Source organism: Protobothrops mucrosquamatus, unplaced genomic scaffold (genome assembly GCF_001527695.2).
Source record: "Protobothrops mucrosquamatus isolate PMUCROS unplaced genomic scaffold, P.Mucros_1.0 scaffold762, whole genome shotgun sequence".
NCBI lineage: Eukaryota > Metazoa > Chordata > Lepidosauria > Squamata > Viperidae > Protobothrops > Protobothrops mucrosquamatus.
Window position 1 is genome coordinate 366129 of NW_015387031.1, and position 72089 is coordinate 438217.

The 72089-nt window shown below is 36.3% G+C and overlaps 3 protein-coding genes across 3 annotated transcripts in view; all 3 read right to left on the minus strand.

Annotated features, from left to right (window-relative positions):
- Positions 1-18873: 18873 nt before the first annotated feature.
- CARTPT (CART prepropeptide) lies at positions 18874-20750 on the minus strand. Its single transcript, XM_015818565.1, has 3 exons — positions 20607-20750; positions 20123-20206; positions 18874-18981 (listed from the first exon to the last, which is right to left on the minus strand). Exons 1-3 carry the CDS (start codon positions 20748-20750, stop codon positions 18874-18876), a joined length of 336 nt encoding a protein of 111 aa, XP_015674051.1.
- A 7338-nt stretch (positions 20751-28088) lies between these two features.
- On the minus strand, positions 28089-58519 carry MCCC2 (methylcrotonoyl-CoA carboxylase 2). The gene is made up of 17 exons (XM_015818543.1): positions 58314-58519; positions 54403-54469; positions 52885-52969; positions 52448-52549; positions 51223-51350; positions 49866-49978; positions 44688-44801; positions 42908-42972; positions 42536-42635; positions 41558-41653; positions 39135-39207; positions 37723-37799; positions 34349-34415; positions 33471-33627; positions 32899-33013; positions 31400-31485; positions 28089-28455 (listed from the first exon to the last, which is right to left on the minus strand). Exons 1-17 carry the CDS (start codon positions 58443-58445, stop codon positions 28338-28340), a joined length of 1695 nt encoding a protein of 564 aa, XP_015674029.1. The 5' UTR covers positions 58446-58519; the 3' UTR covers positions 28089-28337.
- A 4147-nt stretch (positions 58520-62666) lies between these two features.
- BDP1 (B double prime 1, subunit of RNA polymerase III transcription initiation factor IIIB) overlaps positions 62667-72089 on the minus strand; it is a 46691-nt gene continuing 37268 nt past the window's right edge. Inside the window, exons 35-41 of the mRNA XM_015818561.2 lie at positions 71774-71825; positions 71120-71300; positions 67056-67275; positions 65898-65940; positions 64446-64662; positions 63880-64114; positions 62667-63523 (exon numbers count right to left, since the gene is read on the minus strand). Of these exons, the coding sequence (XP_015674047.2) occupies positions 63413-63523; positions 63880-64114; positions 64446-64662; positions 65898-65940; positions 67056-67275; positions 71120-71300; positions 71774-71825 (1059 nt within the window). The 3' untranslated portion in view covers positions 62667-63412. The remainder of the gene's footprint in view (positions 63524-63879; positions 64115-64445; positions 64663-65897; positions 65941-67055; positions 67276-71119; positions 71301-71773; positions 71826-72089) is intronic.

Here is a 72089-nt window from a genome sequence, read left to right on the forward strand (position 1 = left end):
TCTATATTAATTGACAATGGATTTGTTTGATTTTCTATCAAGTTGAAGAATTTTTCCATACGTATATAGAGCAGTTTCTGTTCTACAATGAGCTTATTTTGAAGACAAAATATCTGTAGGCCTTGTTTCATTCTAGCATTGCCAAGACACATACTGTTTTTGATGCAGAATCAGGCATACCCCACCCATGTGCAAAACTAACACCCAAAAAATCTTGCTTTTCTAAGTATGCATAAAGCAAGTATTTACATGGTACTTTCATTGGACAAAGACACCCTACAGCTCTGAAATAAGGCTAACTAGTTTACAATTGGAGCGAAAAATAGGAAAATCCCTAGCATAAAATTATACCGCACCAAAAAAAAAGGGTTAAGAAACTCAGCTAGAGAACTTTCACATGGGCATTCATAAAACAGTTGTGAAGTCCTCCCTATTATGAAGTGTGTCTGTGCACATCTCTCTGTGTAAACCAGTAGGTTTATTTTCTCTTTAACTCCTTTTCTTTACTGCAAGGAACAAGAACTCAGTTTTTATCCTTAACATTAGGATGGTTTTCTAAACACTACTGTACTTCACACAGAAGCAAGAGGCACTGCAAGCCACCCATTTGCCTAATCATTTCTGGCGGATGGAGAGTGGGTGGAGGCGCAGGTGGTAAAAGTGCTAGTGGAAGGCACACCTATTACTAAGGCAACCAAGAACTATTAGGGGTCCTAATGGGATCTGCATTTCCTTAAGCCTTAAATTACAGCTGTGTGGTATGAAGTGGAACAAGCATAAGTATATTTTCTTCTTACTCCAGATGGTGATATTCTAAGGAAACAAGAGTTCATTGTCGATGTATCTCCCTTCAGTACAGAAATGGCTGAATCTCTTTGTTGCTTCCCAAATATTATTTTGCTACCATTGGGTTTTATTTAAATCTTTATTTAAATACACAGCACAAATCTTTGTAATATTTATAATTTTGGGCTCCTGATTTATTATTCTTTAACAATCTCATTATTACCCTAATGTAAAAGAATGCTAAAATACTAAAGTTTCGGTTTAATACTTTGGGGGAGTTTCACTGTTACAGTGTCCTCACTTGCTCTTTAATATGGCATTGAGAACCCCCTGCGGACTGGCAAAGTTGCCCCCATTTCATCCACGAGTGAAATAACCTCAAGTCACCCTAAGCAGAGTTGTACAATGCTTCAGGCTTTACTGGAAAGAGATTATTTGGAAAACTTAGGAGCACGAATGCAGTTGAGGTATGACCATTCGTTTAACTATGGTTCACAGTTATGATGGTGCTAAAAAAAGTGACTTATGACTCATCCTTGAAGTTACAACCATTGCGATACCTCCATAGCCACATGATCCCAATTCCAGCACTTGGTAACTAGCTTCCATTTACGATATTTGCAGCCTCCTTCAATCCCATGATCATAATTTGCAACCTTCCTGGGTGGCTTCCAATAAGGAATGTCAATGGAGAAGTCAGCAGGGAAGGTTGCAAATTGTGATCACATGGTCACACTTAGTGACCATGGCAAAAAAGATTATATCATCAGGTACAGCCACATGATGGTCACTTAATAAATGTGCCACTTAACAATTAATTTTCTGATCCCAAATATGGTCACAAATTAAGGACTACCTGCACGTTTTAGCACCTCATTAAAACTGCTACTTTTGTTTTTCAGGTTCGTAGGTCTGCAGCAGAAGTTTCCCTTGTAGTGGGGGAGGGGGGTTCTGAGGTGTCTTGAAAAAGACATCGCTGGTTTAATGAGTCACAGGAAGGTATTTTGTTCTCACTGCCACGTGCTCTGAAACACTTTGCCAAAGTGAATCTGAGCATTGGTATGTTTAAAGTAATATTTTCTCATTAAGCCATTAAGATCTAATTGCAATTTCATTGCAATGTTAAGATATGTAAATTTTGTTATACTTTGTTACATGAAGACAAGTTCAGTGAAGCTGTTATAGATGAGATTTCAGATGTAAATACACCCCCCTTCCTTTTTTGGTTCTTTTTTACTTCTAACCAGTCTTCACTACAGCCATTTCTATCCCAATATTTATCTTATCAAGTAATACTTCATTTCTTGGCTTAGATTTAAATCAGAATCAAAACAAGAGCAAACTAATGTCAGAGCATTTCAACTTCCCAGAACAGTCTGTAGCTCATTCATCCTCAAAATGATTAAAATTCTGAAAAAAAAGTGATTAAAATAGGATTTTAATAGTAGTATCGGGTGATAAATTGTTGAATTTACATGCATAAATGGGCTTCAGGCAATCAGAAAGTCTCAATAAAATGATGGGTTTTTAACACATTACTATCATAGTTGATAAGGTACTTTAATTTGAGGAAATCTGCATAATTATTTTATGTTCCCTTCTGCCTCAACCAGTTTAAATCCTACATATTTAGCCATACTATGCCTCTGATGAAGTTACCTGCAACACACAAAAGTTTATGTCATTTAATACAATTTGATAGTCATAAAAACTACTACAAAAACCCTTCAGTTTTCAAGTTAAAGCAAGAAGAAATTTATATAAGATAAATGCAATAAATCATTGCATTTCAGGAGTTATTTATAGGTATTTTGAATGATCTTTACTAAGATATTTCTAGGCTTCTGTGTCAAAAATATAAAAACTCTTGATCACATAAGTCAACTTATGCATTTATTTATTTTAAATGGTTCTGTTATTCATATACAAAGACTTTAGTCCAATTGTGCAAGGCTTATGACTGCTTTAGTATAGTAGATGACTATTGCCCCTCAGTGGTTAGTACCAGAATAACATAACATGTAGCCTTCATTCGTGAACAGAATTATCTTTTAATCAGATCTTCCTCATGTTGTTGACTTCCAGAACTGTTGAATGAAACTCCTACAATTCCCAACACACATGATGGCTATGATTTTTTTTAATTCCTTGAAAGGCCTTTATAATCATAGAGTTTAAGAATGATTAGTTTGAGGGAAATATACAGAAACCATTAACTGGGCAAAAGGGGTGAAATACTTTTAAGTCATGAAAAACAAGATAATAGTCAGCTGAGGCAGGCAATTTCCTGATTCAGGGGAATATAAAGTGAAGAGAACACAATCAGATTTGCAAGATTCTGTTAATATATGCTAATCTCATTAAAGATAGCTTTAGCGTTCCTATGGAACTGATTTTTTTGTCTGACCTAACAAGTGGGACATTAGTCCAGTATTTTCCACATCACAAAAACCATCCCAAGCAGACCTGAAAGCCACTGTATTTCCCCTGCCTTTTTTCTTGCAGCTGGTCTTTAGAGTTATTTTCCACAAATATAAATGAACTAAATTCAGGTCTGTCATTGCGTTGCTTACAATATACCACAAGCTTCCATGACTTTACATAGCTTACCATTAAAAATGAGAAAGAACTATAAAACTAAGGAACTATTAGAGACAGGCAGTTCCTTAAACAGCCAGACTCTACACCACAAAGGGCTTTCTAAGTGATAAGCAGCACCCTTATTTGTACCAGGGAGCCACCTGGCAAACAGCAGCTTGTGGAGAGCAGTAACACTTGGGAATACTAACAGATGCAAACCTCTGCCTGCGCCACCAGATTCTACTTCCAGGTGGCCTTAAGAACAGTTCCAAGTAATTTATATTAAATGCAATAGTCCAACCAATCAATAAGCATGCAAGGAAAACTATTAACTGTAACAGGAAAGAAAGTTATGCTGACATCATTACATCCTTGTACTTTCAAGCAGTCTGGCTCATAGCCTCCAGGTCCTTCTTCTTCATTTTCCTCACTTGGGAGTATATGTGCCCTCCTCTGGCCTCCGACCATCTCATCAGTTCACCAGGATTTTTGAAAGATTACAATCAACAGTTCTGAAATTACTTTGCTCAGCATCTTCAACACCTGCTCTTCAGGGTACTGAATTCATTTAAGATAGTAAGATGGCTTCTCATTACAGCTTATTAATTCTGAGCTGTATCCCTCATCCCTCACATTAGGTAGTTCTCAGTCTCTTGAAAGAAGACAAACATAAAAAAAGTGTTAAGCAGTGTTGTCTTTTCTTTGTTGCCTTTTATTATGACTTGTCCAACCGCTTTCCCATGCATTGCATCACCAGGTCCTTGACTCCTTTTTTTAAATCACACATATATCCAAAACAATTCCTTTTATTATGGATTCATCTCATCAGCTATCAATTTGAGTTTCTTAATTATTTTGCAAGGACATAAAAATACTACATATGAAGCCATAGATCCATCTAGTCCAAAGTTCTGTGTCACACAATGGTGAAGTAGATGCCGCTGCTAAGCTCCCAAGCCTGGAATGGAAAGTTATACTTCCATTCAACTTTTCCAGTATCCAGTATTGAAGGCATCCTGCCTAAGATTCAGGAGGTAATAAACATTCATCAGCATTGGTGGTCATAGTAGCTTACCTTCCGTGGTTCTGTTTTAAAGCCATTAAAATTGACTGGGATTATTGTCACAGTGAATCCCACAATTAAACCATGTGCTCTATTTAAACAACAACAATCTCTTTCTATTAGTCTTAAATCTCTCTAAAATTAATTTTAGTGGAGGACCGTGAGTTCTAATATAGTGCTATCTATACATGATTTTATATACCTCAATCATGTGTCCCCTTATATTTCTCTTCATTTCAAGCTGAAAGCCCCAACTACTATTATCCTAGTTTCATTTCCTATATACCTGTTCTTGTTTTTCAACTTTTCAAGTATTCCCCATTTTTTCTTCATATGGGACTTGCTCATATTATTTTTTCAGAGCTCCCATCCCTCTTTGAATGGTTTTTTCAATCTTCTGAAAATATTTTTGACAACCTACTCCCAGATGAGTACATTTTCCAACAGATATTGAAATAGCTGAGTTCTCCCTTTATCACAATAAAGGCATCTTCTATATCTCGTGCCTAGTTAGTAGCCTACAGTAAATTCTCATGATCATCTCACATCACAACCACAACTGGTTGTGCAGTTTACACAAGTCTATAATTTGATCCCATTTCTATTCTGGTTACTTCATCACCCAAGGCCATTAGCAGTTTTGGTGCCATTGGCAGTCTAACACCTAACTACAATCAGTACTAAAAGTATGAATCGCACCGCAGGAGAGATGTGGTCCATTCTGGGGTGGATTGAATGAGGTCCTGTCCACATAACAGGATTGCTACTCATTAGCACATTTATACACCCACAGGACACAAGATTGTAATAAAGCTGAAATGCCACCCAGAACTTCTTGGAAGAAAGCCGAAGTGTGACTGCAATAAATATATGTGATCTGTTCATACTAAAATATCAGAATCTAATCTGTTGTTGCTCAGTTTAATGGCATAAATGCCTGCATGAAACAACACCTTTCATTTGCCATTGTTCTCTTGCAAAAAGTGAAAGGACAAGAGTTGAAAACTGTTTCAAATGGAGAGGAAAAAACTGTAAAAAACAAAACAAAACCTCAGTTGGCCAAGAAAGACAGTGGAACAATGGCTGCATTAAAAACTTCTTGTTGGCAGCAGCAGCATTTACACTGTGACAAACGTTTGGAATGAATAGCGGTAGGAAATAGCAATCCTGCCACAGCTTCCCAGAAATCTTGTAGCAATATTAAGAAAATCCCCCAGCAAGCTGACTCCTGTGCTGAAAGGAAAATTCAATTCATTTATGCCAGCAGCGATTTTGGAAATGTTGTACAAGAGGGATTAGTGCACTTTACACTCAACTTTGAATACTGAGCAGACCTTACGCTAAGGCATGAAATGCGTTTATAGGGGAAAGATGTGATTCTTATTTTCCTGTGTTAGACCCTAATCAGTTTTAAAATATACCCTCTTACCTCTATCCCTCCCCCCCCTCAAAATATTGAGAAATGTGGTTCTAGGATATGTGAGTAAAATGAGATGCTTCTAGATACATGGAACATTACCCAGTTTTCAATTACATTTGCCATCCATGTAAGGGTACATGTAATTGACAATATCAATTTAGAAAGCATTTATCAAAATATCTTAAGCTAAGTGCTCCTACTCTATTTAACTCATGTTTAAAATCTATTTGGAACTACTTCTAGGAAGAGGTTCAGTCTCCCCATTATTTTCTTGAGGACGATTACATCAAGTATACAATCATATTTGTTATATGGTGCTTTTTCTACATTGGTGTTCCACCTTTTTAAGTCACAACTGAAAGCTGAAAAACTAACGTTTTTCAACATTATAGATGTATAGACTTCAGCTCCCAGAATTTTCAACATTATAGATGTATGGACTTCAGCTCCCAGAATTCTCCAACCAGCATGCTTCCAACTTTAAATAATAGGCATTTACTATAAGTAATGCAAAACAATAATAAATGCTGCTTGATTACTTTGGGATGGACTGCAGATTGTCTGAGGCCATAACAATATAAGTCAAAAGTTCAAATTGTCATTTCAATCCCTTCTTATTTTGTACTATTATTACTACTACTTTTATTCTTTTTTATCTAAGGAACAGTGTATGGTATTGAAAAGGTAACTGTCCTCCAATGTTTGAAAGTATTGTTCTTCAGGGATGATTGTGGTGATGATGATATTTTCCCCCCATGGCAGCAGGTATACCTAATTCTCTTGTGACCTATTTTCCCCACAACAACAACAATCCTGTAAAGTGGATTGAGTTAGGAGAAAACCCAAAGCCATCCAGCCAGCATTCATGTCTGAGACCTACTGAACTCCTGGTGAAAGATGCTAAAAGGACTATCCTGCCATATGAAAACATTGTGTGAACAACAAAGCTTGCATAGTTGCCACACTGACCCATTTCATATCCATGGAGATTGTCTGATATTTTAGGGGCAGGTCCATTGCAATCACTGCTGCTAATCTCTTATTGAACCAGGAGATGGAAGCAGAGGCATGGATGATTTGCAATAATAAAACAACAAAGTTTTCTGACTCACAAATATTACCTTTTCTGTAACAAACCTGGGGTACAGCAAAGCTCACAAAAGCAGAAAGTCCAGTTTCAGAACAATTAAAAGCAAGGAAAAGAGTCTAGAAACTATTACTAGCTCTTTCATCTTATGTGTATCATCACACACTCTACCTTGCAATCATTAAATTAAAAGAAAAGAAAGAGAACACAGCTGTCTGATGTATGATATGCATTCACATATCAACAACAAAGATTCTTGAGGCATCTTAAAGTCTAACAAGTTTATTCTTACCAAAGCTGTAAAAAGTAAAAAACAGGAGGTGAGAGACCAAATTACCTATAGATAAATGTGATGCAGACACTTATGTACTGCAGAGCTGATTAGCATACATAGTGTGATTAGAAGATTTGATCAGTGAGAAATTGTATCACTGTAAATCTCCTAGCTCAGCTATTTCATGGTAAAACTGGTTTTTATAAGTTTTGTACTCAATGGTCATGTTGAAATTACCACAAAGTGAGAGTCCTGAGGAAATAAAATATTTTCCTACTAGATTTTGGACAGTATGGTTTCTCATATTAGATTTCCGACCATTTATTTGAGCAGAAATTGACCAGCTTGTCCAGTGTGTAGTACATGATTGTCAATAGAAGAGAGCATATACTACAGATATCTACCCTCCCAGCCTTGTGCAAAGCATTAAAGTCTTGACTTTCCCCTCAAATGCTGGGATAAGATGAAGTGATTGCACATTGGAAGCTAGGCTTGGCACCAGGTTTTTGTTTTTATGTATTCAGTTTTAACATGGTTCTTGTGTTATTTTAATTTTTGATTGGGAAACACCCAGAGTTTTTTATAAGATGAGTGGCTATATAAATGTTATAAATGAGTGAATAATGGCAACAGTCTTAACAGTCTTCTCTTTTTTATTAATAGTTAGATAGTCCTGAAGGATATTGCTGATCAAATGTTATTAGTTAGATCTCTTTATCCCCAGCTTAGAAGTGTGAGGATGCTGTATTTCTTCTTTGTAAAGTGCATGCACCTCTCTTCTTTGGGGCATCTTGTATCAGCTGAAATAATCTAGTGCTTGGATGATATTCGTATTGGACAAGATCCTTAATCAAAACCAGTTACCTTGCAGATGTACAATAATGGAGTTCAGCTTCCATAATTTATCATATAGTGTTACCATTAGGGTCTATAGATATTCTCAACCATCCAGGTCATGGTTGTCCCAAAGGTGCTTTTCAAAAGGCAATTGCAATTTCTTAGTTTTTTCCCTTGAAAACATTTTGTTTCTCATCCAAGAAGCTTTCTCAGTTCTGACACCATTAGTGTCACCATTAGCCACATATTGTACATCTGGAAGGCACTAAATTGGGGAAAGCTGTTCTAAAAGATATATCTAAAAAATCCCAGATGTTTTGTTCATATAGCTTTTATCTCTTAGTAGTTTTTAACACTCTGACATCATATTGGAGCAGTGAGGATAGCAAGGAATTGGAAGCACCATTTTGCTCTTCTATCACACTGTGAGACACTGTGAGACTTTTGCTTAATCCCCTGAAGATTATATTAGGTGTCCCATCATTTTCTATCTTGTGTCCCATATTATTTAATAGCTACATGCTGTTACAAATACATTAATAGGTTTATTGATATCTCCAGGGACTCTGAGCAATGCCAGGTTCCCAAAAAAATTGGATGTTATAAAATGATATGAAACTAAATGGAGGCAAGGATTTAGGACAAAGACTTACTTGAATGGGATTACCCACCCCCTTATGAAAGATTTGCAGTCTAGGAGCTTCTCTGTGATGTGCAGTAGCCACACAAAACTGGTGGCATGAAAAGCCTTTTATCTGCTAATAAATCATGTGCCTCCCTACTTGGAGGAGAGAGACTTAGCTTCAATGATTAATGTACAGATATCCTCAGGATTACATTATTCTAATTTATGTGCTCCATGTGAGGCAGTCTAGACATTGCAGATGGCTCAGAGTGCAGCTACACAACTGGTTGTTAATTATCTTACATACGTAGGTGCTCACAAAGATATAGGAAGCCTTACAAGGCTTTAAGCCAAGCTACTCACATGACTATTTACTCCCACATATATACTCCAATTAGTTGTGGGCACTTTCTGTGGGTCCTAAATAGATGTGCGTATTCCATTATTAAGTCTGTTTTATTAGTGGCATGGCATCTATCGTGAAACATATTGCATCTCAAGCTGAACCAGTCCTGTAATATTACAATTTAGGAATAGACTAAAAATAGTTGCATGCAAAATTCAAATTCAAAACCTGGAGATAAAATATTCTGGAGCATTCCAGAATGATCCATTTTTCTTCAGGAACCTGTCCATATAGCTACCATTTTCCAGAAATTAATCTTTCAGAGTAGACAGTGGTTCTGAACTGCAAAAATAGAGCTTGTCTAGCTGTCTTGCAAAAAATGGTCAGGTTTTTTTTCCAAATATTTTTCCAATAGACATAAAAGAACTACTGTATAACCGATTGTCTTTTTTCCTCTTGGCAATTTAGGATGCAAGGTTGGGGAAGGATATTTCCCCTGTTATTTTTTTATTTCAGATTGCTGTCCTACGTATGCCTTTACTGGAGAAACAGTGGAAACATCCTCAAATTGAGGGATTCTATTGGAGATTATTTTTTCTGTCCACTCAGAAATGAAGCATCAAACTGTAAACCATGTTTAAAGAGAGATGCCAACATCAGTTTTAATCCATTTATCTGAAACAATGCTGTTCATCATAGGTAATTGCTGAAATATATCTAGGGATGCTTTTCAGCTTATGGAGATTTATGACTTGAAGGAGACCAAAACTAATTGCTTAATTAGAAGAATACACTTCAGCCCTATATTTAGGTGGCATATGCAGTATCACCTCAAGCAAGATAGTGTGATAATGTGTAGAACAAGGAACTAGCAATCAAATTCAATTTTACACAAGTTAAGTAGCTAGAACACAAGTACCAAATTTGTTATAACTATATCTATTGTGAAGAAAGCTAGGTTAATAAAGGGAAAAATATTAAATAAGCAAATTAGGCAGACAGTAGCAAGCAACATTGAGTAAAGCTCCTGAAGTAAATTCTATTAACTTTAAGAATTGGCATGGCCACCATAGTCCTAGGCTGGCCAGAACTGGTCCATATCAGCAGATAAAGAGAGAATGTCTATAAAGAATGCAAGAAAAGCTACATATATTCTACTCTTATTTCTACCTAAATGCCTTTTTCTTTTCTGAAAAAGTGCCTGATTACCATTTTCTTCTTTTTATAAAGTTGCATCTTATTAACTCTTTCCAACTCAGAATAACAGAATAACAGAGATGGAAGGGACCTTGGAGGTCTTCTAGTCCAACCCCCTGCTCAGGCAGGATTGTTTGCATGCTCCCCAACATGTGCAGAGAAAAGATGGATGTCAAAGAGTTCTCAGGAAGCCAACATTCAAAATAAGTTTTAAAACCTTCCTCCCGATAGTGCTCAAGATATACTATATACAGTACATCTTTATTGTGACTTGTGTTTTCTTTTTAATAGTCTGCAGTTTGACTTAACTATCTCCAGTTCTATCCTGCTCTATGGAGTAGAGAGTTGGTCTCTGACAGAAGGCCACCTGAAGAGACTACAAGCATTTGAAATGTGGATTTACAGGCGGCTGTTACGTATAAGCTGGGTTGACAAGATCAGAAATGAGGAGGTGATAGGCCGCCTGGGAAAGCCAAGGGAAATCATCAAAACAATTAAAAAACGAAAATTAGAATATTTCGAACATATGATGCGACATCCAGAAAAATACGGCATACTCCATTTAATCCTCCAGGGAAAGATTGAAGGCAAACGAGGTCCAGGCAGAAGAAGAACATCGTGGCTTCAAAATCTAAGGGACTGGTTTGGACAAAACTCAGCAGCACTTTTTCGTGCGGCTGCCGATAAAAACAGGATCACCAACATGATCGCCAACATCCGATAATGGATATGGCACAAGAAGAAGATCTCCAGTTAAGTCAAACTGCCAGATGTATGCTTTGCAAACTAGCTTGATTTGAACTACCAAGAGACAAACAAGCAGAAAGCAATATCCTAATCAAGGAACTCCAAGGAGAAAGCCCCATCCCTACGCCAACACTGGCAGGGCAAGGTACTGTATATAAGCAGAGAGCAAACCTTCACTCACTAGAACTCATGTTACCCAGTCAAGGAGTGGAAGCAAGGATGCAGGAGACAAAAATCAAAACAAGAGAGCCACTTTGGCCTAGTGATTACGGCTAGAAAACAGGAGACTATGAATTCAAATTCCACCTTAGCTGGTGGCTTTCCACTCTCTCTCTCTCTCTCAGCCCCATTCAGCTCACACGGTTGTCATTGTGGGGAAAAATAGGAGGAGGGAGATGTGTTGGATATGTTTACTGACTTAGGTTGTTTGTAAAAATAATAAAGGCAGAATATAAATAAATACATAAAATCATCCCTCCCCCGTTCTGTCTCTCTTCCAAGCACTGACTATGAAAAGGGGACAAATAATTCTTAACTGATCTGACCTCCTGCAAGGGCCCAGTGATTAGACCGACGGCTCAGATTGCCCATTCCTCATGCCCTAAATGATTATTTTATCACAAGCTCTGTCTATATTTCCTGTTCTTGGAAATAAATCCCAATAAACATAATAATATAGGTACTCCTCAACTTACGACCGCAACTGAGCCCAACATTTCTGTTGCTAAATGAGACATTTGTTAAGTGAATTTTGCCCCATTTTACAAACTTTCTTGACACAGTTGTTAAGTGAATCAATGCAGTTGTTAAGCTCGTAACATGGTTGTTAAGTGAGTCTGGCTTCCCCATTGACTTTGCTTGTTAAAAGGTCACAAAAGGTGGTCACATGACCCTGGGACACTGCAACTGTCAGAAATATGAGTCAGTTGCCAATTTTGATTATGTGACCATGGGATGCTGCAACAGTTGTAAGGGTGAAAAATGGTCATGTCACTTTTTTCAGTGTCGTAACTTTGAACGGCCACTAAATGAACTGTTGTAAGTCGAGGACTACCTGTAATTGCTTCCAAGTAAATGTGATTGCACCATTACTGTTTATAGATGTTACTTTGTAAAAAAAAAAACCCAATCACAATAAGTATAGAAGTAGGAAATGTTTGATGGTGCAGATGTATCTCCTCCTTTGGTCATCTCTAAGCCTATTAAAATATTTCAGACATTGCTTTTGAAAGCTTCAGAAACTGTCACTTCTCAGATATGCTGAAGACAAAAATATAAACTATTTTTAATCCATCAGGAGAGGAGTGAATAATATCTTAAAATAGAAAGAAGTGTTTCTATCTGGCAAAAAAAAAATGACAGTCTAATACTCTGAAGTGTGAAACTGAGAACACAATGAAAATTGTAGATAATTTTATGTCCTATTTACTTTGAGTTATAGTATACAGCAAAACATTTTTGAACAGTCAACTTGTTTGTGTTGTAATACAACTGATAACTTACCTGGCAACAACCCCTACTATTTTCAGTCAGCTAATAAATATGTGTAGGATTTCAATGCATAATCTAATAACAGAGTTGCAAGAATAGTTTAATGGTACCTAAAGACTTTACTTGTAAAACTAAGAATCTTTGGAGACTTGGTAATCCTTTATTCTCCATTTAATGCCTTGTAGATTAGGAGATGGAAAATGGAAGACATGCAATCATTGAAAAGTTAATCAATTGTCACAGAAGGGCAAATTGACACCATTACTCATGGTGATGGGACCTTTACCCATGGTGTCTGCCAAATATCTGCAACACCTACAGCACATTATAAATCTGTTCTTATAATTTGAATTAAATTATACAGGATGGATATGCTGTGTGTGTTTTGGTCATTGCATTATATGATCAGAAGGGATCATTAGGCCACTGAATCCTGCAGGAATCCAATTAAAAGTATCAGTTAACTGTCTAGCCTCTGTTGAATATGCACAATAGTGAAGAAGAGCTTGCTACTTCTCTGAATACTTGGTTCTACTGAGAAAATGTCCTTATGGTTAATTCAGTTGAAATCAGCTTCTTGTAACTTAAATACATTTTCCATATCCTATATTCTGCAACAATAGAGATCATATCAGTTTGATATTCTTTCAGGTATTTGAATATTGCTATCAATCTTCAAATCTTCTAAGTTTCTCTTTTTAAGTTAAACAAATTCAGACTCTTGCTCCAAAGGGTTTAGCTTGTGGTTCCACCAACTAGTCTCACAAACTATCTAGTTTGAAAATTTCTTTGAAAATGTCCTATATTCCTCAGAACTGTACATAATATTCAAGGAAGTGTACTTATTTCCTCTTTATGGAGAGCTTGCTTCAGAAATGCATTAATTGCCAGGGGGAAAGAGAACCCTATAAAAATATCCCTTAAAACCTATTTTAAAAATTAGAGCAGCATATTTTGCTATGGATTGCTAATCTAAAGACCACTTAAATTTGGGATACTTCTGAAATAGTCCACTTTATATAATTATTTGGGGAATTTGTTGTAAGGCAAGGAATTTTAATTTTATATTCAGATTGAGATGCAGTTATTGATCTGGAAATGTTCTTGAAGTTGAAATTGATGATTGAATGAAAATGTGAACTCAGAGTGATACAGTTATGAAAAAAAAAGAAATTCCATGAAAGATATGAAGGAACAAAAATGAACCTGCAGTATGGTAGCATTTTAATAAAATTGCATATAAAATTATGACCTTAGTAGGACATGCATACAGCTTTGGTCACCACTTCATAAAAAAGGGTTCTGTTGATCTGCAAAGGATTTTTTAAAAAGGCAGCCAAAAATATACAGGGACTAAATCACATATCCTACAAGAAAAGATTACAACATTTAGAGGGGAGATTATAGAGGATTTTATTGGGTAGAGAAAATTAAGCACTGGATAGATTTGTCTACTTTCATAATCCTAGATACTGGATGGACAAGAATAAATGCTTATCCATATAGCACATAGTTAACTGTGTTTGGCTGCCACACTGTATAATGGCTTACCAATTTAAGTTACTTTTTAAAATCATATATGCACACATGGGAATAAACCTCAAAGGTTACTAATCATGTTGGTGATAGACTACTTTCAAAATCAAAAGCAGTACACATCTGATAAAAGTTGGTGGGCTACAACAGTGGAAGATTGTTACGGCCTTCATATCCAGTTTCTCAGCTTCTTATAGTGGTGACAAACAGTTTGCTGAACTATCTGATCTATCTCAAGATGCCTGTTTTGATGTCTTAGATGTGAGGGAGGAAAGTACTGCATCAATTAGCATATGTACTGTATTAAGTTTATTGCATTGGCAAGCAGAGCTTTGATCTAACCTGTTTTATTCTTGATTCTACTTTTTGAAAACTGAACTTGAGCACAATATTTCAGACATTGCCTTAAAAGATTCATCATTTAATACATAGATATTGTTGTCCACATCTTATGAAATAAGTGTTAATGAATCCTATGTTTCCTACTACCGGTAAATTGTGGATCCAACAATATTTGTCTAGTTAATTCTGACAAAGCAAATAAATGATATTCTTCATTTGTCTTCAGAATTGTATATTCCTGGATATTTTTGAAAATACAATGATACTTTAAGCTACCCCAGTTCACTTTTCATAGACATTTTATTGAAAGAATGCTTATCCTTTCAGCACCTAAATAAACATAAATGCAAGATACTATTATCACACCTGCTGGTAGAGAATGTTATTATCTGTTAGACTGCTGACTCAAGACGCTTGCACATCCTAGATTGAATTAATAATAAAAGGCTTAAGTCATCCAATTATGTCTCATCACAGTCTAAGTCATTTTATTGGGTGACAGCACAGTCTTTTTCCTGAAAAAGAAAGAATATAAACTGCAGAGGAGCTAAATCAATCCTGTCAAGAAACTAGAGAGTGGGGTGGAAATGCTCACATTCAAATACTTTTCAGATGACTATTTCATATAGATATATATTTCTTCCATATAAATTTTATTCCAGCTTTCTAATTTGCAACCTAATTCATAAATTTAATTCATCTTCTGGTAATGTTTAATTAGCTAATTGGTCAATTATAAATGAAAAGCACCTCTTCCTAACTCATATCCTAAGATATATTATTGAGAACATCAGATTTATTCAAGAAAGTACATGGCTTCATGTATATGATGGCCAACTTACTGTAAATGAAAACCACAAAGAAAATGGATGTAAGCCGAGGTGCTTCAGACAAGAATTGATTGTTTGTGTCACTTTTCAGTAAATGCATTCCTTGCAACACAGACTTTGATTTGGTTTAACGCGTACTAATTCACCTTTGGTTCACATTGAAATTAATGGCTTGATTTGTCTATCTTTGTGTAACTTTATACATGAAGATAAATAAAACATTAGTTGCCTATTTGTTGTTCATAATTTTATCATTTAGTATTTTTGCATAAGAGAGAATAAGCACAATGTAAAGGGCAAACTAGTACTTTTTTCTTTATTAAGTACAATTGTTCAGTTATACTACAGATCAGGAACTCAGTGTAATGTAAACTCAGAAAACATGTCATGTATGCAAAAGAAACTCATGTGTGGCTTCTTAGACAAGGTGGCCTCAGGTCTGCCAGTTAATTTTCTTTAAGCAGTAAATTAGTTCCAATAATGTTTGGGAATGAATGGTATTCTAACATCCAAAAAGATTCATTACTGTATAACATCTGATTGGGAAAGTTATGGAATTCTCAGAGGCAGATTTGAGATTCATGAAGAATAGGGTATGAGAGAAAGAGGAAAAAAAATAAAATTATCTTGCATAAATATATTCATTTAACATTAGAGATAATCCATAAGCTCCCATTTGTAAGAATTTTGAAATATTAGAATTAGTTCAAAAGCTGCTTAATCTTTATGATTCATGAGCATTGGGATTATACTTCTATTATTTGTCCTGTGCTTGTATAGATAATGAGAACCATCTCCGTGCTCAGACACAGAGGCGTAGCGTGGGGGGTGCAGGGGGGCCGGCCGCACCAGGCGCAACATCTGGGGGGGCGCGCTCGCACTCGCAGCTCTCTGCCCCTGCCTGGCTCACTCACTCTCTCTGCAGTGCTGGCTGTGCCAATCCGATCCGAGCCGCCAGGTCGCCGACGCCACCCACTGTGGAGGGGGGCGCAAATTACTTGCCCCGGGTGCTGACAACCCACGCTACGCCACTGCTCAGACACTTACCCGGTAACTGAAACTTCCTTATTACAGCAAAGGAGATACCATTCTAATCCCAATTAATAGGTGAGTTCATTAAAAAAGTATCATTTTAATGGTTTTTAAAAATGAATACTAAGCACTTACTGACCCAAATCAGTATAAAACAATATCTAAAAATACCTGTCTATCACTCTTTAAATTCATGTTTATATCCAACCCCAAAACTCTTTTTAAAATGGATATTAGGCTTCTTGGAAGTGAACCTGTCAAGTTCTCCCAGTGATAATGAGTATAAAATTAGAACATATTTTGACTAATATAATGGAATACAATATAACTGTGATTTGAAAAGATATTATGATTTGATGCCAAGGCAAAATAGCTTGTAAAAGTCTGCCCTTTGCGCTAAAATCAAATCTAATTCACACATTCACAATTGGTTCACATTATTTCCATACTCAACCTTCAGTACTGCAAATTGTCTAAAGTTGACTACATGCTTCTGGAATTCTTGGAATTTCATACAACATATAGGCCTGCACCCCTTCAATCCCACAAGTCCCACAAGGATGCCTTTAATTCAAAGAGAATCATCTATCTCAAGGACCACATAGCTACCGATATTTTGGAGCTAATATCCATCTTTCTTGTCCCCATGCTCCCCTTTTTAAAAAAAAGAATATTGTTTTGGGAGACTGAAAGGATAGTGGGTTCTTTTTTAATCAATATGTTAAAAAGAGGTTAGTCAACCATTCATTATAGATGCTTTAATAATTTCTGCATAAAATATGAGATTGGATTCGATTGCCAAAATGGCTCATACCAACTTTGTGGTTCTATGGTAATATTTATTTATTTTTGACAAAGTACATCCAAAGTAATGTATCAGAAACACTCTAAATATCTAACTTGCCCAACTGCCACAAGTATTTATTCTTTTATTTATACCCTGTCTTCTACCCAGTCAGATGAATGCCTTGTCCCAGTTTTAACATCGCAATTCACATGTCCATTCATGCATACATTAGTGCTGATAAAAAAGAATCACTTCAATTAAGAAGCTTAAACATATTTATCCCAAAAGATCTGGAGATAGTCAAAAAAAGAAAAAGAAAATACTACATTGAAATGGACCTTGTAACAATGATTTTATTAATGATCAAATAGTTTAGTAAAAGACAATAGGACATTACTGAAAAATATTTGCAAGTTTGACCGATACATTGTTATAGAACTAACAGATTTAGAATCTTTCCTTTATAAATATCCATTCACATTGTTTGATATATGCATATTGTAAAAATGTACTGATGTAAATCTGCTTCAGGTTTCTTAAAACCTTTATAACAGAGTTGAATTGTATACATAAATAAATGGTTATTGTCTCAAAAGAAAAAACATATACATGGTATAGGTTTATATTTTTCTTCAATATCAGATTATGGAAGTAATATCTCAAAATTGAAAGTGTTTTTTATTTCTTCATTTTTTATAACTTTAGAAAATGGCAGTTCTTGGCCTCCTCAAAGATTTCTTAATGCTTTCATTTCTTGTGTTTTTGGAGTTTCTGATGCTAAGCCAAATTCTTCTCAATCCTGACAAAGACTCAACATACAAATTAATATAACAATAATGCTGCTTGGAAGCACTGATATGTGCACTGGTCCTCAAACAATGCTATATGGCAATGTTCAAGGTCTATTAATAGACAAAACTGATGACGAACATTCGTAAATTTGAATTTGAAGTAGGTATTTGCAATATCCTTCAATACATATACTAATCAGACAAGTATAATATCAATAAAGACTTGTCTCATACCTTTCTACTTAGTCATCAGGAAGCAGACATGTGCTGATGACTTGGTCAGGGTGTCATTATTTGACATATATTTGAATTACAATTATTAATTGCATATTATGCTCCTCTTTCTGAAAGAAACATTAGGAATTCCATTACATATTTTGTCAAGGGAAAATATTCCTAGCTTTTCTTTCTGTCTTAGTCTCAAAAGACCCCAGGAGACAAGATCTAAGTCACTTCCTCTGCTATTTATTTCAAAAATATGATTGCCTGAGAAAGCTGGAGGTATTGGGTTAAAGTTACTACCAAACTGAGATGAAAGAATTGTTTAGTAGAGTGTTTTTGAAATAGTGCTACTGTTTACCTACAATTGATATATCCGCCCATATCTGTTGTGAAAGGGATATTTGTGTATATTTTTAAAATGTTTGAATCTTTGAATCATTCCAACATACTGTTAATTTGATTAACTGTTCTATTTGTTCTCTAATTTCGTATTGTATTCATATTCTTGTATTTGTATTTGAGGGAAAATAAATAAATGAATTTTCTAGAGACAGTTTTCATGGATAGCATTTACATTCAAAAATAAAGTTTTTGAAAATATCATTCATTCCTTGAACACTGATGTACACATATGGGGAAAAGTAGGACAGGAACAAAGAAGGAAACTAACAGTAAAAAGAAATGGCTAGAAGAAATCCTAAAAGCAATAGTTCACATCACCCTTACAGCTGTTTCCCTCCCATCACCCACTTCTTAGTATGTGATGAATACAGAGCATTCTCCACCCCACACACCTGCATCCATAACGCAAGATTAATTCTTCAGACAAGGCAACTGATGCTTTTCTGTTCTCTCCAGAGGTTGAGGGAGGGACTGGACTTTACAAGCACTTCAAGAGAAAAGTATTGCAAGATGTTCCTCTGGGACAGTCACAGAGTTTTCCAATCCTGGCACCTTTTCTCACTGCACACTGCTCTCCTGCATCACACTGTTATTGACAGCAACCAATAATTAGATCAAGAGAGAAACCGCATTGGACCAGAGGAAAAAAATATCGTAAATGAAAATTTTCTGCAAAAATACAAAGTCTACATGTGAGGTTTGCATTTCCACACCTGATTTTAAGGACTAAAGTTATTATTCAACTATTTCTGTATTGTAACAGTTCAGATGAATTAATTAGAGAAAGGATTTCATTTGACTTTCTGTATCAGCACTGAAATTTTTATAAAAATCGCTTAAAATATCTGTTCTCTAGACTTCACAAAAAAGTCCAGAAACAATATGTCTAGAAATATTGATTTTTTTAAAAAAAAATATTATAACCATGGTTGGATGTCATCAATTATCTTTTTAACCTAGATATAATTTCTTTGCCAAAAATTCAAAATAGGAGACACCAAAACCCTCAACTCCACTAATGTGAACCATCATGGATAATAAGGTTTATTTTCCTTTTCAACCTTATTCTAATATTTAATTAGAAAAAAAATAGTTGGTGAAAAGGAATCTAATTCCTTCTGTAAATGAATGACAAGTATTTCATTCAGATTCTTTTCAACTTTAGTCTCAGAAGCATTTCAATTTACGGTAAGTAATAGCCTAAAATATATGCAAAGAATACTAATAATCTAAGTGCAGAAATCTAAGTGTGTCTACTAGAAATAGGTGTTATTTCATTTAAACAAACTTCCTCTCAAATAAATGTAAAGCATAAATATCATCATGTTTGGGACTGATTAAGCTGCACTGACATTCCTTCAAGTAGACATATTTACAATATAATCCAGTGCATGGGATTTAATCCCAAAAAAACAGAATAAATATTTGCAGCTTTAGAATATTAGAAACGGAAAGAAGGGAATAGAGCATTTGTAAAGTGTTATTTCAGTTTTTTCAAGCAGGACACCAAAGGTTTGATATGAGGGAAGGCAGAACATGCAAGCCTTATGTTGATAATTTGGGAATTAATAAAGACAATGGGGTGAAAAAGTTTCATTTTTATTGGCGGTTTTCTAGAGAAAAGTTCTTTTCTCAATCAGAGTCAACTCCCTACGAACCTAATTCTGCTCTGGGGAATGTGCTGTTTTAAAAATAATTTTTCTAACTTGGAATCAGAAAACACTCACCATGGGAACTTGACCATACTTCTTCTCATAATGTGGGAGCCGTTTGCTTTTCAGCTTCTCCAGGACTTCCTGCAGTGCTTCAATCTGCAGAAACACAAACCATCCTATTAGTAATAGATCAAGCAGGCTGAGGAGGCTGAATACAGAGTGGGAGGCAAAGCACTTGACAACCTAAGAGAAAGCTAGACCAGCCTCTCACAGGCAATTGGGAACGGTGGGCACTAAGAAGTTGTAGACCTGATTCTCTCATTTAAGTTACTTTTCAAGCTTCTGTTTGACTCCAACTTTTCCTTCCTATTCAGCATATCACCTTCCTAAGAATGCCTTTAAGTTTTCCAAAAGCTGCATCTCATGAGATCTGAAGCAAAACATGAGGACTCAATGGCTAGGCAGTTTAGTAACATCGGAAAATAGTAAAGGACGCTCCCGAGAGCACTTATAACCCCACCCGCCCATTCAGACGCTTTCTCGCTGGGAAACATACCAGCTCCTTTTCGTGGGACGTTTCCTCCACGGTGGAATAGAGATCCAAAGCTCGAGGTTGAAGTTCGCCTTCTTCCTGACTGTGGACTCCCGCAAGCAACAATAAAGCGGCTCCTAGCAGGGCGAAGTAGCGAGAGCTCTCCATGGTTCTGAAATGAAGCTCAGCTTCGCGGACCAGTCTTTATATGGATTGTTAGTCACCTGTTGACAAAGCTTATTGCACTGTGATACGTCAGTCCACCAGCGGGTACCGGTGGAAGTGGGCGGCGATGGGGGTGGGGGAATCTGACGGATGAGTTAGGCAAGGATCTTAATTTCCTTCAGGTCAGACAGAAGCCTGAGAGGGTAAAGAAAACAAAATACAAGAGGAGCTATGAAATCAATTAGCTAGCCATTTCTCAACAAAAACTTAGAACAATATTGGTTTTAGGCACCATATATTGAATTGCTAGGTTCACTCACAGACCTAGCCAAAAACAAAGTATACTGTCATTTTGTGTGTTGTGTGTGAATCTCTCCATTTTGGTTTGTAAATAATGGTTTGTTTAAGTAGTTGAAGTCTGAACTCAGCCAATTAGCAACCCGTGATTAAGCCAATAACTTAGAGTGTTATGCTTGATTATTATTTAGATCCAGTCCACTTTGTCTTCATTGCCTATGGATGATTTACATAAGTAATATATAAGCTCTATATGCTTGATTTTGCTGGATCTCAAACTGGTTTCCAGTGCCAGTCAATAGAGAGAGCCTTCTGGCTGTCAATGCTTCCTGCCAAAATTACTTAGAAATGCTTCAAATGTCTTATTTGAATTCTTGGGCATTAATTATTTTGATGTCACCTCTTCCATGGTTTTTATGATTCACATAAAAGTATTGTAAGATGTGACCTGGAGGTTTGGGCTGAAATGTCATCAATACATAGAGAAATGTAGTTTTATTTCACTTTTCACCTTCTAATCTAATGGAAAGCAACCTTTTTAGCTCAAGAATTACATGCAGTTCCATGCAGTATTGAGTAGTGAGTCAGCATTCATAATTAATGTGCATATATACATGCACACAAACATGTATATGTACATACTGTACATGTACAATTGTGATAAAGTTCTAATTTGTATAATAATATGGTATAATAAGGGCATCAAAAATATCTGGAAATTGTCCCCTCACTGAATAGCCTGATGTAGATGTACTACACACACACACACACACACACACACATATACACGCATGCACACACACACCTGGTAAAATTTAGTGTGCATTTTAATCATTCATCCACACCATTTTTAGGAAAGAAATCTCAGATAGTTTTCAGATTTACTGAGTAATCTATCATATTGGAGATGGAACATTTTGCTTCATTAATCAGCTTCTCCAAATTCAGTTAATTACTTTATTAAAATAAGGAATAACCATTTATTTTTATTTTTTTAAAAAGGCTTACAATAAAAATCAACAATTAAAGCATTAATTTACATCAGGTAAAATGTACATTGCAATTATATAAAAGATGCATAAAAATGAGGACTAAAAGGCAATAAAGAGATAATAACAGTGGAAAGTTAAAAAAATCACAGCAGCAAAACTCTGGGAGAATAAAAATGACCTTTCCTGTTACTAAAAAGAGAATAGGTTGGTGCCAAGTTTACCTCTCTGGGGAGCGTATTCCAAAGTCAGCTAAGAATTCAAGAAATTCTTGAATTCAAGAATTCAAGAAATTCTTGAATTCAAGAATTCAAGAAATTCTTAAATCACAAAATACTGTGACTTGACTGTATCTTTTAAAACTGAGAGTAACACTCAAAAAAGAACATGAAAGTAGGACAGAGAAAGCAAAAAAGCAAAGAGAAGTGGCAAAGAGGAGCTGCCTAACAGCATTTGAACAGGAAACCCAGATCATCTTACAACATTATTTCTAAAATGAATTCTGAACATGTGCTGATGTCCAAATCAATATAACCATACATGTAATTTCCGTAAAGAAAGGGGTCAAATGTCAACTACATTTGCAGAAGAATTTTGAAACTTTTTCAGTTTGTGGAACCAATTTTAAAAAATCTTAGAATACATGATCAACATGAAAAACTCTAGTGACAGAAATTGATGCATTTGAGTGCATTTTTCTTTTATCCTTAGCGTCTCCCAGATCCCATCAAATTCATGTGGAACTCTAAGACTCTAAAGCAGTGGTTCTCAACCTTTTTAATGCCGCGACCCCCAACCAGTCGTAAGTCGAGGACTAAACCGGTCGTAAGTCGAGGACTACCCAACCGGTCGTAAGTCGAGGACTTTCCCTGCCCGGGAGCGCCGTGCATGCGTGGTTCCACCCCCTGCGCCAGCCGAGGCGTAGCTGGCAAGTGGCAGAGACAGAGCAGGCCGACCACCAGCTGGCCCAGCCCAAGGGAGGTAAGGCACCCGCCAGAAAAGGGGGAAAAATGGCGGACAAAAAAATGGCAGACAGCCTTGCTTGGCGACCCCCGTGAAATGGTCGATCGACCCCAAATGGGGTCGCAACCCATAGGTTGAGAACCGCTGCTCTAAAGAACACAGTTTGAAAAAGCCTGCATGAATGAAACTTGATTTCATTGATTGATTTCAGTAAATAATCAAACATTGTTTGAGTCCTAGTCACCTCCAGATTGGATTACTGCAATGCTCTCTACATGGGTCTGCCCTTGAAGAGTATTTGGAAGCTTCAGCTGCTACAGAATGCAGTGATGCAGACAATTATGTGTGCTCCTAGAGCATCAAGTTATACTTCTGCTCCACAAGCTACATTGGTTGCCAGTTTGTTTCTGAGTCCAATTCAAGTGCTAGTTTTAACCTTTAAAGTCTTTCATGGCATGGGACCTGACTGAGGGACCATCTCTCCCTGGTTATATCAGTCCATCCCATTAGAGCTTGCCAAGGATTCCATTGGCTAAGAACAGTGGTGGGATTCAGCCGGTTTGCACCAGTTTGGCAGAACCGGTAGCTAATTTTTTGTTGCCCAGGCCCAGAATGGACTTCCGGAAGCAGCACCCACACAGAAAACCGGTTGTTCACATATTTGAATGCCACCACTGGCTAGGAACCTACATCTGATGAGTCCCAGAAGACATACCTTCTTTGCTGTGATGCCTGCATTATGGAACCTCCTTCCTCCTGAAATTAGATTGGCCCCATCCCTTAAGGTTTCTTTGAAAAGACCTGGTTATAATGCCATTATCTGAGCTGTTTTATCTATTGTGTACTACCCATAGTCTCCTTGGGTGAGATGAATGGCTGTATAAATTTGATAAATAAATAAATAACTATATACTGTATGTTAGAATGCATTTATACACCATTAAAAGTTTATGTTAGAATGATATCCCATAATTTCCCATCCATGTGGCTAAGAGAGATCAGAGGACAATTAAAACCCCTCCTTGAAGGTGATGGGCAGTCTAGAAACATGAAATATAAATAAATAAATAATCAGAAATGTAGTCAGAAACTTCTACAAAGTGGTTATAAAAATCTGACTAAGCTGGTATAACATCCCACAAATATTATATTTTATGTCATTTTAGTAAGCTGCCTGCAAGGTACATTATTGTTTTAGTAAACACATTATATGCCCATAATTACAGTAACTTCAAAGTTATCTCAGTGATTTACAATAAAAATACTGAAACCAAAATTAAAAGCAGAAATCTGAAAAGAAAATATTAAAAACCATTAACACAAAGAAAAACGTCCGTTTTAAAAGTGTGGTTTCAAAGCTTGTTAATGGTATCACCAAATGCAGTTCAAATTACAACAGAGATGCCAATTGCATTAATGGCCTCATCCAGGTAACCATAATACCATCCCAAGACATCTGTAAGCCAGCTTTCTTAAATGATCATACTAAGGAGCAGGAAGAAAGGATGGAAGGAAGAGGCCATCATATAGAAAAATGTGTTATCTCAAATAACCAGAACCCAAACTAAAAAAAAAGTGTAATGGAAATAGCCAGCACATGTACATTTCCCTTAAAAATAAACTGGCAACAAACAATGTCAAACTCAGTCTAATATGGTCTCTCTGGTTCCTGAAACAAATTGCTTAGCTAGACCTCTATCAGCAACCCCTATCTCATCCTCTGCCAATAGAATGTGGTACAGCAAACCCCAACTGCTCTTTAGAAGGCCAGATCCTGAAGTTGAAACTCAAAATACTTTGGCCACCTAATGAGAAGGAAGGACTCACTGGAGAAGGGCCTAATGCTGGGAAAGACTGAGGGCAATAGAAGAAGGGGACGACAGAGAATGAGGTGGCTGGATGGAGTCACTGAAGCAGTAGGCGTGAACTTAAATGGACTCCAGAAGATGGTAGAGGACAGGAAGACCTGGAGGAATGTTGTCCATGGGGTCGCGATAGGTCGGACACGACTTCACAATTAACAACAACAACAAATATTACAGGAAATGGCAGAGTTGCCATACCAACTGAAGGAATTCAGAGTTGTTGCTTCAAATTGGAAAGCAAGATAACCATTTGGATTCAGAACTGTCCCTAACTATATACCCAGTCCTTCTGGGAGAATGTGACAACATTCCTGCAATTGTGACTTCCTACAATAAGTATATCTGACATCCAGATTTTGTTTCAATATATTATTTCTCATCCAATCTCTTAAGACTGGAGGAAGACATTATACCACTACTTGAAAAGGAATTCAGATAACTAGATTGGAAAGTTTCTAATGAGCATTTAACTATCCAGGATATAATGTGCAGATGTCACAAGTGGAAGGTGACAGGAATACATGATGCCTACACTGAAACATAATGTTGGAATTTGGTCTGTACTGCCCCCCTCCCAATACTTAGCATTTTGTTCAAATTTCCAAGTGATGTATTCTGCCAGAATACGTAACTGGAGGTACAGTAAATGTGCAGATTAATTTCAAAATTTACTGTAGGTATCTCTGATCTTTTTGACATATTTGGAATTCACAGAAATGCAAATTAGCAAAGCTAATGATTAGCCTGACAGTCCAAATATATGGTGGTCTAAGTCCCCTAATAAGAAATCTATTTTTATCTACAGCTATCTCAGAGTTCCTTTCAAACTATTTCTCACCCCCACAGTGTTAAAATGTGAAACTCACTCTGCCTAGTTATTAATGTTGCTGTCTGCCAAATCACGCCTCCAAATAAAGGCACAGTCATGTCCAAGAAGAGATATTTCTTTTTTGCATTTTCTTTTTTTTCAGACCAATCCTGTTCTTTCTTTTTCCCTTATATTAGGTAACTTCGAGCCATTTCTGGTGGCATTGTCACTATCCCAAAACTTCTCCCTCCCTCCCTTCCCTCTTTCCTTCCTCCCTCCCTCCTTCCCCCCCCTCTCCTGGGTCCCAGAATTATTCCCTGGAATTGTAGAGTTGGAATGTTTTACTTTGTCCTCAACCTTCCTTCCCTACCAAATAATTCATACTTCAGCATGTCCTTTTTCAGGTGCAACAGCAGTGGCTATGAGTACCATCATGCCAATACACGCTACTGTGTTTCAGAAGCTATCTGTTGTTTAAAAAATAGGAAAAGTGCCATTTGCATTCATTCAAGAATGTATCAGTAGGCAGTGGAGAATGGGTCACTCATTATCCTGTTAGTAGAAAAAAAAGGTAGCCTTCGTACTGAGGATCATTGGGTAAGGAGTCAATAATATATTTTGACTGTATCTTCTTGCCCAAATATTGAATGACAGAACAGATGGACCATTTAATTGTCCCATCTTCCAAACCACCTGCATGTCCAAACTCCCAAAGGTTCAACAGAGGTCAAAGCAATATTTCCAATCCCCCTGCCCAAGTTTGCCTAGCCTTGTATTAGCAAAGGATATTCATATCTTTAAATGTCCCTTTTTCAGGTTTCAAAAGTAAAGACACGCAGAAAGGCGTATTAAGAATTGATAAATGCAAGCCTATGAAGGGAGTATTAATAAAAGTTGAAAGTATCTCCCTTTCTGAGCAGGAAAATACATCACATTTTATAATTTTAAAGCATGATTTAATGCAAATGTGTTCAATTCATTTAAAATTTACTTTTCCCTACATATTTTTTCCAAGATTACCTGCCTTGTAGATAATGAAATAGAAAATCTTTCTGCACCGATTGATGCATCATTGAAATGTCAATACTCAGTTCATCAGTGAGATGTTATTGGATGAATAATCCACAAGGATTATTTCTGTTTCTGAATCTCATCTCCAAAATGAGAATGACTTAACTGTCAGTCTTTCAAAGATAAAATAATGACAGCAAATATTATAGTCTTACAGAGTGATTTAGTTCTCCACTCCCAATACTCAACAACTAGATGGATTTTTTTTTCATGTATTACACCTGAATTTCACAGTCCTGTAACAAAAGTTGACTATGCAGTGACCTGCAAAATGCCATGATATTCAGAAAGGCAAGGATCAAGCACTTCCCACTACAGGAAGACTATTTCAAAACAAAATACAATCTTTGCTGGAACCCATTTGCACCTTTACTAATCAATATGTATTTGCAGGTCAATGGTAAGAAAATGAAAGAATTGATGATTGGAGAGCAACACATCATAGTGTTCGGTACCAGCTGTTAATACAATTAATCTTAATTAAAAGAAATTTATGAAAATACTTAAAAATAGGCTAATTATATTAAGGATATATGAATTACTGAATCCTAAACAATTTATATTATTTAAATTAAACTTGCAATTAATAGAACAAAGATAAAATGTGTTGTGCAATGTGAATTTAAAGCAAGTAAACATCCGGATGTCATTAGGAAATCAATTAAAGTTTGAATTTTGTTCTCAAGAAAAAATATCTTTCTGGATTAATTTTTCAAAAATCTTTTTTTTTAAAAGGCTGAAGATAGGATTAACATAAATTATTGTTAATGTTTATTAGGTTACAGAAAGAATATAACCTTTCAAATAGCAATATATTAAAACATGTTCTCAGATTACACCCACTAAATTTATGATACTGAAAACTCATAATTTTAAATCTATTAGGTAAAGATATATTTAGATGCTAAACAGCTTGGTTTTATTAACAAATTTAACAAAAACAAATACAATCTTGAAGGAATTCCTACATATTATTAAGACTTTGATTAGCAAGTTAGATTCAATGATGTATTGTTAAATTATGTTCCTAAAATTGTGAATTCATCTATTTGGATCTGTCTTGCCGGGACTGTTATCCCTCCATATTGTTATGTCTTCTTGAAAAGGTATTTCTAAACCAGACACCAAAAGCTGCTCTGTTGAAAAGTAGGCACTCTTAGCCATTGAACTGTTTAAAAACCCTCAATAATGTGATTTATGCAGTAGAAACTGAAATTGTTTAAACAACATTTAATGTCCGTTGTATTTTATTTTCATTCCTTCCTTTCTCTGCTTAGAACAAAAAAACAAAAACAGCCTCTCCTCCTTCAAAAGACATAAAATTAAAGGTGGGGCAGGGTGTTTTTTGTTTTTTGTTCTATTGATATAATACATTTAATGTGAATTGATGGATCTGATTTTCAGAGATCGAATGAATTACAAATACTGACACTGTATCTATTTAACTGGGTTAGAGCCTGGTTTAATAAAATAATTATTTTTAAGATCCATGAAAATTAAACCCAACTGCATTACTGTACAAATCTTTATTTTGTTACTTGATTACGTTAGGCCATTTGATTTTTTTATTTAAAGTACAACTGGTAAACCTTTCATATCACATTCTGAATATGCCAAAGTCTGTCTTCTTGGTGGGTGCATTGAAAGCAGCACTGAGGCTAAGGCCCAAAACAAATCTTGTATCAGCTGGATCAATGATTCCATCATCCCACAATCTGAAACATATGTCACAAAAACAAATAATTAGAGGAAAACTGGATTTTTAAAACAGTATCATAACCACATTCTGATTTTATAGCAAACATGCAGTTCACTTTTCAGCTGAGCTTCGTGGTGTACAAATTCATTCATAGCTGACTTAAAACTTGCTAAATGTAAGCTCTGTTTCAACTTTGTCATTGCACTTCCAGTATGAATTGTCTGATAGAATTACATGTCATGAAAATTAAAAAGTTATGTAATCCTCTCCCCCTTTTCTTATTACTTCAGTCTAGTTCTTCTGCATTTACCTTTTAGTCTTTTGCAGTGACATATACTGGAAACGCATCACTGTTAATAACTGATTCACATGTTACAGAAAAAAATGAACATTGACTGCCTGTGTTTTAGGCACATCGGGTACTTTGATTCAGAGGTCCCCAACCTTTTGGGCACCAGGGACTGGTTATGTGGAGAGAGGTTTTTCTGTGGACAGGAGGAGGTGTGGTTTTCTGTGCTGCCTGCATCCTGCGAATGGGGCTTTCCTTGTTTGTGCAGACTGGCTGCTGGCATGCCATGGCCCGGTATTGGTCCACGGACCGGGGGTTGGGGACCCCTGCTTTAATTGGAATAAATGTAGTTGAATTGAAGGTAGGAAAAAAGAGTGAATGTTTCTTTATTAGTACATTGTTTGACATTTAGTACGTCAAGCAAATAGTACTTTAAAGTCAAAGGCTGCTGATAATTCTTGGACTTTTGATTGAATTATAAAACCTCTAAAAATCAAATAAATAGCTTGAGAGTATGCTATTTTTTGTTTATGGATGAGCAAGTGATATCTTTGTCTGGAAAGTTTGAAGTTTGAAGGTAGTTTGAATTTTGAAGAGGCTGGATTGATTTTGTCTGGATTGTGCAGAGAACAGGATAACATTAGTCCATTAGTCACGTAGAGAAGGTCTTCCCTTGTGTGAGCCAACTAAAGAACACATTCTCTTGGGAATTACATTTCTTCCCCTTCTCTCCTCCTTTAAAATCATATTGATAAAGCTTTTTAACCAGGGCCTTCTGAACTATTGTAGGAATGATTTCAATTTTTATGGTTGTACAGGTATTTCAATTATTTTAAACTGCATCATTTTTAATTTACTGTTCTTGTTGTTTTTTTATTGTATTATTTAACTACCCTGACAGGCTTGCTTGTATGGAAAGATGGAACATAAATATACTGTAAATACTGTCTCATGCTGAGGGAGAATTTTCCAATCTTTAAACCTGCAAAACACAGTTTTGTTAAGGGAAGCGGAGACTTTATTGATCGCGTGAAAGACTTTTCATTGTAGAATAAAGATTGCTTTCTCCACGTCACATTAGCTTTCTCTTTGTTTAGTAAAAGCCCATCTTCAGTAGTGGGACAGAGCATTAATTATTAAACAACCTATTAAGTCCCATGATGAGAATATGAATCATATCTCTCCTTGTAAAACATTCATAGCACAACTTCGGCAAAGAAAAGCAACAAAAACTCAGGAGAAAGTGGCTCATGACATTTGTAACAAGGTAAACTAATTAAACTCCTTTTAGAATTCTCTAAGAAGATTAATCTAGCTCATTAAAAAGATGTCTAATGATGCCTGATAATTAAGACCTTTGCATATGAAAGTTTCTAGCCTGGTGAAATGATGAGGAAATGCAGCTCCAGAGCAAATGTCACGTATATAAAGTGAAATATAATTTATGTGGAATTTTTTTCCCCAAAATAAAAAGCATAAAAGCAGCTCTTCTATTGCTAAAAAGCTACATTTTATAATTTAAATTATAAAGCTACAGGCATGCTGTACATACATATAAAACTACTTGAACAATGACTTATTTTCGTATTTTTGCACATTGGGAGGAGGGGTACCTGTCCATCATTCTTGACTCCTGACAACAGTATGGACAAGTCTTTTAGAAGTTTTTTGGAAGTGGTTTGCCACTGCTTTCTTCCTAGGGCTGAGAAAGCATGACGGGGGTCACCTAGCTGGCTTCAGGCCTAAGGTGGGACTAGAACTCATGGCTTCCCAGTTTCTATCACAGGGGTGTCAACCTGCCAGCCTGCGGGCTGGATGCGTCATGCCGAAACCACACCCACTCCATTGCCGGCAATGGAACAAAAGTCGCAATACATCACGACACGTCACGTGATGTTGTGAGTTTGACACCCCTGCTATAACACGTATGCCAGATTAGCAGGATATATCCTCCTAATATAACTATGGTTCATAGGGGGGTGTTCATGTGTGTGAAAGGAAAGCCATATTCAGAAAATGTTCAGAACAAATATTTAGTAAGCTTCTATTGACAACATTCCATGTACTCCTAGGACAATTTGGAGAGATATTATCTTTAGAAAGAGAAACAGAGAGATCGAAAAAGCAATGAGCATGGGCACGTAACAGCTGACAAAGGAACATGCTTAGAAACCCCCATGCTCTCTGATTCAGAGCATTTTCACCACAGCCAGGAGTGGCAAGTGCTAGTCCACAAGCTCCTAGTAACCGCCTGAGTCTGCTGAGCAATCAGATGAGCTAATTCTTCTTTACTGTAATGCTATATTGACAGAATCTTCCAAGTCTGAAAGCACAAGTCTCCCCCTTCTCCTTACCCACCCAAGAAACAAGGGAGGGTCTCTTCTGAGCTTCTTGTTCTGTCATGCTGTCTCTTAGCTGACTGTGCCTTGGGAGCATCTCTTTGCACACTGTCTTCGTTTTTTCCCACATGCCGTTCCATTTAGTTACAAGATCAATCTTAACCAAAGTTTCACTAATGGACAAGATAAATAAAATCTCTTCAGCTTTTCCAACGTTCAGAAGGCTTAGGCTAGTCAGCTGGCTGTCTGGCTTCCTTTTCCAGCCACCCTTAAAAATTATCTTTAAGCCGTAACACATATAAAGACAAGATGTCACCCTCATCTATACGTACCGTGCACTAGAATAATAAGGGTTTCCTTCTTCGTCAAATCTCTGAATTATTGGCTTTTTCAGAGCTTTTTCTTCCTCTTCAGAAAACTACAAAAGATCATTAAAAGGAATAGAAACTCTGGCAATTTTCTGCGCTAGCACTCGACATCCTGTTCTAAGAGATAATATACATTAAATGTCTAATCAATAATCCTGGGTGCATTTGGACTTCTGTTTAATTCAGTGGGATTTCCCTTTAAATGTGCTCCAAACTGCACTAATGTTAATGGCATTTCTTTTACAGAAATAAGTATCAAAATTTAAGAAAATAGTTTCTTAAACTATGTAAATGATAAAGATTTTTACAATGCAATGTTTTGGAAAACTGTTTTCCTCTTGGTTATAAAAATGAGATATCAACAATTTACTTTCGTTAGGTTCCACATGAGAGTAACATTAATTTCAACAGTTTGTTTATTGTGCTAGGCCAGTGGTGGCAAACCTTTTAGAGACCGAGTGCCCAAACTGCAACCCAAAACCCACTAATGTATCGCCAAGTGCCAGGCGGGCATGGCTGTAGTGGTCATGGCCCACTGGGTTGGTGTGGCCAAGGTAGGCGTGGTCACCTTGATGTTGCTCATGGGGAGGGATGCCTGTGGGGGGCCAGGCAGGGTTGGGGGAGATCCAGGGGGTCTCTGGCAGGTGGGGCGGTGGGCAGGAGGCTTGTCCTGCAGGGTGAGATGAGGCAAGGCGAGGCAGGGCGGGGGTGCCATTGTCGCAGGGCAAGGCGAGGCAGGGGCCAGGGAGGCTGCTGCCTGACACCATGGGGGCTGACAGCATATGGGGGCTGACAGTGTCTGTCAGCAGCCACAGCCTGCCGGCCCCTCAACCGGCACACTCTGGGGCTCCGCAGCCCGCCACCAGCAGTTCAGACAAGCCGCCTCTGAGCTGGATAGCCGGCCAACAGCTGAGGAGGCGATGTAGTGGGTCGTGCCCGCTACAGGCCAGGAGGGATGGGACAGTGGGGGGAGGGAAACCAGCCATCCTGGGATGCATCCAGCCATGTTGGACCTCGGTGAGTTAGTGGGTAGCTGGTTCAAGAGGGACGGTTACCATCTCCAGGGCATGGCGCATGTGCCCACGGAGAGGGCTATGAGTGCTTCCTCTGGCACGCGTGCTATAGGTTCGCCACCACTGTGCTAGGCTTATAAAACCCAAGTACAACAATTTGACAGTAGGTCACTAATTAAATAGTTTAGACTCCTTTGTATCATTAATTTTACTATTGTATATACTAATCTGTAAGTTCTGAAAATGCAAACTATAGTTGAAGTACTATTCTAAGCTATTGTAAGTATGAATCCCACTCCAGTACAACTTCAGCTGAGATCATACTGAATGAATACAATCAGAGAAAGTAACTTTATTGCAAGAAAATAGAGGGAAGTGATGGCACCAAATACAGCATTATGGCCATTCCCTCCTAAAGTATTTCAAAATATTACAAACAGTGGACAGTACCTGTTTCCCTTCCCTTGCTTTTTGGTCCCTGGCTACTGTAGCTAAAACAGTTGCAGCTTGTTCTCCTCCCATCACAGAGATCCGAGCGTTCGGCCACATAAAAAGAAATCTTGGACTGAAAAATGCAATACAAAAATACAAATATAGAATAAAAATCTCTCCAGTGTTTTACAAATTCATTCCTTCACTTTCTATGATTGAGGGGACAGAGAGGGAAAGAATGTTATCTGCATAATATGAATACTAGTAAAACCTTCCTAGATCCCTCACTATCCTTCAAAACTATCAATGGTCTTTTCAGCCCATATAGTAAACAAAAAGTATTTTATCTTTTGTTCCATAATATGGGACAATACTATGTGTATCGCATTAAATAGGAACTACCGAAAGATTTATTCAGTGAGATCTATAGCACATGCAGCCATATGCAGTCCAGTGCCATCCTTGAATTAAACAATTCATTCACATAGGTATTTTAAATCAATACTTTCTTCTACATTAAAAACAACATTTTTACATGTTGCAGACACATTCCCAACATCTATAATACTATGGCTGAAGTGCAAACTTACCTATATGCTCTTCCACACATCCCATAATTTCCAGCACCGTAGGAGCCTCCAATAATAACTGTTATTTTAGGGACACTGGCACATGCTACAGCAGTAACCATCTTGGCTCCATCCTTTGCTATACCACCAGCTTCATAATCCTTACCAACCATGAAGCCTAATTGGAGAAAGAGTTAAGACCATTAACAAGGATATTTGCAAAACCATTAGAAAAACAAAGCAAATGAGAGTGTAAAACTTCATTTTATTTATTATTTTAATTGATTCAGCTAACATGTTAGATGCTTTGTAGGCTTTTAGCTGATATTATTTATTTGCTAGACTTTTATCCTTCATTTATTGCCTTATAAGTAACTCCAGAAAGCAAACATACATAACATTCCTACCTCCTCTTATTTTTCCCACTAAAACAGTCCTGTGAGCTGGGTTTGGTTGAGAGAGAATGACTGGCCTAAAGTCAACAACTAACTTCATGCCTAAGGCAGGACTAGAATTCACAGTCTCCCACATTCTAGACCTACATCTTAACTAATACAACCTGTTTCATAATTATTTAATTATTAGTTAAGGGAATTACTCTATTATTGCTAAATCATAATTATCCAAGTAAATTGTTGGCCACCCGAAAGAAATTCAACCAGAGTATAACTTAGTTTGAAAAATACTTTATAAATAAATAATAACTAAATACAGCAACAATAATTCAATTAGTAAACACCTGATAATATTCCCAAAACTCAAATAAGGTGGTTAGAAATAACGAGCAAGAATTAATTTGTTACTATTACACACTTATTTAAAAGTAAAGATATAATTATTTGCTCAAATATTTATTGTCCTGAAATTCAGCTTCACAGACTATGATAATCACTTATTACCTGTGATGTTTTGTAAAAATATAATGGGAATATTTCTCTGACAACAAAGCTGAATAAAATGTGTGCACTGTAAAGATAAGAAAAAAATGAAGTTGACCTACTGAGAAATAATTGTTAAATAATACAATACTATCTGCTGCTAATATCATTGTATGATCATAAAGCAGTTCTTCTAAAGCTTATTTTTTTAAAAAAATTGGAACAAAGCATTGCATTTTTGAAATGTACAGTACTCTCTATACTTGCCAACAAGTAACTACAGTATATATGTATAAATACATGAATAGAAGCCATGATCTTGAATTTGAATCTATGTTACCTATTTTCCCAAGTGAAATACTCCTGTAAATGGCTTTATCCCTCAAACTATGAAATCATGTTTAAAACAAAACTTTTTCTATGTAACATTGACTTACTTTCTTATAAAGCCGATCCATGGAGCAATTACTCATTCCCTAATAAATGCTAAAATAGATTGTAGCAGGTTTTAACACATGATGTGATAAAATAGCAGGTGATAGTAACTGAGGTAACAGTTTGCTACTGTACTTAATCCTAGAAATAGTAACATTGTTATAAAAAGTACTGAAAAAGTACTGCAGCAGGTATCTTGAGAAAAGCTTAATAACAAGCTACAACTGCTCAGCATCTGTAGAAGTTCGAAGCACACAATTTACATAATCTACATTACTATTCTCAAAAGTAAGCTCTACAATGAATCCCATATATTGCAAATTGGATTGGATGGGGAGAGAATATGAGAAACAGAAAGAGCTTAATTATTCAGTCATTAGGTTATAATATCCTATCTTTAAAAAATTGAATCATCTTCATCTTCTTCAACTACACTGGTGTTATTTAGTAACAGCAGATATAAATCTAAACACCAAAAAACACTCATTATCAGAATTCCATGGGAAAGTATAACCCTATCAAAAACAAAAAATGGAATATCTTCGAAACTAAAAGGGCCAACAAATATAACCACTTGAATTTGAACAGGATTGAGTCTGTTGTATCCAATTCAGCCCTGCACAGCCTCCAGACACAGGACTAAGACTTCAATAGCATCACTTGGTTGGTCTAGGGTCAAGATGTACATTATTAATGGTCCATTAACATATTGATGATACCTGATTCAAAACCAACAGATGACTACACTCAGTTAATACAGAAGTTAAGCAAGAAGAAAGAGAGTCAAATCCTGTGATACCCACAAATAAGGAGTTGTCAGTGAGATTTCCATCCAGGTCCTTCAGATACCCGGGATGGGCAATCTACCAACCACTGCAAAGTAGAGTGACGCCAGGAAGCCAAAAATCAGAGAGTGATCAACCATGGTAATGGACTGATGACAATGCCCTCCAAAGCAGTTTGTCTGCCCTGACTCAAGAAACAGATCTCGAAAAAGAGCTCTAATAATGTCAGGCCCACAATGACTTGGGATGGGTCCATGGTTGCCACAAACTCCCGAGACACCCCAGACATGATGTCACCAAGTGTCTAGTACAAGTGATAGAATCCAGCAGCTTAGACAGGGATGGTGCTGGGCAGGGAGGAGGGTACAGCAGCAGCAAATCCAACTTCAACCCAGACAGATAAATACCCATTTATCTTCAGAACACATAGACAGGTGACAGCTACCACCTCACCCCTCCCATCCCCTCCAGTCTCAGATGGTGCTAAACATAAAACCCAGTGGACACATTTGCAAGAGGGGAACTAACCCCTGAAGACCAAACCAGATTTTGGTAACACAAGCAGGATTTAATGCAGAGCAAGCTGTCATTCAACACCAACGTCTGATAATCTGGCCTTGAGGGCAGATTCCAGTTTGCTCCCAGGCTCTGCCAATATCATAGTTTCAGCATTTCTGCCAGCAATTTCTGCTCCCCTCAGGCCCTTTCACCTCACACCCCTTTCTTTTAGGCCAAGGCATCCATTTACCCACTCACAAATCCTAGATACCCCAATCATCCACTTATCAGATATACCACAATCACTTCCCTAAACATCACATGCACAGCTTATACATTATTTCCTGCAGATCACACCTGTCCCTGGCATTCAGCAGCAGTGTGTGTGTGTATAAGAGAGAGAGGGGCAGGGAGAGAGAGGGAGGGGGAGAGAAGGAGAGGGGGAGAGAGAAACTGCTGTCAAAGCCATCTAGCATACACTGTCAAACCTCAGCTCTCCTTCCACTGAACAGAGGGATGGAGTAAATGGTTGGGTAATCAAAGTGTCAATCTCTGTATCTGAAAAAGGGGGTCAATGTTTAGAGAACAGCACCACAGGCATCCTAGTGGGCAACAACGGTCAGGTTCCAAAAGCACATTCCAGCTTTGTACCACCCATCCATTCCAAGTGCTTTTCAAGTCACCATCCCAAACTTCTCTGCTCTGGGCTAAAGTACTCCATAAAACCATAGCACTAATAACAGAGTCAGGCAAAAGAAAACTTGTCTACAAAAATTGGTTGCCTTTTTCTTCCCACCCCCCCTACAATGTGGAAAGAAGGAGATTTCAAGAGAGAAAGCTCTTTGCTCTTCTACATATTGAAGCAATACGACTGCACTAGTAATTGAAAAGGGTCAGACAAAGGAGAAATTTCCTTCAGTAATTGTTTTCTTTTTTCTTCTTTCATTTGTCATTGCAGAACAGAGAGACTGGAGAGAAAAAGATTTCAAAAGAGTACAGTAAACTATTTGCATAGCATGCCTCTGGCTACCAACCCTGGGCTACCAGCATGTTTTCAATGCGTGGAAGAACAAACATCTTATTCTCTTGAAATTTCTTTCTCTCCAATCTCTCTGTTCTACAAGGGAAAGGGGGGAGAAAAAAAAACCCACGGGTCAGACATAGAACAATGCATACTGACTATAATGGCTATCATGTGACTGAGGAACACTGCAAAAAGAGAATGGTTGTAAATTGGCTTTAAGGTTATTTTTCAGCACCATGGTAATTTTGACTGATGCTGAACAAGTGGTTATAAGCAAGGACTACCTTTAATCACAAGCTAAATTACAACACAATAAACTGGCAGCAACGTAATCAATAGACAAAATAGCAGCATTATAATATTCACAACTTTTGGACCAATTAAATGCTAAAAGTATGGATATATACTTTGCACATCTTTTGCATGTGTTTTCAGTACAACTGTCTCTAGAGACAGCTACCAGATCTAAGAAGGTCCCACTCCCAGCAATAAACTCAATCACACTTAAGACAGTGCAGATTCCTGGAGAAAAGCCTCCACAGATGCTCTTATCTAATATTAATCAGCCACTATGGATTGTTGTCTCTGGTGTGCATTTTGATTCTTGGCTACAAAAATAGGGAGAAGCTTCAATAACAGATGTTTACACTTGCCTTCTTTGCCGATTCTGAAAAAAGAACACCATTGTTGCCAATTATTCCAACTGGGTAACCAAACAGCCGAGCGAATCCTGAAAGAAAAGAGAAAAAAAATCATGAGAAATGATTTTATCAACTGTCTGTGAAAGGCTTTAAACTTAAGAGTTCCCAGTCTTTAATGAAAAAAAATGTGTAGCACAAACATTAAAAAAATCATTTTGCAGTCATAATAATATTTATCATAGCAATAGCCCTAGCAATTGCTTTTGCTGGAACAAACTAAAAATGTGACAATTTAAGAACTAGCAAATTTACTACTGGAGGATATTGATGTTAATTCAGAAACCTGTTGATTTTACTCTCAAGTGAGTTGTGCTCCCTGAAGAGAAAGCAGACTTTAGGGGTCTTCTGAAATCACAGCCCTTCCTAGAAAAGCAGATGAAAACTGTGCCAAGAAGGGCCCTGCCCAGCTTCAATTATGTCATTACTTGGAACAGGATGCATGAGGTCAGCTACTCCTATCTGGCCATCTTGCAAATGGATGACTGGAGCGTTTACAGCTGTCCTTGATGATAAACCAGAAACTGCAGTTGGTTGAAAATGCAGTGGCCTGCCAGCCGATAGCAGTGCATTATACCTCTTTGAGAGTTACACTGGTTACTAGTGTGTTTCCAAAGGCAATTCAAGACTTTGCTTGCTAGTTGTCAAGCTTGGGGTCTCAATCTCTGAGAGACTACTTTTCCCAGGTAGATTCTGTCCATCCAAATTGGATAATTCTGGAGCTTGCTAAAGGCCATATCCCAAAATTCAAAGGAAGGAGTTACGACGGGCCATCCCCTCTTTGGAAGGAGATGATTCTCAGAAAGCTTGTAAAAATTTGATTGTTCCAAAAAGCCTTTGAGGATTGTTCAGTGTGAAATTCCTGGCACCAAACCATTTACTGTTAATGTGTATCATAGCAAATTACATATTTAACTAACATTTAAATGTAAATTTAACATTTACATTTAAATGTTAATTAAATATGTAATTTACCATAACATTTTTACTACTTAGAGATAATACATTGCCTAGAGCACCAGCCCCCAACCTTTTGGGCACCAGGGACCAGTTCCATGAAGAGAGATTTTTCCGTGGACGGAAGGCGGCGTAGTTTCGCGTGCTATTTGCATCCCGCAGATGGGGCTTTGCTTGTTTGCAAGGCCCGGTTTCTGTCATGCTGCGGCCCAGTGCCAGTCCACAGACAGGGGATTGTGGATCCCTGGCCTTGAGTTCTTGTATTGAAGTGATAAATCCATTACTACATGAATTAATAAATTAATATGTTTTCTATGGAATCAATACAAGTTTTTTTAAAAATTGGAAAGATAAATTAAATCAAAGCATGAAGTTGTAGAATAGTTTCATTTTTCATTTAAAAATAATACCTGTAACTAATGTATCCCCATATAAAGCTTTAAATTCATCAAATTTGCTTCCGTCAACAATTCTAGCAATGACCTTAAGTTAAGAGAAAAGAGAGATACATTTATTATTAGCAACTCATCTTATTGTAATAAATATCAATGTAATATGTAAAATGAGATGATTTTCATAGCATCTTTAACTGTATCCATTTTCCAAACAATGTATATTTCAAGTCTAGTCTAACTAGCTCAAGTAGAATGGTCTGCATGATGACGTATATAATGGAAAGGAAACAAGCCCCTTTCCCAAAGTACATATTTGCTCATAATTACTCATATCAGAAACGTTTTATTTGTGTCATTATAACATTAAGACAAAATACAATTATCTTACAACAGTTTGTAAGAAATGTTAATTTTTATGACCTGCTCAACTAAAAAACAATTAAGTTATTGCATATGGCTCAGATTACATGGCCAAGTTCTCTCCCAAGTGCCTGGATCTACAAAATTACAGAAGACTCCATTCATAAGTTGTTTAATCTATTGTGCAAATAAGTGATCCTACTTTGAATCATGTGAGTCACATGTCAGGCTAACAAATTAAGGTGGAATTAGTTGTAATTCTAACATTGGAGGACAGGTCAAGGACAGTAAGGAGTTTGGATGTATGTAATGCTCGTTTGCTATCAAGCCACATGTAGTCTTAATCTGTTGTCTGAAATGACTCCTTCTATGTAAACTTCTGATTGTGATTAAGGAATGAATGAGTTCAGTATGACTTATTTTTCCTGATAAAAAAGGTAAAATATATCACTTAAGCATTATGCACAGCATGTAAAGCCCAACATGAGATAACTAAGGACTTGTTTTTGGGATATTGCTTATAAAATTAGTGAAACTGGTTGCAAGGTCTTGATATAACTGCTGTATTATTGTCCGTGTAGTGTCCTCTTCTTTTATCTGTCCTATGTTTAATATTGCTGGCTTAGAATGGTTTTCACATTTCAATTTCAACTGTAAAGATTTAACAAAACTATATAGAAATTATATAAATTTAATTCATGTATGTTTGTAATTAAACATGGTTGTAAAAATTCAGGTGACTTGTCTCTTGTACAACTGAAAATCGTTTGTAGTAGGAAATTAAAATATTATAAAAACAATAATGGTAGCCTAGTCCTGTCGTTCTTAGCAATGTTTTTAAAAAATAAGATCAATGTTTTATTTTTCATTACAAATCTAATTGCTTCTAAAGAACTAGAATATTAAAGTGACTGCTAAATTATCTTCTAAAAAATGATAACTGCAGTAAAACAAATGTTGTTGATCTGCCAACATATTTACTTCTCATCATTTTGAGCAAAATGCTTTTGATTGTTCTAAAAAACTACAGTATATCTCCCTTAAATTAAAACTCAGTGTAACCTAAAAGCATTACTCAAAACGTATGTCCTTGGAAGCAAGCAAAGACTACATTAATATTCTGAAGTTGCTACTACTCCCAGTTACAGCAATACTCCTAGCCTACACTTGCAATCAATGACTAAATATTAGGTTTGCGCACCTAAAGACCTTGCACCACTCTGTCAAGTTTGCTCTGTGACCATGAGCAGCAGTTTGTTTAATTTGGTCTTTAGAAAATTGAAGCTGAAATGTGTATCTAATCGTATTACCTGCCACTTCAAGACTTGATTAATTGTGTCAACAGATTTGACAAGAATTGATAGTAAAGAGTTGTGAACTTGGCCTCTTGAAAAAGAGCAGGAGCAGCAGAGGCCTGTTAAAGATAGATGGAACACATATGGCAGTATTTCTGTTCTCAATCTTATTAATCGTTATTCCTAAATACAAACACTAAGCTAGAAATACAATAATGAGAAAAGTCAGATGCAGCATCTAGCTACTGACACAGTCGTAAGTAGAGTTCCATTTTATACTAGTCTAAATTCCATAATTTGGAAATTGGATTATTTTTGATTCAGTAAACACAGATTGAAACTAAGGTTTCTTGGATTACTGATGGTAGTTTAAGTGATATATAAACTAGGATGCATGTTTGTTTCCTGGCTAATCACTTGTTTGATTTTATGCTTCAGCCGAGTTTTTTTCAGATCAAGACATAAATGTTTAAGACAACAGAACCATTTAAAAAGAAGTAAAATGTAAGAATTGCCAAAAGGCATGATTAATTTGCTGATTTGCAAGTGTGAATCTGGCTTTGTTTCATAAACTATATTTAAAACAATCATTTTGTACCATGATGTGTTATGTTGGGCTCTAACATTCTCAAATGAAGCAATTTCCATAATTCATATGATTTTCTTGAGATTAGCCTCCTATATCGAGAACATTAAGCAGTCCCATGGATATCCTGTATGCAACCATATTTGCAAGGATCTGATTGGGCACAATCTTTTAAAATCATTTTTAGAAATGTTTACCTCTTTGACATCAAAATTTCTTTTAAGCTGCTCTCCAACTATGCCGTACAATTCATCTGAAGGAAACAAAGGTTCTTCTGAGGGTTCTACTGTTACCTGAAATAATTGGAAGTACCAAAAAAAGAAGGCAAGAATTATAAGAGAATTCAGACATAACTACAAGTTCTCCTTTTCTACAAGCCCGGACTAAAAAATTGCCAATATTCAATATGAAATTTAAATTTACTCTACATTTTAGATTACTGTTCTCTCCAAGACACCTTCAATATTCATATATTTAAATCAACTTTATGATTTAATCAGACCCAAATTATAGGGTAAAAATGGGGCTCTTGATGTAATGGTTATGTGGGAATGACCTTGGGAGACAAGGCAAAGAAATGTAGCCAATGGGATAGTTGGATAAATGTATTAGTGCATCTCGTCATGTTTCCTGTGGTTTACCTCCTAGGGCAGATCGTAGCCCGCAATAACTGTACATAATAAAAAAATACATCTTGTGAGTTAAGCAGTCTCTGCCAGCATACAGTATGATTTTGGGAGCTGGGTGTGGGCACCTCCTTAACTCAAACCCATATTTTCTTGGAATTACATGGATATCATTCAAGCCCTGAAAAAAATACCTTTTAGGGGATTTATTTATTAATTTATTAAATTTATATGCCACCCATCTCACAGTAAATATTTGAAATATCTCTCAAAGTACAGCAGATCCCTAATATAATGGCACTGTGTTATTGGTACAGTTGAAAACAGAATTGGATCATTCAAAGGGTGGAAGGAAGAAGAGCAGAGGAAAGTGCACAGGGGTCTGCAATGCACTTTTAACTACCCTTAAGAAATCAGCTGAATTATGCCAGAAGTGAAGCAGCTTTAAATTCATACTTTTCTCTGAACTACCACAGTAAACACATAATACAGCATATCATCTTTCTATATGTTCTGATACATCCCTAATGAAGAAAAATATACACTCACATCAATTTTCTTCTTGTAATTCAAACTTCTCACCACTTTTCTAGCCAAGTGGAGTGCATGATTATCATCCAAAGCATAGTGATCAGTTACGCCAGATTGTCTGCAGATTTAAAATACAAAAATTTAGTATGTCAGAAATTGATTGTGAACACATGATCTCAGGAAAACTGCAATAGCCAGAACTCTGGGGACTGGTTGTAAATCCCCCTTGTTCCACATTAAACATCAATGAACAAGGGGTCATAACCTATCCGTATTTCACCAGGAGAGCGGTAGCAGAAGATTCCACCACCATTTAAAATAGGATAACAGCTAGCATAATGAAAAGCTATTACAGTCCAAACTATTGGTGGAAAGAAGTGTTTATTTTACCTGCAGTGAAGATCAGCACCTCCAAGATCCTCTGCTGATACCTGTTCCCCAGTTGCTGCTTTTACCTAAAAATGAAAACTAAAGCTGAGCACTTCCAAATGTACTTGTGCTGTTCTGTTGGACACGTACTTTTTTTTAAAGCTAAGAAGGAAAGAAAAAGACCAGAATACATCACCTCCAGAAGCCAACACCCAGATAAACAATATCTGAATCAAGGAATTATCAAGAAGAAAACCCCACCCCCACCAACACCGGGGCAAGTTACTGTATATAAACAGGGAATAAACCAAACTCCCTTTTAGCATTGATGATATTACCTAGTCAGGTAATGAAATGTCTGTAAGCAAATAACCAAGCTTAGAGAGCACCAAGGACTCAATAGTTCAACCCGGAGCTACACCTATTTTCTTCTATCTATCTATTCAACCCGGAGCTACACCTATTTTCTTCTTTCTGTCTATCTGTAAGAAGATATAAATGCAATTACTGTTATTAGCTGCTTGCCCTTATTTTCCATTATTATTCAAATTAATATCCCCACATAAAAGCCCTTGATTCTGAAAAAAATGCTGAGAAGTAATCAGTAACTCTGGTTCTTTCCCATTTTTCTAAACCAACATAATTAATGCTTAAAAATTAAACAGGAGATTAAATAACAGATTAATTAAGTGCTAAATTGTAGAGCTTCATTATCCAAGAATTGTTATTGATTTTCTATGTCTGCTTTTGCTGATTACTTTGCCCCAGAAAACTATTCCTTTCCACATCAAGCAACTATTTTTTCAAGACAAGCAATGCAAAGTACATGTTTTACCTCCCTTGCCAATATGTTGTGGCCAAAAATGTCATTCAAATATATTTCAATAGAATTTTCTTCCCCAAAATCTAGAAATAACATTTATCTTTAAAATAAGATAACTAACTATTAGAAAGTACTCGATTGTATTTCTGAAAAAGTTAGCAAATCATTGCAAAATGGCAAAAAATATCAATTGATCAAACAAATGAGAAGGACAAAAATAATTACGTATCTGGGATTTATATGGGCTAGTGTTGTCAGCTCTGAGAGGCCTCACACAAATTTTTCCCCCTATTTGTTATTTTATATGTCTTTAAGTAAAAATGACACTCTATAAATAAAATTAAAGCAGTATTTCATTCAGGCCATTTAAAATGTCAGGCTTATGTTTAGTTAAAATGCAGCTTGTCTATGATTCCTTGGATACTACAAAATATTTATATCATTTTTTCCTATTATAAAATCCATCAGGATTTTTTCTCCATTTACAAGAAATGCGGAAGACATCTGAATCCATAATAGCTGACAAAAAATGTGGATTTTTTAAAATCAGCCCAGCCCTGCTGTTGAAGAAGCTAGAAAATAGAAGTAAAAATGATGATGCCTTCAAATTATGTTTAATTCCTAGTGACTTTATGGGCACCTCCATAAATTTTCACAAAGCAATTGGGAAGTGGTTTGTCACTGTCTCCTTCTAGCATTTTTTTAAATCTCTCAACCTAGTTTTCAGTCTTGGCATTTCTTGGATGCCTAAGTAGTAACTTGTTCTAACCTTGGTGAGTTTTACCTGGTGAGTTTTACTGAATCAGCCAGATGCCATCACATGCTAAGCAACCAATATATAAAATATTTTGGTATTTAACAAAATGTTTATTTTTGCAACACCTAGCTGTTACATTGAAACCTACAATACAGTTATATACTACTTATCTGTTTTTATAAAGGAAGCCTTTGCTAATCCTTTGAAAATACTTCACTCACCAATGGAGGTCCACCCAAAAATATTGTTCCTTGCTTGCCAACGATTATACTTTCATCAGCCATTGCTGGGACATAAGCCCCTCCAGCTGTGCATGAGCCCATAACTATTGCAATCTGGGGAGGGAAAAACACAAAGATGGTTTATAAGAAATCAGATGCAAGTATCGCCTTGTGTTTTCAGTCTAAGAATCTAATGCATAACAAACCTAATTCTTCCCTTGGGTATACAAACCAAAATTATTGACTACTCTGGAAGCCAACAGTTATCATGGTGTAACTCCATTGTACAAGTGGGGTAGCTTCAATAAGTGGGGTAGCAGAGACTGTGGAGTCTCTGCTTCAGAACCAAGAATCAGCAACCATCAGCAGCTAAAATGCCTGTAAGCATCTCAGGTCCCATTCCAATATTGTTTTTAAAAGTTCATAATTAACTTCTCAACATTCCTTTAGGCACCAAGTTTCTTTAGAAAATCATCTTTAACTTCAGGAAAGCAGCAAGGTGGAGTGTGAAGTATGTTTCTGTCAGTCTCTACATAGCAGCCACTCATCTTACTTCATATTGTTGCAATGAATTTGACTTCTTCTAAGCTACTTTAAAAGGGGGTGTGATGGCTCAGCAGTTAAGAAGATGAGCTTGTCAGCTGGAGCTGACAGACCCGGTTTGGGACCCAGCTGCCCACCCAGCAATTCAAATGCATTAAGGTAACAGTGTTCCATGTTTTGTTGTATACTCTGCTGGCCACATGACCGCAGAAACATTTTTGGATAACTCTGGCTCCCTCGGCTAAGAAATTGAGATGAGCACTGCCCCCTAGAGTCACGTACAACTGGATAGGGAAAACCTTCACCTTTAAGCTACTTTAGAATCCAGTCATGGTTGAAATCTAAATTGTTTGTTTTATATTTCTTATTCTATCTCTTATATTTCTTATTCTACCTCTCTTTACCTTGTGAATTCTTCTACTTTGGTCATTCCTTTTTTGATCAGATTTTTTTGTTCTTTTTGTGTATCTTTAACCATGTTATCAATACCTTCTACCTATATACTTGAATTACTCATTCTTTTGGATGTGCTGATCCTAATCACTTTTCTTCTTAATGAGCTTTCCATTCTTATTGTGTATCTGCTATGTAACAGAATTTAACACATCAATAAAGAGAAAAACAGATGACAAAGTATGTAACAAAAACACATCTTCAATCTCTGACTGAATGATTTCATACTTAATTCAAGAAATTAGTGGGTTAATATTTCATACTTTTGTGTCACAAAATCATAGAGCTGAAAGAGATCATTTAGACCAGTATTTTTAAACCTGGTAACTTTTAAGATGTGTGGATTTCAACTCCCAGAATTTTCCAACTTGTGGAAAGGAATTTTGGGAGTTGAAAGCCACACATCTTAAAGTTGCCAGGTTGAACGACAATGATTCAGAGCACAGACCACAAATTTGCTGCCCAGTGCAGTTCCACCTCCACAGTTTTTCACAGGTATACCGTGGGTTGTCCCAATAAAGATGCCTCTGTTTCAAACTAACCCAAGGTTAGAAAGCAAGAGACGGTGAGTTCAAGTCCCACCTTAGCCATGAAAGCCAGCTAGGTGACATTGAGCCAGTCACTCCCTCTCAGCCCAACTCTCCTTACACAATGGAGAAAATAGGAAGAGGAAAGTGTGTTGGATATGTTCGTAGCCTTCTTTGTAAAAATAATAAAGGTGGGATATAAATGAACCAACAAATAAAGAAAGAAAATTCACCTCCTGCCTACCAGAGGGACAGTTTCAGTAAGGGAGCTGAGATTGCTTGCTTATCTCTTGTCTTTTTGCTTTTTGCTGATCTCTCTTTTAAAAATGTCATTCTTCCTGAACTCAGTAATCAACTCAGTCATTTGTTTGCTACTGTCTGTAAATTAGTCATTATTTCAAAACAATGCCTAGTTAAAACGTCCAGTGACACATTTTTCTACCTGAACTTTCTCTATTTTTTTCTTTCCTACGTAAATGGAAAGAGCATGTCTATTCTTCTGACCTTTATAAGAGATGTAACTTTGTGGGGGGGGGGAGGTTTCCTTCACTTGTGTTTTAACATCAAAGTGACTGTCAGGCTTTTGTGATCTAATTTTTGTGTCAGGCAACTATGACCTAAGCCTGTGCCTCACCATTTCTATTAAACTGACAAAATACAGATTCAAGAGATACAGATTATCTCTTCCTGCAATATTTGGCAGAAAAATCTACTGTTTTCCTAGTAGAATTTAAATTACTAATCTACACTCAGATCTGTGTTCTTTCATTAGCTGTGGCTGTTTTTTCCATTAGTTTAACTTTTCCTAACCTGATCTTTTCCAGATCCCCCTTTTTATGTGCTATGATGCAAGTTAAAAAAGGGACAGACTTCAAGTACGCAGTTGCAGACACCATTTTAACTCCCTCTTTATTCCTTCATATTTTAAAAAGTTAATAAATCTGTTTACTTTTCACACAGAGAAGCTTGCTATTTCATGTCCTATTTAGGACTAGAATTATATCTTTTTCTGTTACGTATATAACACTCTCAGCACTATTCACATAGCCATGTAGTCCATGTTACGAATATTTTTTCCAAAATTGAACCCAATTCATTTTTTTTGCTCTAATTTAGCCAGGTATATTGAAAATTCAGTTCTGATAATAGACTATATACTGAATCTCAGTCCAAGTCATTTATTATAAACAAAAATTCTCAGCTTATGCACTATCCCAACAGTACCTTTAATTCTACAATTTGAGGCAGAATTCTAAATCCCCCTGACTATTCCTTCCCGTCACTTCTACTAAATAAATACCAGTTTAAGTCACCCACAGCTAGTTCATTCTTCTTTATTAACAGCAGAAAGTGCTACTATACTGTGTAGGATAGTTGTGCAGTGCAGTAAATTGACATGGTATCCACATTTCAGTAGATTCAATAAAAAGTAAAAAACAGAAATCTTAACACTGCAATTATGAGATGATATTTTATCCAAGGATATTTGTGGGACAATAAAAAAAAGCCGAGATGGGGGCTGCAAACACGTAATTGAAGCCATGCTCCTTTTGACATGTGAACATAGAAAAGGGGCAGGATTCTATTAGATAGTTATGGCCATGATCTTAATATTTTCACACATACACACACACACACACACACACACACACAGAAAGACTGAGAGTCCTGATTTTTTCTGAAAGCAGGTTTATAAGCCACCCAGAGTTGCCTCTGGACAAGATGGGCAACACATCAATCTAATAAATAAATAATTTATAAAACCAAAATATTAATTCTTTTTTAAAGTGCATTCCCAGATGTTTAAAGTGCATTCCCAGGTGAGGATCATTGGCGCTTAGATTGTCAATTGTGATGGATAATGATGGAATCTTCCATTATACTGGTATTGCATGCAAAATAAGGAAAGAGATTGAGGAAAAACAAAAATAAATGGAAATGATAACCTTATACCACATCATGCACACTCTGTAAAACAGTGAGAAAATCAGGCTTCATCATTAATTGAACTGGCCTATATGATGTTAGTAACAAATAATAAGCAGTTTATCGAGCCACAGACAAATAAGCTTACCAACCAGGCTTACATCACCCAGATTTTGCTGGAATAGGTGGACATACAACAAGCACAAACAGACATCTATAAAAATTATCTTGCATTATAAATAATAGTATTCTCCTTTTTTAGGAAAAATGAACTAAAATAAAATGGAGAGAGGGATTCCAAGGACTCTTAATTACTATCAAATATGCTTTCAGTAAAGAATATGTGCAAATAGTGGGCACTGAGCTAGAAATGCATTTGCCATCTTATGGTAGGATAACATGTCTACCACTTTCCAGTCTCAAACATTCTCTTGCCAGTTTGCAAAGAAGCCAGATATACTGAATAATTGGCATAATTATGCCAACTCACGTTCCGGTAAGGACAAGTGACAGGAGGCTTATGACACCTTAAATCTTTGTTTTTCCTTAGAACAGTTCTGCATCACAACATAAAGCATCATAAAGCTCATTTTAAAACATAGAAGGGGATAATTGTATAAATCCTATATGCTGTTCTTTCAATGTTTTTACAGGACATCTTGAACAAGGGGAGCAAGATAAAGCCCGGCAATTAATCAGTTAGCAGAGACAAATGCTCCTTTTGATTGAAGTTGAATCAACAGATTACTATGTTACTTTGCTAAAAAAAAGAAAGATGCCAAATTTCCCATGCATTACTATCCCACGTGTTAAAAGTGATGGAGAGACACAAGTGATGGAGAGAAAAATATCAAAATAGCCACAGGTTAGTTCCTGGCGTCGTGTCCTTGCTGCTTGGCATAGAATCACCTATTGCCAAAATAGCTGTTTCTGAAAAATTATATTGGTATTCATGCAACATGAGAAAGTTATAAAAATATCTCTATGTGAGTAAAAAAAAGGTGAGGGGCCATATAAAAATTGATGATGAAAAAAAATCTGAAAGAAACTCATACTTCTTCCATTTCTTTACGGAAGATGAGATTTTGTTTACATACCATCACAAACTACACCACCATCAATTACTAAAACATCTATGTTGTAAACTAATTTTGTACCTGTTATAACTTGGTTTTCCCTAACAAATTGTCTACAGTTCAGTTTATTCAACTTGTTAAATTCTTTTTTGACAAACCTAGAAAAGGGCACTAGTGCACAAAATAAACTGGGAGACATTCCAAAATGATATATGTTGTATACAGTCTTTGTTCAGTAACTGCTTCATTTACTGACCATTTGCAGTTATAAGTTAACTTTGTGACCAATCTTAACATTTATGGCTTTTGCAGGTCTGTAATGCAAAGGAGAGCTGAAATAAAATCTTAAACACAGCTGCAATTTCATTTAGTGATTACTTCACTTAATGACAAATTGCTGGTCCGAACAGTGGTTGCTAAATGAAGACCATCTGTATCAATTTAAGGAGGAAGTTCAAAGAATCAAGAATTCTTGAAAAATAGTTTGCTCTGAAGTCATTAAGTCATAACTTCTTACTCTCACGACACAGATGACTATTTGCACCCATTTACACAGTTCTCAATTCCAATTGATCCACATGCCTTCCAATAATATTCATAAACTTCATATTTGACATCAATACTTTTTTGCTTTTGTTCTTAAATAAAATTACCTGTGGAATTCTTTGGGAGGACATGACTGCTTGATTATAAAAAATCCTACCAAAGTGATCACGATCAGGAAACACTTCTGCCTGGCGAGGCAAGTTGGCACCCCCTGAATCAACTAAGATCAAATAAAAATTGAGAGTTAATAATTAGCATTTAAGTTAAACTTTATTTAAAATTATTGCTTCCTTGGAGGATAGCAAAGAGTCCTTAGAGGAAGCAATAAAGTAGATAGGCCTTGAGGAGGAGATTAAAAAGCAGACTTGATTTATTTCTCTGCCCAACATTCATAATCTGCCACTGTCATTGCTACAATGCAAGCAGGAGTTGTTGGTGAGCAGTTACTTGAATGAATCCAGACTCTGTTATCTAGGCTACCTCCATCCAAATCTTACAAAGACAAAAAGAGAAGAACCCAAAGCCTGAGAAGGAAAAGCTAGGCATTTTAGTACAATCATGGATTGTTTAAGGCCATTCTTTTCATCTGCCCATTAGATGTGACTGCTATTTTTACCAAACAATGAAACAAAATATTGAAACATAGCTAAAAGATATTATTAACAGTGGAGGTGTAGTACTGTACTGTTTCGTAATATATAACATAGTATATACCAAATCCAATTTCTGCATCTTTATTCTACTCGTTATATTTTGGAAGTTACGATAAATATTTTAGGCATTATGCTAAATAGTGACAGTAAGCCTTGTTTATTGCTCAGTGACATTGTTTAAATTTTCAAAGTAGAAGTATTGATTTTAACTCAGCTCCAGGAAATATGGTCAATGTTTAAGGGTGCTTATCCAACAATCTATGTCACAGTTTCTCAACCTTGGCAACTTAAAACATGTGAATTTCAATTCCCAGAATTCCCCAGCCAGCATATGAAGCTCATACATCTTAAAGTTGCCAAGGTTGAGAAACATTGATCTATGTTCTACGTACATTCTATAATTTATAGCTATTGTTATATTATTTATTCATTATTATTGTTCTGTTTCTTTAAAAAAATCCTGGGCACTTAACTTTAAAAATCATTCCAGCCACCTTTAACACATCAGCCTCTTGGCTGATTACAGTTTTCCATTATAAGTAAAAAAACAGACCAGTCAAACATTATACCAAATCATTATCCTTGCAACTCCAGATTTTCAAAATCAGTTCAAACCGATTTGCTCTGTTGGTTTCCACTCAGTTACAAATCATGTTTTTGCCAACTCAAAGATAAAGCTGTTAATTACATATATTATATTCTGCCACTGAATTAGAAAATATTATGGCTTTACAACTAGGCACAGTAAACACTATGTGTCATAACAGTAGTCTCTTACAAAATAAAACTTGCCTCAAAACTTAATGCTTACCTAAGTATACACAAGGGAGATGATTTTGCATTGCAATTTCTTGAGCACGCAAATGCTTCTTTATAGTAATTGGATAATAGGTTCCACCTTTGACAGTTGCATCATTGGCAATAATCAAACACTCCACTCTGAAATTCAGTTTTTATTAGTTAGTTGAGAACATCCAATATTAATTGCACGATTAAAAATAATGAAACTTTCTTTAAAATGTGAGCTTATATTGGCAGTTCCAGACATATTCAATAAGAGATTCTATTATTATATATTACAACTCACCATCCTCACCATACTGCTTTCCACATCTACTATATAGCAAACAGAGAATTCTTCATTTCCTTAGATGAATCTTCACAAACCATCCCTAATATACTACTATAACATTTACATGTAAAGGATATCAGTCACTGCTGAAACGGCTCTATTATAACTCATATGAAATAAGCGAGAAGCATTTCCATCCAGCAGAGCAACTGACAATTCCTGACATAGAAAAAGGTTAAGAATATTGTAAAACTAAAACGCTGAATGACAACTATCGCTACCCTTCTAAAGACTATAATCCTACCCATGTTATTTATTTATTAATTATTTTTCACATTTTTGAGCCACCCATCTCCCACAGAGAGGGACTCTGGGCGATGTACAATAAAACAATTATTTTAACACTTGTTCTAACAGCAACAAAATTATCTGTCACTGCAGACACATTACTATACAGCCATGACAGAGATTTTGTGGCATTCTTGCTATTACTGGATTACTACTGGTTGCCTGGTTCAACCCTAGCTGGGCTACTAGAACTTGTAGGTTATGAAAATATCAGATGGGGCACAATCATCTATATATTAAATTACAACTTCTTCAGGTATATTAATAAAACCAGCCTTTTTTTAATCATTCCTTCTTGTTTGATATGGAGTGATGGCTTAATGTAGGGATGAAGTTTTCTGGCTTTCCAGATATCTTGCTGAATTACACTTTTTAACAGCCATAGGCAGCAAGGACAAAGTGGGACTGGCCTATGTAACCACGAAGCTCAAATAAAGGCTTGATAATTTTTCAACAATACAAACTGCTCAGCAGAACTGCCAAAATTCAATGGTGATATAATACTTCTGAATATCAATGGCTCAAACTAGAAAGCAGGGGAAATTAAAATACCATAGTAAAAAGCAGAAATGAAACCAACAAAAAACCCAAACAATATAGCAGTAGTAGTTCTCACCCTGATACTCGCCCAATGCCTGTAATAATGCCTCCTGCTGGTACTTCTTCATTACCATACAGCTGATAACCTGCAAACTGGGAGAACTCCAGGAATGGTGATCTAGAAGAAAGAGAAAAACATTTTGTAAGTTAGTCATACGAAGCATCCTTACCGGATTAATATTGGCAGGTATGTTCTGTTTAAGCTTGCAGTATAATAGCCTAACTCTAAAAGAACATTGACTTATTTTAGAATTTTAACCCACCTTTCTCTTCTGATCAGGGAATATTCACAGTGACCACTAGACACATTATTAAAAATGTACAACTAAATGGTATTTTTTAACTGATTCCAAAATTATAAGCATCTTTGGTAATTTGAAATTATCTAATAGTAAAACTGGAAATTTATGCATCTTATGTTAAAATGGTTATAATGAAACAGCAAATACCTACCCAGGATCTATAAGTCTGTCAACTCTCTCTCTAGGTAACAATTTGCCTCTTGATGTGTGCAGGTTCCGTGACTTCTCTCCACCACCTATCAGGCAAGGTGTTTTGATCATTTAAATGTTTGCCATGTATATAAACATTTAACAAGTAGACATTCATAAACCATATGCATGTTATATTAGTCTCTGATTATTTCATTAATGCTTAATTTCACCTTTTGTAATACTAATGGAATGCTTCCTATGCTTGTGAAAATGCAATCAATACCACTCCTCTCACACAGGAAGAGTTCTGGCAAAACACAGCAAAGAACACCAAATATCTCAGCTGTGAGACTTGTGAGACTTGAACAATAGAAACTCTGGCAAAGAAGTTGAAGAGAAAAAGAATTAAGTACGTAAACCTATATAGCTATGCAAAGACATCTTCTATAGCAGCCCCAGCATAGGTGAACCTGCTCCCCCACATACAGCCTCTGCCCTACTGACATTACAGTGTGGCTTTGACCTAGAAGATTTTAAGTAAAAAAAAAAAAAGTTTTCCTTGTTCTTATATTTGTGTTATTCCTGTTACTTTGTGGCAATTTAGAAAAAAATCTAAAATGGGCAAAATATAGAAATAGCCAGCATATTTATGGACAGATCACCTTCTTGTTCAGAATCTAATTTTAGATGTCTCTGTAGCAGAAATTGAAATATATGATAGCACTCAATGAAGACATCATAGATTGGAATATTAAATGTGTTTATACACCTAGAAACCACAAAATTGAAAGAAAGACCAAAAATGGAGGAGGAAATTCTACAATGGGATCAACAGGCAAGAATACTCAGTGGCTATAGAACATAACTATTGGCTAGAACTTGCAGTGTTTCTCAACCTTGACAATTTTAAGGCATGTGGACTTCAACTCCCAGAATTCCACAGCCAGCATTGCTGGCTGTGGAATTCTGGGAGTTGAAGTCCACATGCCTTAAAATTGTCAAGGTTGAGAAACACTGGGTTAGAGGATTGTTGCAGCTCCTGAACTCTGTCTTTCTGTGATAATCTTTTTATATATACTTCTCATTTCTCTTTCTTTTAGTAAGATCTTCCTGAACTCTGCTAACCTATCCATACTAGCTCTACCATTAGAGTTTCCTCAACTCAACCTTGCCACTCACTTTAACTCTCTCTCTCTTCTAAATGTTCCACTCACTTTAACTCTCTCTCTCTCTCCCTCCCTCCGTCCCTCTCTCTCTCCCTCTCTCTCTCCTAAATGTTCATTCAATTCTAATGGCCCAGAGATAGGAACGAACCTTTAATACAAATTAAATCATTAAATTACAGTATTAGTATTATAAGGCTTTCCATGCTACTCTAAAGATGTGTTGGACTGGGCTATGATTGGTAAATATGGGAGTTGTAATTCAATATAACAAGCTGGGAAAGATTGTCTTAAACCCTGTTATTTTTGAGAACCAACCAATCAGACTCTAATATGAGATACTCTAACAAGAAAAAAAATGCATTCATACGTACCTAATCTAATTTTTTCAGATTGTCTTTTCAGCTCTGTTACTAAAGCTTTCATTTGCTCATAATTTTCCTGTTGGGAAATAATCATATGTAAGGAAATGTACACATTATCCAAGGTGAGTTAGTTAAAAAAATATTTAATTAAAAGTATTTTTCTCCTGTCTTATATATATTATTTAAGCTTTATAAGCTACATTTTCAAAACATATTCCTTAAACATAATTATTAAATAATTACAACTGGATATAAAATAATAAATATATTCTTTTTCATTTTATACATTTTCATAGGCTGGGAATCCTAATTTACTTCCAAGTAAATTAAGTTTGCCTCCAGGAAAACTTAATGCCCACAAATGAAAATTCAAGCCTTTTAACAAAATTGTAATGTTTTAAAAAACTTTTGTGTATTTGTTAAGACCTTCAGAAGTAGCCTAAAACTTTTTGAGGTATCTGAGTTCAGCAATTGCTTGTTCAATTATGCAGAATATCCTGGAAAGATAAAATGCTCAGAGGTTACTTGTTCCAAGTCCTGATGTCAAACTTGACAGACTTGAACATTGGGTGTTATCTAACAAAATGAAATTAAATGGTGCAAAAAGTAAGGTTCTAAATTTAGGCAAGAAAAACCAAATGCACAGGTATAGTATAGGTGGTACCTTGCTCAATAGTAGCAACTGTGAGAGGGATCTTGGAGTCCTAAATATGAACCAGCAGTGTACTGCAGCTGCCAAAAAAGCCAGCACAGTGCTAGGCTGCATTAACAGAGGGATAGAATCAAGATCATGTGAAGTGTTAATACCACTTTACAATGCCTTGGTAAGGCCACACTTGGCATACTGCAGGACAAGAAGCAACGGATGGAAACTAACCAAAGAGAGAAGCAACCTAGAACTAAGGAGGAATTTCCTGACAGTTAGAATAATTAATCAGTGGAACAACCTGCCTCCAGAAGCGGTGAATGCTCCAACACTTGAAGTTTTTAGAAGAGACTGGAGAGCTATTTGTCTGAAATGGTATAGGGCTTCCTGCCTGAGCAGGGGGTTGGATTAAATGACCTCCAAGGTCCCTTCCAACTTTATTATTATTATTATTATTATTATTATTATTATTATTATTATTATTATTATTATTATTATTATTGTTGTTGTTGTTGTTGTTGTTGTTGTTGTTGTTGTTGTACAAGCAAGCTTCAGTTACAAAAATTCTGGTCCCTTCCTTCATGTGTTCAACTCCCTAATTTACATCTGAATCAGCAAAACACAACAGGCTACTATTCAACTTAGCAAATTACAATTCAGAACTGAAATCATAGTCTGAAGCAAACTGGCATGCCAATTTGGACGCAACACTGAACAATGATCAACTCAAAACCAAACATTGAGAAAATTTGAATAACTAAACTCAAGCTCATTTGTGCAAAGGCTAAACATGAATGGGCAGTCTATATAAACTAGATCTTTAAATTTAGATGAATCATATGAAATAATTGGATTCTTAAATGTTTCTTAATGTCACATGGTCACAGCAAACATAACTGCTTCTATTTCAACTTGACAATTTTAAAGAAACAGAGCGTTAACAGTTTAATTATTAATCACACAAAGAACATATGCTAGAAGTCTGATGCAAGTTCTGTGTATTCAATACGTCTTAGGATTTCGGTAATTAAACATACACTTACTATCCCACCAAATTACATTTATATCTATTCTATCTCAGAGGTTTATCTTTCATCGTCTCTTTTAAATTTGCAGAGGAGGACAAACAACAAAGGGCACATAAGACAAACATCATATTTTTTCCCTGCCCCTTCTTCAAGCTTGCACCATACTTTGTGTTACAGTTGCTCTGACCAGAGAATTTTCATGTTGGCACATTGTTCTGAACTGCTGTAAATTTGCAACAGGTGAGAAACAAAATCATCTTTTTTCCTGAATGATGTAGAGATGGAGTCATGAGAATTGGTTGTTAGACAAATTATTCCATTTGATCTCTTCCCCAAATCTTCTTCCTAACCATTTTAAAGACTATATATCCAGACCTTACCTACAATCAGATCCTAGAGAATTCAAATCACCAACTATTTTCACAGCCTTCCCATTCTCTAACACAGCCTTCCAGACAATCTAATTGCCACAGCCACAAAGCTCTCTATGCATCTCTCCTGTCTTTGGCAACCATGTGCTCTTCAGAAAGCTAGATATGATCTTCAGTCATTAGCCTGCAGGTTTTATCATGGGAACAAGGCACACAAACCTAAGCATACATGCTCACAAGTGGGACCCATCTGAATAAATTCTAAAACTAAATAAATTTTAGACTGATCCCAAGACAGGCAGACTAACTATAAGCAAACCAGAAGACTGTGAGTTCTAGTCCCACGTTAGGCATGAACCCAGCTAGGTGACCTTGGGCCAGTCACACTCACTCAGCCCAACTCACCTCACAGAGTTGTTGCTGTGGGGAAAATAGGAGGAAGGAGCACCTGGAAAGTCAGTTTGCTATGGCAGTTCAGGCATCCAACTAGAAATCAGAAGGCTAAGTTCTAGAGCAGGGGTAGGCAAACCTGGCTCTTTTATGAGTCGTGGACTTCAACTCCCAGAATTCTGGGAGTTGAAGTCCATGAGTCATAAAAGAGCCAAGGTTGCCTACCTCTGTTCTAGACCTTCCTCAGACATTGATGTCAGCTGAGTGAATTTGAGTCAGCCCTTTCTATCAGCCCTAGGAAGTAGGCAATGGCAAATCATTTCTGAAAAATCTTGCCAAAAAAAAACCCTGCAGGGACTTGTGCAGGCAGTCACTGGGAGTAAAAAAAAACAGACTTGAAGACATACTCACTCACCAAAAAATTCTGAGTTAAAACCTGAGTTTTTAAGCCCACTTATATAAGGTAGCAGAATTTGGGTTGGAACTGGGTCAATTTAGGCAACACGGAACAGCTTGTTGAGAAGTTGGGACCCACAGCAAAGTAAACACTTTTGGAGGCAAAATAATCTATTTTGCTCCAGATAAAGTGGATTGCTTACTGGAGTCAAACTTGAATTATGAACCAGTCCTTTTTTTTCCCAAAAGCAAAAGCAGCATCACCGTCATCTAGCAACAACTGCCAAAGTTTCCTTTTTGGCTTAGTTTAATGTATTGTCAATTGATTGCCTATGGTAACACTAAAGAGAAAATGAGACTAGGGGGGAAAAACTTAACCTAGGTTGAGGACTGGAGATATTTCTGAAGACAATAGAGCCTTAAATAAGAAGAACAAATGACTGAGAAATACAACTGCTCTAATCCTTCAAGAGAATGTTTCTAAGTGTATTTTGGTGTCAACATAAATCACAGAAAGGAAAGGAATTCAGAGGAAGTCAGGTCCAGCCTCCTGCCTAAGGCAGGGTGTCACTGCAGTATCCCTAACACAGTGTTTCTCAACCTTGACAATTTTAAGGCATGTGGACTTCAACTCCCAGAATTCCACAGCCAGCAACGCTGGCTGTGGAATTCTGGGAGTTGAAGTCCACATGCCTTAAAATTGTCAAGGTTGAGAAACACTGCGAAGTTGACCTTCAATTCCAGTGCAAGACTGATGGAATTGACAAAGCAATTGGGGGGGGGGGGAGGCAAGTGCTTTAAGACTAAATCAACAACGTCGAGGATCTTTACAATTGCCACTGCCTTTTTAAAGGGTACACTATTGGCCAAAGAAGAGCTGCCCAACTTTTATTCAGATTTCACTTTTATCGAGAAACCCGTCCTTCGGTGGGTTTATGACTATTCTGCAACGGCCCCAAATGACAGCAGAGATCTTACCAAAAAGCAAAACAAAAAGGCCGGAAGCCCACCCAAAGCCTGCAGTGGATGGATGATCTTCAAGCAACTACCTGCTAGACATCTTCACCGCGCTCCTCTTCCTTGGCCTACCTGATAGAGAGGGGAGGCGACGTCGGGCTGAGAACCCACAGTGGCCACTTTGTCCCCGTGATACGCACGGCCAAGAGCCGCTGCAGCCGCCCGCGGACAGGCGAAGAGACGGCATTTTAGGCCCGGGAACATCGCTGCTGGGGGCGCCCGGGGCACCAAAGGGACGACTTCCCGGGGCTGGAAGTAAGCATGCGGCACCCTCCTACGCCGGAGCCAATGGAAGGAGGCAGCGAAACGCGGACGAGCGGACGGCGCCGCCTGTTTCCTTTTTCCACCTCAGACTTATTAAAGGGACAGCCGAGGGAACCCCGGAAGTGAGGTCCTTTCATCTGGAGACAGCGGGGCAAGGTTTAAACTTTGCAGTGTTTCTCAACCTTGACAATTTTAAGGCATGTGGACTTCAACTCCCAGAATTCCACAGCCAGCATTGCTGGCTGTGGAATTCTGGGAGTTGAAGTCCACATGCCTTAAAATTGTCAAGGTTGAGAAACACTGGTTTAAAGAGTTACGGTTAAGAGGGAACTATGCGCTGCTGGATTAATCTCTCGGCCTGTTCAAGAAACGTCCACTGGCAGAATGGAAAGGGGTTTACCTCTTTTGGCTACTGCATTTGGTTTATGAAAACCTACGATGGGAATAGGGTTGCCAGGTCTGTTTCCAAAAAATAGCGGACAAGCGGGGGGGGGGGGGTTAAGTAGTAAAAAAAGTAGACTGTACAGCTTTAGATTATGTACCATTTCATCATAAAGCTTTTGAATAAAAAAAAATGTCCACTATTTTGTGAAAAAAAATAGTGAACATAATGTGAAAAAAGTGGACTGTCCACTCAAATAGTGGACACCTGGCAACCCTAGCATGGGAAAGTAAATTACAGTTTGGTTGATACCTACTATCTAAACTAGGACTATTGTATCTGGGCTGTAAAATCAGGATGACCATCAAATGGCAGGATTTTCTGAATTTATTCAACACTATTCTGCTCGTTTCAAATAGCTGTAACCTAAATTAACCATCATCACCTCTTACCACAATGAATGAGGTGGTAATCGAACTACCTGAAATCCTGAATTTATGGTTATTCCACTCCCTCTCATTTTTTTCTTTCTCCACAAGAAAACTCTGTTAATCCTACATAAGATTACTGTTTCAGCTGAATTGTGTTGATAGCTAAATATAAATGAAAGTATACAGGTGCAATAAAATCTGAGATTTCAGTAAAAAAATTCAGTAAACTTCAGTAAATATTTTACTTAGTCCCAAGTCATTTAAAGAAAATGCCTACAAGTCTTGTTCTATACCACGGGTGTCAAACTCGCCACATCATGTGATGTGTTGTGACATATCACTTTTTTTGCATTGCTGGAGCTGGGGTAGGCGCAGCCTCTGTATGATGCAAGCGGCCTGCAGGCCAGCAGTTTGAAACCCCTGCTCTATACCACTTTTTGGCAATGCTATGGAATTACCATTGTCTTCTTTGAAAAGTTTTCTCAAGAAAAAAGTAAGATCCTATTCTACAGACATATGAATGAGTCTGTGCAAAATGTAACAATAAGGGGTAATGAAACTATCAGTTTCTATACCCAGTGATCACCTGGTACTTTCAATAAGCACTGTTTTTACTTGATAATGTATGGATCAAATGTAATGCTAGTGATCTTACTGGAAGATTGGCAAGGAGGAACTGAATAGTGGTATGTACCACTTTCCCTTAGTGTATGGTACATAAAACTTTATATTCCTGTGTAATGGTTGAGTATGTAATACAGAAATAAGCAAGCATTCATTTTAGTCACTAAAGTGTTATACAGTTGATCCTCATTGTTCACGGATTCAATATGTGTGAATTTGCTTACTAACATTTATTTGTAGCTCCAAAATTGATATTTGTGTCACTTTTGCTGGCATTTGTGGACACATGATGAACAGCAAAAATTTGAATTACCCAACACACAATTTCCCAGCTAAGGTCACACAATGCAATGCTCTGCCTTCTTGTTTCTGTTCTCCTACTATAAACAAGTGTCCTGCATTTCCCCTAGGAGCAGTGGTTCAGTATTCACTAATTCAGCATTCAGGGCATTTTTGTAGAACATGGCTAGCACAAATAATGAGAATCAACTGTACTTTGTTTTGTCTTGTCCTTAGTGGGACATCTGTGTAAATTGGGATGATTAACTATGATTTCTCATCATCAATCCAAAAATCTTGAGAAACAGATACTTCTTAACTTTCAAATGATATCACCACATGATATAAACAAATCCTTTTTAACTTTGATGTTTTGCAGAAGTAGATAAAGCATTCTAAGTGTAGCAGATTAATTTGTCTTCGGCAAACTCCGTTGAGATGAGACCATCTGAAATAGGTGGAAATTATGGTGATTCACAGTTTGTATAGGCTATTAAAGCACGGGATGCAACTTAAGTATAGGCTAGTCAAAAAACATGAAAGGCTGACCCATGGGATGGTGGTGCATGTATGCTTGCTGGTTTTGAAGTGATATGCCCACCATCATCTCTTTGGGGTTCTCTCACTGGCAAATGGGATAAGTCTTTCTTTCTTTGTCTTCTTGTGTTCTTCAATATTCTGGAATATTCTTTCATTTCTGCATATAGTTTGACTGTTATCTTAGTTATATTCTTCAGTACTCATGAATATTTGTTAACTAGCTTATGTTTACTACTTCGGAATAAAGCCCCAAGTACTGATATTGTGTGGTCACTGCTTTTGAATTCAAAAGACCCTGTGACTCAACTGTGTTGATAGAGCAGTAGCAAACCATCACTTAAATGTGAATGAATAGATCAGATTTGCTTTTTTTAAAGAGTTCTTGTTAATTTATAGATACACAGCCTAAGGAGTCAGTATTTTAAATGAGTACACTTTTATAAGATTGCCAGTTCCAGTTCTACAAAGAGGTAAAGTAGATTGATGGACTAGTTTCAGATATAATAATGAACCTGTAAATTGAACTATGCAATATATAATAGTTTAAATATTTAATTTCCAATTTGTTTTTCACTGATAAGTAAATTTAAATGTTTAAGAATGGAATACTATAACAATGTAAAATTAATTTTGTTGAACTTTGTATATTCCATCAATTGTTAAAAGAGAAAATTCAACATATAAATCATATAAAAATTTATTTACATAATTTACATACATAATATACCTGCTTTCTTTGAAACAGAAAGCTTTCACATGAACATTACATACCACTGAAAATATGTATCAAACTTTTCACAAAAGGAACCCTTTTTGCACATTAATTAAAATGAGATGTTCTGTCAATTAACCAAGGTTATTTGTCTTTCTGTCATCAGTAAATATATTGATTTTGCTATAAGGGAACCTGTACTGTATATTTTAAAGAATTTTGTAAACATTGCCAAGAAAACATACTATAATTTATAATAAAAATTAATAGGATCTTCTTGTCCTTTCCACTTAGCAAGGAAGGGTAAGGCACCTTATAGCTTGGTTTCTTTAATAGGGTTTTTGTGCTACACTTTTTTCATTGAAATATAATTATTACAGCAGACTGTGGTGGATTTTTGAGGATGTATTCTTCCATATATTAATATGAACACACGCTGCTCTATGGTGGAACTATTTGGGTTAAATGTTACCACTGAATATTTGTAATGTTTATTTGCATCCATTGATCTATATGTACATTTGATAAATAAGTACTGTAAGATTCTTGTTTTATTTAATTTCCTTGCAACACTCCAAAATTAAAATGGCAAACAGAAATTCAGATCAGTCAAATCAATATAGAATTGTTAAATCTCATAGAGTACTGAGTTTGTTACTAATAACTAGAATACTGACTTGGATATCTTTAGAGACGAGGCACTGAAATAAACTGATCTTTGGTCATGACAAATATTAATTAAATGGGTCTACTGTAATTTTTTAAAAAGTGTGGATCCAACCAATTGTCTATGTCTGCGTTTTAAAAAATGCTAATACCTTTCATATCAAATCCAGTAATAATGTAATATCTGCCTATAGTAATATTTGCACAGATTAAATCTAGAAAATAGAAGTAGCTTCTTAATTATTCAAAATGGTATACATTAACAATGGTAGATGCAGACAATTATTTTCATAGATATTGCATAATTCTTTCCAAAGAAAACTAGAATTTAGTATCCAATTGCTAATATAAAAGTTATTTTATAGGTTTCCTTTTTTCAGTCTGAATCATACTAAGGAGCAAAAAAAAATTCAGTGACAAATGGAATATGTTTATAGCTTGAGTTATTAAACTAGTAACACAGAACAATAAGAAAAAAACAAAAAAATAAGAAATTTCATAAAGTGGAAAATAACCATATTTTATGATGTTGGGGCAACTCTTACTCTCTCATACATTTGATTTTAATTTTAATTTTTCCTCTTCACTGCTATAATTGGGTTTTAAAATGGCAGTGCATTGCTTCATATAAAATTTAGCACTTTAGCACTAGAAATTTAGTAAAGTTATGTATCTTCAGGATGAACAGAATTAACACAGAATAATTATCTTTCTATACATTCAACTTAAATATTTTTTTCACATTTATGTCTGTACATTTAAAGACATTTAACATTATTTTTGAAACAATTCACATATATTCATTATAAAAATAAGTTGACTTCAGATTTCGTTACCTACAATGTACTTATTACATTGAAATGTCCAGAATTTGCCTATTTTAGAGATATTCTCCTTTCAATAAAGATTTACTTCACAAAAAGAAGTAAATATTATTTACATAAGTATTGTATTGAAGTGGCGTATGATCATTCTGATATTCCTCATTGCATTTCTAAATCTTTTTCTATATATGCATGTTTAGAAAAATCTAACATAATTCAAACAAAAACACAGCTTTTCTGATCATGTACATCTTAACATTTAACATACATTTTCATCAATGTTTCAAAAAAGGCAGACTGCTCAGAATAAAAGAAAATATTTCTCTCATTCAGCAAATTTCCTCTTAATATATTAATAATATATTAAACATAAATCATTTGATTAATTAATATATTATGTTGCTGCTATTTAGTATTATTAGAAACCAAGCATCTCATAATCTTCACAGTTATTCTGAATCATCCACCTCCATAAAAATATCACTAAAGAAATATTCTGAGATCTTTATTGACTCTTCTTTTTCTTGCTCTTTAGCCGAACCCTCTTCCTCAGGTAAAACCTAAAAAAGAAAAAAACATTTTACAGTCTGATGGCTGTTTAATAATTGTGTATAAGCATCATATGCAGGGTGTTTGAACAAGTCATGCAGAGGTACAGGCAATTTTGCTTATGTTTTACAATATGATTTTCTATAGAAACCATCTTGCAATATCTATCTTATGAAATTCAAAGATTTGAATCCAGAGGTATTTTTCTGATCACCAGTGAAATATTTCTCTGAGGGCTGAAAGCATTCTGTCTAAAGTCTTCTGGAGAATCTGATGCAGATAATTAAGATAGCAAGAGGAAATTGGCAAGTATCAGTTCCCACCTATCTGGTACTATTATGTTTCTTGTAGAGATATTCATCTATACCTGAACAGAAGAACAGCTTCCACGCTCATATTTTGAAGGTGACAACAGGGTTGTTGGAAGTGAACTATATTCCTGAATCTCTTTGTTATTGTCTTTGAAAGTTGAAGCTGGACATTCAGTGGTATTTTCAGAAATCGATGTACAGGTTAGAGGTTTACTGTTCTCTTTAGCAGCTACTTCATCAGGATTAATTTTACAGATTAAAGGTAGAAATCCCAGAGATCTTTGATATGACCTATTCAAAACAATTAAAATTAATGTAACAAAATGTAGTAAATCAATAAAATTATAAAAGTAGCCCCAGAGATCCCCTGAATTTGATTATTGATTTGAGATCCCCTGAAATAGGTCTGGAACTATTATGCTATTTATGCTAATTAGTAGTGATATAGCAAATTTAGGGGTTCTAAATTTTCTAATTGTTCCTTTAAATAGAACAGTGGTTAATTTAGGCTGAGCAGTTATAATTTAATGGTTCTGTTTCTCCCTTCATTACAAATATTAAATAAAAGATTATAGGATCAGGAAATGACATAACAAAGTAAAAATTGATGCTTGAATCATACCTGGATAATGATGTTTTTGGAAGGGCGTCTGTATTTCTAACTTGGTCTGACTGTTCAGAACTGTAAGCTACACAGAATCTTTGTTCTTTGTTTGTTTCGGCTTTTCCAGCACCAGGCATTCTTGACACGATTCCAGCCTCACTATCCGTTTCACCAAGCAACACTATCCCTACATTCAGAGAAGACTGAGGCTGCTCTTTTTCCTCCACTTGTAACTCTGTAAGGGACATTATTTTCATTGAAAAATTACATTTTTCTGATATAAGAGACATGGCTTGCTTGCAAATAAAATAAAATTAATTTCCAAGAAATCCCTAAGTAGTTTCCATTTCTTTTTATTTTTACACACATACGCATGCAAGCACACACACACACACACAGATATGGAGACTGCATTAACAGAGGGACAGAATCAAGTTAACGCGAAGTATTAATACCACTCTATAATGCCTTGGTAAGGCCACACTTGGAATACTGCATCCAGTTTTGGTCACCACGATGTAAAAAAGATGTTGAGACTCTAGAAAGAGTACCGAGAAGAGCAACAAAGATGATTAGGGGACTGGAGGTTAAAACATATAAGGAAAGGTTGATGGAATTGGGTGTGTCTAGTTTAATGAAGAGAAGGACGAGGGGGGGACATGATAGCAGTGTTCCAATATCTCAGGGGCTGCCAGAAAGAAGAGGGAGTCAAGCTATTATCGAAAGCACCTGAAGGCAAGGACAAGAAGCAACGGATGGAAACTAATCAAGGAGAGAAGCAACCTAGAACTAAGGAGAAACTTCCTGACAGTTAGAACAATTAACCAGTGGAACAACCTGCCTCCAGAAGCGGTGAATGTTCCAACACTGGAAGTTTTTAAGAAGAAACTAGACAGCCATTTGTCCGAAATGGTATAGGGTTACCTGCCTGAGCAGGGAGTTGGACTTGATGACCTCCAAGGTACCTTCCAATTTTTATTATTATTATTATTATTATTATTATTATTATTATTATTATTATTATTATTATTATTATTATTATTATTATTATTGCTGCTGCTGCTGCTGCTGCTGCTGCTACTACTACTACTACTACTACTACTTTGGGACCTCTTGCAAATTAACTTCATTTAACTACTTGCAAGCAAGCTATGTCTCTTTTATTCATATATACATATTTTTCAAATTATGTAATCATTAGGATTCATCTATGCCCCAAGTCCCACTAGTTCTGTGATGCCAAAGGTGGCTTTTCATACACTTTTCAAATACCATCCCCACAAGTCTATGCCAAGTTAAAACTGCTCAGAAAAGGATGGAATAAAAGGGTGTGTTTCAAAAAGCCCAGTTCTTTGAATGAGCTCCATCACATCTCTATATACAGTAATATGACCAATAGAAGCAATTGCCTATGTGTCTATGCATATGTGTCACAATTTGGCATGTGAAAACAATAGGAACTTTACCTACCAGCAGCCTTTCTTGGTGTATACTGTAATTTAAGAGAGGTCCCCTGCATTAAAAAAAAATAATATGAATATTGGTAAATAATTTCCCTTTTAGTTACATTATTAAAAAAGCTCAATACAGTAAGATATTTTAACCTGCTTCAGTTTGTGAAATGATGGTTTGGAATTTAAGCTGTCTAATGATCAAATCTGAAATGGGGGCAAGAGCTGGCATGATGGGTTAGTTGCTGATAGCCCATCCTTTCAGCAGAATCCACCAGTTTCTAACACATGAAAACCTACTTGATTTTCATATGCAATTCAACCACAACCAGATTCAGCCTTCAGGATGAGCACCAGCATGCAGAACTTAAAGAACTTAAAAACAGTGGAACAAAAAAGGAGCAAGCATCACACCTGCCGCATAGTACATTTTTTGCTGGGATCCAATAACGAAAGTTGGTTGAGGGAGTTATGTACAGAACAGCCAACTTAGTTTATTTGCTTTTCAGATGTATAGCCACCCCCCCACCCTCGGTTCCATAACAATTCTGGCAGTGTTCAACATTAAAAACAGCATGCAACTTTATAATTCAGAAATATATGCCCACATAGCTGCAGCTTGGGGATGGGGGATATTTTTAAAATACATTTGTTATTTTAGAACCAGGAAATAACATGGCTGATTATTTGCCTACAGGCCTACATTAACTGTCTATCAACTTTCCAGAAAATCAAGCATGCAAACTATTCATGTAGGCCTCTGTGAGTTCACTACAGGACCCAATACTTAGAAACGAACCTTTGTATCTGGACCAAAGGCGCTTTTTCAAGAGGCAACTGGACTTTCTTTGTTTTTCTTTGAAGACGTTTCGCTTCTCATCCAAGAAGCTTCTTCAGTTCTGAAAAAGCTTCTTGGATGAGAAGCGAAACGTCTTCAAGGAAAAACAAAGAAAGTCCAGTTGCCTCTTGAAAAAGCGCCTTTGTGACAACAATGACCTGGATGACTGAGAATCTCCATAGACACATTGTATCTGTAGTTATCAATGGAATGCAAGACTAGAACAGGGTAGAATCTTCCCATACTTTTCTCATGTGGTATCCAAAATTTTCTGGACCCAGTGGTAACTAACAGATAAATGATTCTGAAATAAATATTTTGTGAATCCCTGAATCTAACCTTATCAGAGCTTTCCAGGTATTCTTCTATAGGAGCAGTATGTCTTGTCTTCTCAGAAACACTACTTCCTTCTATAGATACTGAAGACCTTTTCCGATTTTTCCAAGAGGCCAAACCCAAATCTACTAATTGTTCTGATGAAGACGGATGCAATTCTCTCTCTGTAGGGTCTGTGACAGAAGCAGCACTTTCTTCAACTGAAGCCTGGATGGATCCAACACTGTATGGATATATATATATAAATATATATATGAATCTCAGATATTACTGAGATTTAAAGCTTACTTTATTTAAATCCTTATTAATAATAAAATATTAACCTCAGAAGTAATTCCACTGGCATCAATGGGATTTTATTCTAGGTTATTGCTGTGTTGAATGGCTTTCTTTATGAGCTTACAGCAATAAGCAACCTTTGAAGACCAACATTGTTACTGTCTTGCAGATGCTTCCGAAAAAATAGCTACTATAGCAGGTGTGATAATAAAATGCCCATTTATGCAGAACTAAACTGACAAGGCTGCATACTGCTACACTCTTACCCTCTCAGAATGGTCTCTATAATATCTTTTTCATTTTAGCTTTGATGTCACCTCTGTCCGGAAAACACTGCAGAAAGTTAACATTTGGAAAGCAGGAGGCCCAAAGAACATCCCTGGACGTGTCCTTAGGGAATGCGCAGATGAGCTGGTTTGTGTTCTCAGAGATATTTTCAATCTCTCATTGCAGCAGGTAGTGGTCCCATTCTATTTTAAGATGGCCATCATCTTGCCAGTGCCAAAAAAGTCCACAATTACAGGCCTCAATGATTACCGTCCAGTTGCACTGACATCCACCATTATGAAATGCTTTGAGAAGCTGATAAAGGACATTATTGTATCTAGCCTCCCACCAGCATTTGACCCGCTTCAGTTTGCCTACTGACCAAATCACTCTACGGAGGATGCTATTTCTTCTGTTCTCCATCTGAGCTTGAAGCACTTAGAGGAAAGAAATACTCATGTGCGTTTGTTGTTTGTCGACTTCAGTTCAGTGTTTAACACAATCATTCCCCAGCATCTAGTAGACAAACTGGGCCTTTTTGCACACTCCTTTGTGCAACTGGATTCTTGATTTTCTTACCACCAAGCCCCAATATGTGCAAGCTGGAACAAATACTTCTAATACCATTTTCTTGAGCACAGGTTTTCCTCAGGGCTGCGTCCTAAGTCCGCTGCTGTTCACCCTGTTGACCCATGACTGTTGTGCTAGGTTTGCCACCAACCATATTGTGAAGTTTGCAGATGATACAGCAGTAGTGGGCCTTATTCATGATGACAATGTGGATGCTTACTGCAAGGAGGTTGAGGGGTTGGTGAACTGGTGTAAGGAAAGCAGCCTAGTTTTAAATACCAGAAAAACCAAAGAGATCATTGTCGATTTCAGAAAAGGCAGGCACAGCCACACTTCTCTGTGCATTAATGATTCATCTGTGGAGATGGTTACCAGCATCAAATTCCTGGGTGTGCAGCTAACGAGTAGGCTGTCTCGGTTGCTTAACAGCGAGACACTGGTAAAGCGGGCACAGCAGCGCCTGCATTTTCTCTGTCAAGCATCACAGTCTGGTTTGGAAGCATCACTGCTTCAGACAGGAAGGCGGTGCAGAGAGTGGTGAGGATGGCCGAAAAGATCATTGGCTGTTCCCTCCCTCCCATCCAGGACATAGCGTTGCTTGAGCAGGGTCCGTAAGATTATCTGGGACACTACACATCCTCTTCACGACCTGTTTGCCCTGTTACCTTCTGGGAGGAGGCTTTGTGGTATCCGAAACAGAACATCCAGATTCAGCCATAGTTTCATTCCATACAGCATTAACCTTGTGAACTCTCAAGCTTCCTCCTTCCGTTATATATTCAAGATGGACAGTATTTAATATTTATTTGTTATGTATATGTAAGGGTGTGGGTCTATACATATGTTGTATATAGTATGTTTAGGTGTGAGTTATGTTTGTGTTTCACTTTTGAGAGCGGGCAACTAAATTTCATTTTTTATGTGTGCTGTTGTGCTCACAGTAAAAAAATGACAATAAAGGTTATTTTATCTTATCTTATCTTATCTTATCATCTTATCAACTGGTAGGGACCCTCCGAAACAAAGCATGAAACTGCAGATATCCATTTTCCAAGAATATCTATGCCTCCCAGATGCACAGAAATGCATTCTTGGAATTCTTAGAAATACTGTAAATACTGGCATTTTCAGTATTGCAGGTTATTATTGATTGATTACAAGAAATGAATCTAAAAAAATAAAACCTCTTAAAGATAGGAAACTAGGCAGGGATCATGAAAAGTAACCACAAGCTCATTGATGATAATGGGCACTGTTTCCTCCAGCTGCAGAAAGTTATTGTGACCATTTTTTGCAGTAAATCTTATTATATTTTTATTTTTTTTATATTGTGTTTTTACTGCTTATAATCCACCTAGAGTCACTGTGAGCGAGTAGGCAACCATATACATTTCCCAAATAAATACTTTTTTACTAATTAATAATTAATAGTTGTAATGTACTTTGCTTACTTGCCTGCCTCAAGCTTGCATGGCAAACAATTAGAAGTATGTAATTCTGCATTCGTTTCTACAAAGAATATTCTCTAATATTTTCAAAAGTCACACAAGCCAGCTCTTTCCCAAAATATCACTTTTAAACTTTTAAATAAGTATGTATTCATTTATTCTGAATGGTATTTTTCAAATTTGGCAACTTTTAAGATGTGTGGACATTAATTCACAGAATTTTCCAGCCAGCACATTGCCTGGAAAATTCTGGGAGTTGAAGCTAAGAAATCTTAAAAGTTGTCAAGTTTGAAAAACACTGATTCAGAATATACTGAAGTACAGGTAGTTCTCGACTTCATTTAGTGATTGTTTGAAGTTACAATAGCGCTGAAAAAAATAGCTTATGATCATTTTTCATACAACCCTTGCAGCATTACCATGGTCATGTGAACAAAATTCAAACACTTAGCAATTGATATGTATGATAGTTACAGTGTCTCAGGGTCATGTAATCACATTTTGGAACTTTCTGATAAGCAAAGTCAATGGGGAAGCCAAATTCATTTAACAATCATGTTACTGACTTGACAATTGCAGTGATTCATCTTGCCTAGCAATGACAATTTTGGGCTCAATTGTGGTTGTAAGTCGAGGACTATCTGTACATTGTTACATCTCTTTTCAAGAGAAAGAATATTAAATTTAACACTTGCCTATGGCTTAAAGGCAAAGTCCCCTCTCTATTTTTAATTTATCCTCAGAAAAGTACCTATCAAGATAAAATTGGAATCAGGCCTTGGGTTTGGCAACATGTTGAAGTAAAAAATGTTTCATGTTTGCTTCCCAAGGTTAAGGGACTGTATATGCAAACAAAGAACTCTTTATTGAGTTGACTTTGAAATACGGACTTACTTACTTACTTACTTACTTATTTCATTTACATGGCCACCCATTTCTGCAAGAGACTTTTGTGGCAACTAATCTTAAAATAAATTAAAAACAAATTCTCATCAGACATACAAAAAATTAAATATACAGCAACTGAGGAAGATATCACTGTTAATGGCTGTTAACAAAATCAGGAGATGGGCCCCAGGCCAGGGCACAGAACCAGGTCTTTAGTATTTTGTGAAAGGTCGGCAGAGTCAGGGCCATCTTAATCATAGTACAGGTGTTTATGGCAAAAAAAAGACGTGTCTTCTAGGTCCTGACAATTAGCATTCCTTAGCTAATAGAACCCAAAGCATGCTTATTCTACTGGACCAGATTAGACAGCCTCTGAGAAAGGGGAACCAGCATAACACAGTGCTGCTCACTCCCTGAGAAGGATACCATGATTTCAAAAGTCACTTCATATGTCAAGAAAACCAAGGATTGTTAATCTCCAAGAAATAAGCAGAATTTTAAGCCAGGCAGGCAGTATCAAGAGAAGTTTTAGGCTCAAAATCCAGTCCCTAGTCTTAAGAAGTTCCAAAAGTTAGTGCCTGAATACTAAAGAGTATATTAATATTTAATATTTACCTTACATCTCTTGTCAGTTCCAATGAGTCCATATTATCTGAGGTGAAAAGTATCGGTGGAGGAAGCAATTCCCCAGAATCATGTGAAAGCGCAGCAGGGACACTATTACATTCCACAGAATCAGGCGAGATTTCCACCAGTGTTAAAATGAACTCTGGCTCTTCCTCTGCATCTACAAAATCTGTAATGTCACCACTTACTATTAAGAGTATCAATCAAAACAGCAGAAAAGTAAACCCTTGAGAACATAAACAATTTAATTTTTCTTATTTATTTATTTCATTCTAAATCACCATGTGTTTGCATTTCTGAGCAAAGCAAATACTGTAAGGAAAAGTAGGCATGCTTAGCCAGTTATTCTGGTAAGCAAACATGCTTAAAATGTTCTGTGTCTTTCTGCTCTTTTCTCTCTCTTGCCATTCAAGTTCCCTGATCATTCTCATTACTCTGTTTCTTGTACTTTACTCCTTTCTCTTAATAATTATTTGTTGCCCCTTCTATCAGATTAAGGAAATATACAAATTATATTAAGGAAATATACAAATAGGTTAAAAGCAAGGATACTTTATTTTAAATCCCAGAGATGTCCTTTAAGAAAGAATAAATTGTAAATAAAAGTTGTGTTCAGATAAAGAATCAAATATTAGATCATACCTGTACTCATCTCTGTCATTACTGAAATGCTGGCATTCTTGTTTCCTTCAGTCTATGAATAAAAATATCACAATGAGTATATGCAGCATGTGAAATAATTCCATTGTCCAGAATATATAACTCTAAAATAATTGCGTATCTTTATCCATGCTATCAGAAATCACATAAAGCTCTTATTGTCCCAGGAGTTCAAGGGAAAGAAACCAGAAAGCAGGGTAAAACCCCTAATAAATAAAACTATGAACAAACTAGAAAAATATCAAGTGTCAGAACACAACAGAAATAATTTGTAAATGAAAATACATACAGTATTATT

Excerpts from the sequence above, each read along its gene's own strand:
- CARTPT (XM_015818565.1), bottom strand. The coding sequence starts at position 20,750 with ATGGAGAGCTCTCGCTACTTCGCCCTGCTAGGAGCCGCTTTATTGTTG. Across the intron at positions 20,207-20,606 it reads CGTCCCACGAAAAGGAGCTG|ATTGAAGCACTGCAGGAAGT; the intron begins GTATGTTTCCCA and ends GTGTTTCTGCAG. Across the intron at positions 18,982-20,122 it reads AGTATGGTCAAGTTCCCATG|TGTGATGCAGGAGAGCAGTG; the intron begins GTGAGTGTTTTC and ends TGTCAATAACAG.
- MCCC2 (XM_015818543.1), bottom strand. The coding sequence starts at position 58,445 with ATGTTCCCGGGCCTAAAATGCCGTCTCTTCGCCTGTCCGCGGGCGGCT. Across the intron at positions 34,416-37,722 it reads TTTCAGAATCGGCAAAGAAG|TGCACACATTTTATTCAGCT; the intron begins GCAAGTGTAAAC and ends TTATCTTTACAG. Across the intron at positions 33,628-34,348 it reads ATTTTTACAAAACATCACAG|GCTTCATGGTTGGTAAGGAT; the intron begins GTAATAAGTGAT and ends TTCTCCAATTAG.